General features: G+C 32.5%; 5 protein-coding genes across 9 annotated transcripts; 1 reads left to right on the forward strand and 4 right to left on the reverse strand.

Annotated features, from left to right (window-relative positions):
- Positions 1–4,718: 4,718 nt before the first annotated feature.
- Positions 4,719–13,225, forward strand: LOC118029898 (uncharacterized). The gene is made up of 11 exons (XM_035033870.2): positions 4,719–5,019; positions 5,143–5,410; positions 7,669–7,746; positions 7,861–8,423; positions 9,256–9,876; positions 9,994–10,148; positions 11,028–11,206; positions 11,309–11,442; positions 11,525–11,838; positions 11,918–12,021; positions 12,829–13,225. The coding sequence occupies exons 2-11, from the start codon at positions 5,149–5,151 to the stop codon at positions 12,897–12,899; spliced, it is 2,481 nt and encodes an 826-aa protein (XP_034889761.1). The 5' UTR covers positions 4,719–5,019; positions 5,143–5,148; the 3' UTR covers positions 12,900–13,225.
- A 7,009-nt stretch (positions 13,226–20,234) lies between these two features.
- LOC118029762 (mitochondrial outer membrane protein porin of 36 kDa) lies at positions 20,235–23,676 on the reverse strand. The gene is made up of 6 exons (XM_035033693.2): positions 23,451–23,676; positions 23,300–23,367; positions 22,532–22,642; positions 21,725–21,811; positions 21,248–21,456; positions 20,235–20,791 (listed from the first exon to the last, which is right to left on the reverse strand). Exons 1-6 carry the CDS (start codon positions 23,497–23,499, stop codon positions 20,485–20,487), a joined length of 831 nt encoding a protein of 276 aa, XP_034889584.1. The 5' UTR covers positions 23,500–23,676; the 3' UTR covers positions 20,235–20,484.
- A 9,490-nt stretch (positions 23,677–33,166) lies between these two features.
- On the reverse strand, positions 33,167–35,739 carry LOC118029792 (uncharacterized GPI-anchored protein At3g06035). Its single transcript, XM_035033729.2, has 2 exons — positions 35,511–35,739; positions 33,167–33,973 (listed from the first exon to the last, which is right to left on the reverse strand). Exons 1-2 carry the CDS (start codon positions 35,593–35,595, stop codon positions 33,450–33,452), a joined length of 609 nt encoding a protein of 202 aa, XP_034889620.1. The 5' UTR covers positions 35,596–35,739; the 3' UTR covers positions 33,167–33,449.
- Positions 35,740–46,854: 11,115 nt separating this feature from the next.
- On the reverse strand, positions 46,855–50,835 carry LOC118029834 (tubby-like F-box protein 3). 2 transcript variants are annotated; one of them, XM_035033788.2, is made up of 7 exons: positions 50,365–50,505; positions 50,202–50,252; positions 49,190–49,277; positions 48,841–48,970; positions 48,581–48,760; positions 47,902–48,400; positions 46,855–47,254 (listed from the first exon to the last, which is right to left on the reverse strand). In XM_035033788.2, the coding sequence occupies exons 2-6, from the start codon at positions 50,232–50,234 to the stop codon at positions 47,920–47,922; spliced, it is 912 nt and encodes a 303-aa protein (XP_034889679.1). In that variant the 5' UTR covers positions 50,235–50,252; positions 50,365–50,505; the 3' UTR covers positions 46,855–47,254; positions 47,902–47,919. The 2 variants fall into 2 exon arrangements, with proteins under 2 accessions (XP_034889679.1, XP_034889671.1); XM_035033780.2 differs by lacking the exon at positions 50,202–50,252 and having other exon boundaries at positions 50,365–50,835.
- Positions 50,836–62,075: 11,240 nt separating this feature from the next.
- On the reverse strand, positions 62,076–70,043 carry LOC118029849 (uncharacterized). Of its 4 annotated transcripts, none has more exons than XM_073412052.1 (13): positions 69,745–70,043; positions 69,262–69,375; positions 68,952–69,038; positions 68,718–68,764; positions 68,510–68,567; positions 67,648–67,761; positions 67,271–67,396; positions 66,880–66,993; positions 65,896–66,007; positions 65,200–65,288; positions 64,204–64,412; positions 63,591–63,792; positions 62,076–63,253 (listed from the first exon to the last, which is right to left on the reverse strand). In XM_073412052.1, exons 2-13 carry the CDS (start codon positions 69,341–69,343, stop codon positions 63,201–63,203), a joined length of 1,293 nt encoding a protein of 430 aa, XP_073268153.1. In that variant the 5' UTR covers positions 69,344–69,375; positions 69,745–70,043; the 3' UTR covers positions 62,076–63,200. The 4 variants fall into 4 exon arrangements, with proteins under 4 accessions (XP_073268153.1, XP_073268152.1, XP_034889689.1 ...); XM_073412051.1 differs by having other exon boundaries at positions 63,591–63,834; XM_035033798.2 differs by lacking the exon at positions 66,880–66,993 and having other exon boundaries at positions 63,591–63,834.
- Positions 70,044–72,089: the final 2,046 nt, after the last annotated feature.

Below are 72,089 nucleotides of genomic sequence, written 5' to 3' on the forward strand. Positions count from 1 at the left end.
TTAATTAAACAGTTATAAAATAGATATTTCTAAGAAAGACAACAAACAAAATTATCAAGAAAAAATGTTTCTTTTAATCTAAACTTCATTACCTTATGAATGCATATATTTATAGTTTTAATGCATGCTTTTTTTATTATAAGCATAGATTTTTAAATAAAAAACTATAATGATTTCAAAAGCAAGTTTTTATATAAAAAAAACTAAAATAATATCTCAATATTTTGCTTGTGATTGAAGAAAAACAATCCTATAAAATATTTATAGAAATTAAATTTTAATTTCATTGAATATTCCTAAGTATTGTTTTTTAATTTTTGCATATAATGTACATAATAATTGAAAAACATATCATCAACTTGGCCATTAAAACCTATAATATTATTTAAGAAACATGAAAAAATTGAATAGTGATTTAAATATTGTATTAAGCCTTTTTAGTGCATTTAAATCAAAATACAAAATAAAAAGTAGACAAGCGTTCGGGCCACAGAGATGGGACATGCATGCCTTCTTTTTTCTTTTTCTTTTTTTTGTCTAAAAGTGAGCGATATGGTGTTCACTAGTTTATTTAAAAAAGATTATGCATCGCCTGTTATGGGAGGCAATACATATACCTGTTGTGACAAACAACGCGTTATTTGTTTGTCCAAATTTTGGTAATTGAAGAGGTGGCTATAAAATCAGGTTGGGATTTTTTGAACCTAAAAACTTATTTTTAACTCATTTTCATGTAGAAATAACTTATAAATATCATTAGATTCTTAATAAACTAATTTCTTAACTCAAAACACTATTAAATCACTTCAAAAACATAAAACCAAATAAAAAATTATTCAATCCTAATCTACTTTTTCCAACAAAATCAAAACTCAAAAACACCTTAAAAACACTTTTCTTGTCGAAGGAACACATTAACACCAAATTTGATTTTATTATTATTATTATTATTAATGGAATCTAGACAACTGATCGCTTTCTCTCTCTTTTATCATTTTTTTAGTGACTTTCTCAAACCCAGGAGTTGAGGTGTAAACAAAATGAAGTTTTTGACCAAAACTCAAAGGTGTCAAATTAAAAAGACCAAAAATAAGATTTGCAAAACTCTAAAAGAAAAAAATTGTTCAAAAAGAGCCATATGAACAATGTTTGAAAAAAAATCACCAGTTCTTGTCTCTTTGTCAATTTTGGTCCTCATATTTTCACTTTTTCACAAGTAATAAAATCAAATTCTTTTTTATAAAATTGAGCATAAACCTGATGCCCATATCTTTTTTGACACCATGATAATTTCATAGAAAAAAATCAAAACAAATTATTAAATTCAATTCTCAATCAACACAGTATGAAAGGATGAAAAAAATTGATTACCGGAGTACCAAAAACTCAAAGGATGAAAGAAAAAGAAGACTAATGAAATCCATGGTGTTTCCACTCAAAATGCAAAGTGTAAAAATACCGCACCTTTTAGTTTTTTCTTTAATGTTTACGGCATTAACACTAAATAATTATTGTCAAACATTATTAGCCTAATGTATCTTTTATTTTCATATATGTATTTAACAAATAAAAAAAAGGATGTGTAACATGTATTTTTAAAAATTATATTATTATTAAAATCACCATTATTCGTATCAACACCATCACTCTATTCAATGCTATCTTTTGTGATGGTGATATATTTTTTAAAAAAAATATTGACATTACACCATCATTGAAATCACTCTTTTATTGTTACAACATGACTATTAATTGAAAATTTTTAATTATCATCACTTTTTATCGTTTTTTTTTTTTAATTTCACCATGATCCTTGTTTCTAGTTTAAATATTGTACTAAAATTAAAATATTATTCCAGTTCTTATGTTTTATTTTGATTCTTGATGCAACCATATTATTCGATAGTTTCGCTCACATTTAACTAGTGTTTTGCCTATGTTTTATATATAAAATGCCTTGATATTCTTTATTTTATATTTTGAAGGCACTTTTGGATGAAAGATACAAAAATAAGTAAATTGGAGGTAATTGACAGATTTGACCTTCAGTCGATATTCTGTGTAAAGCGTGAGCTCTAAAGGTCAAAATGAAGTGATTCTAGTGATATTAAAAAGCAAACATCCATACATTTTTGTACATCTAAGACAAGAAAATAAAATAAGGAAGAGAATGAAAATCGCAGTCTTCAAAGTCAAATCTCGCAATCTAACAGTGTTAGCCTTTAGCCATTCCGACTTGAATATCTATAGCTACAAAAGTCCAATTAATGAAAACTTAATGTTTTTGAATTCCAAACTAAAAGAACTATCAATGCTCTAAATTTCAGCCAAATAAGATGTCATATAAGGGAGATATGATTTTTCAAAGATGATAATTGAATTCTGCAAGCAAATAGGTTTCGTGAAAAAACGAGTCTAAATTACGTTTTGAAGCTTCTAAATCAATATCCAAGTTTTTATTTCAGCAATTTAGCTCCTCTAAGTAAACGCTTGAAGATTTCTTGCAAGGCTATTTTTATTTTTTTTTAAAAAATAGTTATTAGAATATTTAAATGTAAACTGTCTACTTAAGGGAAAACTGTTTTGTAAAATAGAGACTAGGATTTCCTATAATATAAAAAGAATGAGGAAGAGAAGGGAGGGCAGCCATCCAAGAAGAGAAAATGCCCCCTTCCTCTAAGAAACTCGAAATCATATATTCCTCCTTCTTTTTGATTAGTTGTTTAACAAACATATAAGGCTAAACTCTTTTTTTTTTTTTTTTTTTTTTTTGCAAGAACAAATAAACCTTTGAATTTGAAGAATTGTGAGATCTATTTTACCTTTTTCTTTCAGTTTATATGATGAATATGTTTGTTCTTTTATGATTATTTTTCCTATGATTGTTTATTTTAATTGCTAGAGCGGACTCTTAGTTATTATTGTAGTCAATCTATTGCTAAGTTTTATATCAAAACTAGAGTTGTGATATATGAACTTGTGAAGCAACTGGCTTTAATAATTTTGGCGAATCTACGTTATTAATCTTAAGGAGAACATTCAATCAAATCAAACATAGACTGCAGACATTTATATTTTCTTGATCAATCAATTATCTAGTTCTTAAGGCTGCCATTAAATTAAATTACTAGTATGGACACTGTGGTTGTTTGATGGTTAGGGTTATTATATGGCAAAACCGTTAACTAACCAATGTTAAGAAGGGATAAATATTCATAATATAAATTGATGTCTAGTTTCCATGATCAGTTCTAATTTTTGTAGGTGGATGTTTACTTGCAATCAATGTTTGTTCTCTCGATAATTTTCTAATTTTATTTAATTTTGCTTGATAGTGTTCTGTTTTCTTTTACTTTAGCCTAGATAACGTCCAAACCCCCCCAAATTGCATATTATCTAGCATAAAAATCTGACTTGAACCCTTTTCATGGGATCGACCTTTTGCTTACTTTATATTATCTTTTGTGTTGTGTTTTAAGCTAAGGTAATTAATTTGTGCGACCGCGACATCACAACAATTCTTCATTAAAATATTGTTCCAGTTTTTATAATTTATTTTGATTCCTCTATTGGCATGTCGAACCTTTCATATATTATATTCAAACGACTTTAAGTTGAGATTTAGAGTCCGTTTGTTTTGTGTTTCAAAATGTTTATTTAAAAAAAAAAAAAACAATGATTTTTTATTTTTTCTTTACTTCAAATTAATTTTTTAAAGTGTTTTCAGATTGTTTTGATATACTGATATCAAAAATAAATTTTAAAAATCATTATTTCAAAGCATTTTCAAGCGAATAACATTTTGAAAGACAATCACTAGCATAATATCAAATAAAATCTTACTATATTGATACATGTATCAATATATAATAATTTCTTGCAAATTATGTTTTCTTTTTAATTTAAAGTCGATCATTATTAGCTAGACATTGTAATTAAGCTAGGTTGGATCAAGTTTGGACTCAATTTAATACATGCTTGACCCAATCCTTACCATAATGTTCAAGCAAGTTCAACCAATTCATGAGTTGGAGGGTATTTTTATCTTACAAAGGATAACTATTGTTTTTATTAAAGTGGGTGTCCGAGCCAGCTTGTGCGTATCTCGACTAATCCTATGAGCTCTGAAATTAACGATTATGTAAGTCTCTAGTGATCTTAAGAGGACTTGAACTTGTGATCATTATGAATCAAACCCAAGGTTTGACCAGTTGAGCTACCCCTCAAAGTTAGGATAACCGTTATTATATCTACACGTGTATAAATTACCATTAGTAATTCAACCTCTTTTTTTGTTTTATTTTTATTTTATTATTTAATATTGAGTTATTTGATAGCTACACTTCATAATTTTATTCAATTTTCTTTTATTAACGATTTTTTGTAAAATTATTTATTAGCACATAAACATTTGATTAAAATGATTATTCTAAGAAACAAAATTATTAGAAATAATTAAGTAGATGACTTTATATTATGAGATTAAATATTTTAATTTTAATTATTTTTTAATTAAATATTAGTTTATTTAATTAGGTGGGTGTTCAAGCATTTCAATTAATGATTAAGAATTTTTTATATAAAAAAAAACATTAAAAAAGTGTTTATATTTATTTTTTATTTTAAAAAATTATTCAACCCGCTAGGAATCGCGGGTCAAGTAGATGGTTAAAAAGTCTAGATTAGATTGATAGCCACAATCATATAATTGGATGTTCTGAGCCGAAGACGGTTCAGAAAAAAACTCTCCCCGGCCCGATCCATTGCCACCCCAAATCTGAGTAATTAATTTTTTTTTTCTTAATTATTCAATATTTTTCTTTTGTGAAGATTATAAGCATTCAATTCTTTTGATGAAAGGAAAGAAAAAAAGGAGAAATCAAATCACTCTCATTAACAGATCCATCCAAATCCAACACTTGAAGAGATCGGCCAAGCACACAGTTAAGAGGTGAAGGGCAAAGCTAGCAAGAGCAGTTCGCGACACCCAAGTGGTTCTATCCATCCGCGACTGATCAGGTACTACTTAATGAATCAATCAAACAACGTTGATATCCTTGTATTTCCTCGTTTTTTTTTTAATGTTCAGTCCAATCGCATAAAAGCAATTCGTATATTCCTGAAAATTGTTTGTGATTGCAGAGGAAAATGAATTTTCTGTTGCGCCCTACCACTCACCAAGTAATCAAAGAACAGGTTTCAGCTCCTGTTCCTGTTCATGAATCTCCTTCTCCAGCTGTGACTTTGGAGGGTCTTATAGCTGAAGATTCATTCCCTCAATCTGAAGTTCGTGATATGGGTATTGGTGGTGAAAATGGATCTGTTGCTGCTACAAAGAATGATTCATCACTTGTCTTGGAGAACCATTCTGATGTTTCTGAAGAAGAAGGATGGATCATCATACCATTTGGTACAGCCACTCCCTTTTATTATCATTGCTTAGTTCTTTCTTTGAGTGCTGTTTTGCCTGCTTCTAGTTTATATATATCTTTGGAACCTAATAAAATGTGCTAAGTTGCAATTCTATTTCCAATATAATTTTGTTTCCTGCATTGTTCTGAAAAGCTAAAAGTGTCGAGATTCTTTCTTTGATAGTATTCCCACTAAACTTTTGTCACCGATTCTAATATCGAATGGCATGTGAACAAGTAGCTTTGAGATCCAAATTTTGTTCAGTAATGTGAAATTCACTTTAAAGTTCTCTGAATAAACATTATATAGTGATCTTTGTCAAGAGATATGGGTGGTTAGTAATTCTATCTGTTATTTAGGGCTTCTAAATTTTGATCAACCTCTGGCTGGTTTGGTTTAGTGGTTCTTATTGATTGTTTTGTTTAATATTCAAGGTTGTGTTTACTTCGTTTGTCCATCAAGTTTACTTGCTTCTCTAATTAATCTAATCTCAATGTGTGATGTCTAGCATGCTTTAGGAATGGGGACTATTTTTGGCTACTAATTTAAGTTTCAAATTTTTTTTTAATGTTTAGAGTTTGAATTTATATTTGGCTAGTCAAGGGTTCGCTGCTGATTTTAGAAGGGAATTTCTCAAACTATTATTAGATGGGTAAAATTTAAGGCCTTTTTTTCTTGTACACACGGCTCTTTTTGCATGGGATGTTGTACAGCTAATTAAGAGCTATACTTCTTGCTTTTTGTTAAGGGGGGACTGAAATTGGAGAATTTCAGAGGATATTCTTTTTTTCCACAGAATTTGTTCATCAAGAAAAGTACTGTGCTGGATTGATTCTCAGATATACATGCTATGCACATTTTCTATGAATTTGTTAATTGCACTTTTTGTTTGCTTTGTCATCTGACTTGACCATGCATCCATGTCATCAAGTCTAATAAAGTTCTGAAGCTTCGTGCCCTAATATACTTGGGCTGTTTTTTTTTAATCTAAGTAGGAAGGCAATTTCAGAATTATTCACTGAGTAAAGAAAAAAAAAATCCTTTATAGAAAATCAATACTGTCAGATGTTTAATAGGTTTGGGTGGTATATGGGTGAAGTGTGATTTTGGTTGCTTCAGGTTGGAATCGCCATCAGGAAGGTTATATCAGTTAACCCTCATCCAGCCCACCCCTTGGGGCCTCTTCTTGTATGGAAACAAAGTGAATGATTTTTCTTTTTTGTCTTTTTTTTTTTTTTTTTTTGTATCTGTTAACAGAATGCTTAAACAGATGTTATAGGATTTTTTTCCACAGATTTAGACTTTTCAGACATGAGTTTAGTGCCACTATCTGTTTGGTGTAATTACACATGCATGTATGATAAAGGCTGAATGTATCTCTGTCTATCATCTTTGAGAGGAAATGAGCATGACAAGGAGAATGGACTATCTTCCCACAGTAATGAAAATAATGAAACAAAACATTGAAACACCACTTTCTGGTCCCTTTGAACATGGTCAATGAAACCATTGAAAATGCCCTGAACAAGGAGGTCAAATAATTATATCCTAATTCCCATAGCAGTTACTTTGATCAAGCTGGATCCTTGGAGATTCTCAAATCGCCCTCTAATTAGCTGATGCAAACATCATAAATTTCCCCAAAATTTTATGATCCTTCCCCCTCCCAAAAAATGTTAAACGCATTCATAACATTTCCTTAGCTTTGCAGTGTTGCCCAAGACTTACCACTAACAAACAGTTTGAGCCACACTTCCGAGGTCACCAGGCAGTTAGAAATTTCTCTACTATGTTGTCCCCTAACAAATGTATTAGGTGACAGCACCTTATGTGGACTTCTAACCTGCATCAAAACTTTGCCTTCAAACAAATATTTGTATTAATTTTGTTCCCTGAGTTTTAGAAATTCTCAATTAGGTCTTTCCATCCATATTTGATCATGGATTCAGTCCAAAGTTTTTTTTTTTTTTACTATGTCATTTTGTACGGAACTTAATGTTTTCTGTTAAGGAATTCTAACAGGACTCAATTGAGAAATCTAAATTGTTTGGGAACAAAACTGTTACAAAAAACATTTGGGGGTGTAGTTGATGCTATTCCAATTTTTGGGGAGTATATTTGAGGTTTGCCATCTTTTTTGTTTTCAAGTTTTTTCTTAATGTTTGTTTTTGATTCACTTACATGATTTCTCCATATAGTTGAATAACTTTGATATGTTTTCTTCTATCATATTTGATGCTTGATATGTTTTGGCAGGGGAACTTCCTGATGACTGGAAGAATGCACCAGATATACATTCATTACGCTCCCTGGATCGGTCATTTGTTTTTCCTGGTACTATATATTTCTTAAATCCATTGATTCTTTCAATTTTCACATGTGCTGGTTTTTATTCGTTTGGGATGTTCTATGTCCATTGTATACACCTCAAATCCATTTCTATTTCAGGTGAACAAGTTCATATTCTGGCATGTTTATCAGCATACAAGCAGGATACAGAAATTATTACTCCATTTAAAGTTGCTGCAGTGATGTCTAAAAATGGAATAGGGCAAAGCCCTGAGAAACAAAATGGAAATTTAAAAGATGGAGGTAGTTCGGTTTCTGCAAAAGGGGAAGTGAGTTCTGATAGTCAAGTAATAGGCCTTAATGGCAATGGCACATCAAAACAGAAGACTGATCCACAAAGGGATATTTCTGCTAGCAAATCCTTTCTCAGAATGGAGGATTACAAAAGACAAACTGAAATGTTATTGCAAAGATTTAAGAACTCCCATTTTTTTGTTAGAATTGCAGAGTCAGGTGAACCACTTTGGTCAAGAAAAAGTGCACTTGATCAAGAATACTCTGAGATGGATAGTCAGAACAAACCTCAAAGAACCAAGAAAACTGCAGATAACACATTCCATCTTAGTGCTCTTATTGATAGAGGAAATTTTGATGCCAATGTCTCTGGTGGTGCTGCAAGGAATGGTGTTAGCTGTTGCTCTCTTTCTAATGGAGATATAGTGGTATGTATCTGAGAACCACAAGGTTCATGATTTTTTCCCATCTGATATTCTTTTGAAAAACTGAGTGCATGCTTCAATTCTTGTGGTCTTATTTCCTGTCCAGGTGCTTACAATTATGCCAACACTCTGCAAGTTGCAATTGCACATAGACAACACACCAATTTAGCAATAGAGTTGCATGTTATGTTTCTAACTAGATGATTTATAAATAGCCTATGGAAATTTAGCTATCTTCTGCAGATTGAACTGACCAAATTGTGTTGTGTTTTCTCTGAGCTGGATAAAAAATGGTCACACCTTGCATTTGGCAATGCAATTTATTTTTCCAAAAGTATTATCTAAAATATCATCGTTCTAGTCTATTTCTGATATTAGATGCATAAATCTTCTGGAGTCTATATTTGTGAAAGATTTTGCATGTTTCCCAAGTAGCTCATGGCTTTGTTAAACAGAATGTTTGTGGAGGTATTTGTGGAGAATTAACAAAATATTTTCAGTGGCTCAGTTCAATTGCTATATGTGGCAAAAAGTGATTAAAACAGTATTTTGAGCCTTGTAATCGTTATGCTTTTGTTATTGTACATGCAAATACACTTTTTTCTCAGTCTACAGTCTAATGATGTAGACATCTTTTATTTTCAGTAAATCATGTGAAATGATGTTAGTTGATAACATGTTAGTGAGGGAATGTGATTGGTCAAATATGTTTTGTGCATCGGTTTGGCTGCTTTCTTAAACATGTGATTATGATGCTATAGTTCCTATCTAGACCATATTTAACAGTTGTTAAGGTACTGATTCACATTCCATTTCTTTGTTTGGAAGGATGCAGGTGCTTTTACAGGTTAATGTCGGTGTTAATTTTTTCAGAGACCCGGTCATTGAGATTCTTCAGTTTGAGAAATATCAGGAGAGAAATCGGTTTCCTGAGAACCAAGACAACTTAAATTACAGTAATTACGACCCATGTGGAGAACTATTAAAATGGTTGCTTCCTGTGGATAACACCTTATCTTCTCCCGCTCGTTCTTTGCCTCCTCCTCAGCTAAGTTCCAATTCAGGATTTGGTGGTGCATCGCAGAAGTCTTCCTCATCTGGTTCTCAGCTCTTCTCTCATTTTAGAAGTTACTCCATGTCATCACTGCCTCAAAATTCTGCTCCACCTCCACAACCTGTTAAAGCCCAAAGCTCTAAGCCCAACTTTGACCTTGAAGATTGGGATCAGTACTCATCTCAGAAGTTATGGAAAAGTCAAAAACCTGCGGATGAAGAGCTTTTATCTATCCGAGGTGTATCATTAGAGAGAGAGAGGTTTTCTGTTCGCTGTGGGTTGGAAGGCATCTACATTCCAGGAAGAAGATGGTTGAGGAAACTTGAAATAATTCAACCTGTAGAAATCCATTCTTTTGCTGCTGACTGCAATACAGATGACCTTCTTTGTGTTCAGATTAAGGTGTGCTTTAAGACTTTTACCATGCCAAATTTTTTAATGTGTTTATATATTTGGTTGCTTATTGGGATTAACCTCCAAATTTCACCAATGCTAATAAATTTAAAAGCCATTTTACAGAACGTATCTCCAGCAATTACACCGGATATTGTAGTATACATAGATACTATAACTATTGTTTTTGAGGAAGCTTCAAAGAGTGGACTTCCCTCATCATTACCAATTGCATGTATTGAAGCTGGAAATGATCACAGTTTGCCAAATCTAGCCCTCAGGTTGTTTTTTATTCTAGTTATCTTAATGCACTCTTATTTGTTGGTTGAACTGCATTTGTCATGGTTAATTCAGTTTGCTTACACTTGCTGGAGGTTGTTTGCACATCATTGATAAATGTTCTTGAGCAGTATGTTATTTGATTGGACAAATCCCAACCAGTCAGGCTAAGGCCAAGACTGGCGTACAATGTGGCTTTGCTTCAGGAAAAGTACTTTATATTTACATGAAAAATAAATTTATTTTACTCTTGCCTTTTTTTTTCCAGTTTACTTGTCCTTTCATTCTCACTCTTTTAGTTCAACCATCTTGGAGTTGGCAGAGGCTACTTTTATCTCTTCGTGGTTGCTTAGTGAGTGATTCGCTAGCATTTTATGGTTCAATTAATAATTGTTTTGAAATTGTTGGACTGATGCATGACAATACTTCTGACTTATGATTTTGATTTGAGCTTCTAGTCTACCAGCAGCCTGAGGATCATCATCTACAAAACATTCACAATGCCCTTTTCTGATATATATCTAGAAGAAAAAACCACAAGAGCGCTCTTAACACTCACGTTTTACGTGGAATAGAGCAAAGGCAGAAAATTGATTGTTTGCAATAGCATGCAGTATATGTGTAATATATGGAATGATCAAGTAAATTATGAATTAAGCTTCTTCATTACACTTCTTTTAATTTATAGAAATGACCTCTTTTTACCATTAGTTTGGATCATAACCCTAAAATTATTTGTGTAAATTTTGAATTGTGAGTGCATACAGAGATCACTGATAAAAATTATTGACTGTATCTTGTATCACTACATCAGGGGAAAAAAATTTGATTCACGAATTTCATTCTTTATCATGAACTTATTGAAAATTTTCCCATGGTAGGAGAGGTGAGGAGCACTCATTCATTCTCAAACCAGCATCCTTTGTGAAGGATTCCAAAGTTCACAGAGAAAGACTATCCCCATCAAGTCTGCATCTTGTACCAAATACTGTGGAAGGCAGGAGTGCATTGAATGTTGACCAGTATGCAATTATTGTATCTTGTCGCAGTAACTACGCTGGTATCTATTATTTTTGTGGTTTGCTTCATCATCTAAACTTCTATAGGTAATTGTTTATTTACTTTCACCAACCTTTTGTTTCATGCTTTGTGTTGAATGTAGAGTCAAGACTCTTTTTTAAGCAGCCAACTAGTTGGCGACCGCGTAACTCAAGGGATCTTTTGATCTCTGTTGCATCTGAAATGTCAGGACAATCTTCTGGACCCAATGAGAGAGTCTCTCAGCTTCCAGTTCAGGTTGTTCTTGTTCTGCATTTTTTTGTTAATTTATTGAATATGTTTCTTTCTTCCTCTTCTGATGCTGTTGTCAAATTCCCAGGTTTTAGCTTTACGGGCTTCAAATTTGACATCTGAAGATCTAACTCTGACGGTTCTGGCTCCTGCCTCATTTACTTCACCTCCATCAGTGGGGTCCTTGAGTTCTTCGCCGACAACACCAATGAGCTCATTTGTTGGTTTGCCCGAGTCTACAGGTATAATAACCGGTGAGAAATATTTCTCTGCAGTGCAGGCACTGACCTCTGTGACTACCACTTCAGAAATTATCGAACAGTCTTCTCCCATATCTGATGTTATTTCGAGCACAGGCTTGGGTTGTACACATCTGTGGCTGCAGAGCAGAGTTCCATTAGGGTAATGTATCTCACTCTCAAGCTCATATCTGTTTTGGGATCTGATTGGACAGATTTTTACAACTTAGGTGATTATACAGATGCGTCCCTGCCCAATCTACAGCTACCATTAAGCTTGAGCTACTTCCCCTGACTGATGGGATAATTTCCCTGGACACTTTACAGATAGATGTTAAGGAGAAAGGTATCATCTACTTACACTTGTCATGGATTTCATAAAATTTTGGATTTTTCATCTACGTAACCTTCTTTGCTTCTCTTTTTTATGTTTTCAAAACCTGAAACCCTTTCATTAATTATAATGAATTCTTATTTGATCAGGTTTTTTTTTTTTTTTTTTTTTTTTTTTTTTTTTTTTTTTTTAAAAAAAAAAGAAAGTTAATCAGCATTGATGAATAATAGTGCTATCCCCTTCCTCAATAGTATGCATTGTGCGGTATCACGTGCAAGAATCTCTCTTCTGATATTTTCCTGAGAGTCAAAATTTCACTGTATTTAAACTACAAGTGGTGGCTATATTACAACTCTTCTGTGAAATGTATATCTTCTTGGTCTCAAATGCTGAAATTTTCTTGTATATAACTTGCAACTCACTATCTCTTTAAAAAAACATGAAATCTAATGCCATCTTGTAATGTTATTGATTGTTTTGAATATTGAAGATGATTATCTATGATTGGGTCGTGGACAAATTGCATTATCATGTGCCTATTTATCAGTGTTGATCCTTTAAGGTTGTGGTATTTGACTGGCCCTGTCTGTTATTCTCTGACCTTCTTTCAAATGTAAGAGTTGGCATCGTATTGGAATAGACATGGTCATCATCTGCTGTTTGCTTATGTTCTCAATTGGAGCTGTACTGTGATAATATTTTGGTTTTTCCGCTCCAAAAGGAAGGGATATTCTATGCACTGCTATAATCTTCATGCTTGCAGGCTCTGCTTCCATCAAGAGCTTAACTTCATGTGGGCAACTACTTTTTTCTGCGCAGGTCTAACCTATATTCCCGAGAACTCTCTGAAGATAAATGCAACTTCCAGCATTTCCACGGGGATCATCTAGAATAGATATATTTGTTAATTTCCATTGCTTACCACGGGTTATCTTCAACCATGTGAAGAGGAGATTCAGAGGGTTGTCGGACATGTACATCAAATAATGTCTCATGTTGATTTTTTTAAAAAAAAAATGTAATTACAGCCTCAAATAGTGTATCGTAAATCATGGTTTGGAGAAACTACATTTGTCAGAGTGGTGCACTGAACTTTCTCAAGGAAAGTTGGATGTGTGTGGACGGCGCAGCCTAGGCATGTGCTCCTCCAACTATTTGAGCCAAGGGTTTTTGGCAATGTTATATGTCATATTAGTTTCAGTTTTGGAAATGCTTACCGTTTGCTTGCCAAAGTATATGGAGACTTGTCATAAATGCTGCTTCTGTGAACTATACTTACTGACTGCTCGTGCTAATTAAACACGCTGTGAGTTGTTGGCCAATTTACAAAATGGGTTGGCAATCAGAAAAACTAATCACTCAGGAAACCATTCTCACCCACCACACAACCATCTCATTTTGTCCCGTTACAAATCTCTTCTTTTATGTCTTAGCTCGATTCTTCTCGCTTAAACTGCAACTTTTTCCCAGCATCTTTCTGGCTTCCCGCTCCTGTTGCTCCCTCGACTTTGTTTTGGGTAAATGCTGGCAATTAAAAGGGAAAGGAAAGCTAAGGGATATGCTAAAATTACTGTTTATGCACCATGTACCAAGACATAGATTACTACTCTAGATAGCGCTGGCCGAAAAAACTAATGTTTAAATGTGTGAGTATATTTTAAGAAAGAAAAAAAAAATAAAAACTCAATATCATAGAAACAAAACTATATAAAAAAATTTATCAATCCCCAGATAATGAAAGATAAAATAAAAAAAAAAAAAAAAAATATAAATGCAATAAGTGTGTTTTGAGGCAGATGTCTTTATCATTGAGCTAAGAGATTGTGATATAGTGTTAGGTATTCAAGGGTTGTTGATGTTGGGAGATATTTTATGCAGCTATAAACATCTTTGGATGTCTTTTGATTGGCAAGGGTATAGGATATTACTAAAAGAGGAAAATCTAATCAAGCTTCAAGCCATCAAGAACGAACAACTGAGTTCTTTGGTAGGAAATCAGAAACAAGAGGCAAAACACCATTTATGTAGTGTGAGAATTCTAGAAGATGATGATTAATTATAAACTCTGTAACATCCAAGTTACCCTTTAATAAACACAGTGATGCCACCTTGCATTCAATGTTAGAGGCTTATCAGGATTTATTTTAGGAACTTAAATGACTTCCATCTCCGAGTGTTCATGATCATGCTATTCCTTTTAAATAAGGTAATTAACCAATGAATCTCAGATCTTATAGGTACACAAGACTACCAAAGGATGTGTTAAAGAAGATGGTGATGGAAATGTTAAAAACTAGAATTATAAGACCAAACAACAATCCTTGTGCTTTTTCAATGATACTTGTTAAGAAGAAGGATTCAACTTAAAGGTTATGTGTAAATTATAGAGTTTTGAACAAGCTTACTATCAAGGACAAATATCATATTTCTATGGTGGAAGAATTGTTAGAAGAATTAATGGGAGCACCTATGTTTTTTAAAATTGATCTTAAGTCTAGTTACCTCCAATTCAAAATGGCACCTAAAGAAGAATTCAAGACAGCTTCCAGGACACACAATGATCACTATGAGTTTTTGGTCATGCCTTTTAGGTTGACTAATGCTCCATCTACTTTTAAAAGTTTGATAAATAAGTTCTTCAAAGTGTCTCAAGAAATTTATCTTAGTGTTTTTTTTTGTGACATTCCCATTACCGGGATCAAACATATCAATCATATAAAGGAAAATCATGGAGATTTGTTTTTTTTTTTTTTTTGCCAAACTCATCTAAGAATTGCTGAAATTTAGACAGAGTCTTCCCTATACCTAGAAGGTCTCAAGTTATTGACAATTATCTTGCATGCATTTTATACTCATTTCTCAACAATGTCAAAATCATTTTGAGTCTCAACAGTAAATTATTTGAGGCAACCCGGATACTAGAGGCTGGCAACCTAAAAAAAAACAGTAAATTATTCAAGGATACTAACATAATATTTCAAATATTCATTTTTTTTTTTTTTTACATTAGGCATATGTTAATTCATAAATAAATAGAAATGAACAAACATTAAGATTACAATTACAATATAACACAATTTATGCTCCGACATTTAATATGAAAAGGGTATTCTTACATTTCAAGTTATATAATTTCTTGAAAGCAAAATACATTAGTATTCATTTAATTCCTAAATCATACCAAAAAAAAACTAGAGGACCTAAGACATTACTCCTAGCATGAATGTGATGGACCTACAATTACATAATGTTCGGAATAGTTATATTAAAAACAAAAAATATAGCAAAAAAGAAAAAAATCACACAATACATGGACGCGTGCGCGCGCGCGCACACACACACACACACACTCAATGATACGCAATCATAGTTACTTATTCTCATCTAATCTTCCTTTGTTACGTCTAGATTCATTATTCTTGAAATCGTTCAACATTCCCATTTGTAAATATTATCAATTATTTTTTATTCAGAAACACCAATCGTTCTACTTCTTCCTAAATTTGGGGAGGTCGTTGCCTTCACTAATGATTCTAATTAGTGTCATTAGTCGCCCTTATCGAGACCGACTTATCAAATCTTTGGTAAAGTGGACATCAACATAGCCGGTTGATACCATTAACTACTTTAAAACAGAAATAGTTAATTAGTTTTTCATAATACTTTGAAAATAATTTTGGGAATGCCGATGTCAAGAGTTCTTGACATCATTAGCTTTTACCTTAGGAAAGCTAATCAAGTTTCATGAGTTTGTCGATACCGATGTTATCCATCGATATCATTAACTATCTTAACCCAAATACTTAATCAAGTTCAGTATTCCTTAATTTTTTGTAATGGTCATGCCGATATTAGTATACCTTACTAACATCATTAGCCTCCCTTATTTAGCATCGGCTACTCAAATTCAAAAGGCGGTTATTCATGAAATTTCCTTGCTACCATTAATCATCGCCAACTTTGATCCATAATTCAAATCAAATTTACATTCCTTATTTGTTTCATTTTTATCTTTTTCTCCTTTTGGTTTCATTCATAAGCACAAGGTTCATAAATTAAGCAGATTACTAAGATTCCCCTTATTTAAGGATGGTATAGATATATAATACCTACCTATTATAGAAGCTTGGATTGCACTCCTTTGTTGTTGTTATACCTCTCATGTAATACTCAAATCACATTTTGCAAAATAAAAACAATAATGGTGACAAAATTCATTCCTGTTTTACAACTATTTTTTCTTTACATTTACATCCATATTGCATCCTTTAAGATTACGATTCATTATCAAATCATAATGAATATCAAAAATTCAATTTCAAATATGGTTTATTTCTTTTTGAAAGTCAAGACATGATGTTGCATATTTTACAAAAGGAAGGAAGCCGAATTCCACCCTTAACATGGCTAAGTGTCTCCGTTTTATTAATTTGGTTGAATATGCTAGCAGGGATGGCAGCTCGATCTCTTCTTAGATATTTATCTATATCTGGAGTTTTGAAGCTCCAAACTAAGTGGTGTTGAACTCGTTGGAAAGCTAACATTCCAAGCTACAACTTCTATGAGAAAACCTCCTCGAATTTTATCATCTTTAGGCCCGAATCCTCTTAAGAATCAAGGCGATGAATCTACCTAGTTTTTCATCAATGGATTAAATGCATCTCCAACCTTCCTAAATATGACCTCCCAAGGTCGTTTACGCTAATTTTTCCCTTCTTCCTCTTTTGATTTTTTAAGGTGGTCTAGCACCACATCAAAAAACATGCACATTGTTTTTTGTTTTTACAATTTCATGTATTTTGCAAAAGTTCCCAAAACACACTATAGACCATACATGTAGCCCATAAAACTTTCCACCCTTCATTTAATTTATGTGATTCTCATATCATCAAGTTATCTTGTTTCATTTGTTAGTAAACTTTCTACTACACCTAATTCACTCATAATTTTCATATGAAATCTCAAAACTCCCCCTCCCCTTACTAATTCCTATCTTGGCCGAACTTGACCCCAAAGGAATTAAGGGTTCCTTCTCCTTCTTATGTGATAATTTTCCTTTCTAGTTATCAGTCACATTAAAACAACACATTATAAATAATTTAATAAGGAAAATTATTAGTTATACCCCTCTCATTTACCCTCCTAGTGGCCGGCTACCTTGGGCTTTTTTTCCATTGATTTTTTTTGTTTATTGTCCTTACATAATTTCACATCTGAAGTAACCTATAACACTCTAATTGATCTAATTCTAGGCAATTTTGTATTTCCCTAAAACTGTGTTCAAGAAAATTGCACAATTTCAACTAAATTAAAGCTTAATTTATAAAATTGAGTTTAGGACTCCTTACTTGAGGGTAATCTGAACTTCACTTCTCAATTGATTGAATAAATGTTGCTTCTTTCTCCTTACATGTAGTAAGCCATCCACTCATTTTCTCCTCACTTGTTTCTTGTAATTTTTCTTGATAAATGATGTTTTTCTCCTACCAACTTGTCCAAGACTTGTAAATTTTGCTAAGTTTTGGTGTTTCTCTCTTAAATTTTGATAAAAAATATGCAAATCTCCCATTCTTTTTTATGCCTACTGTCGGTTTTCAAAGTAGAAGAAATAGGGTACTTATAGCCTCATTTCTTCTTAATTACACTTTGGCCTCATCTCTATTCTTTTTCACAATTTGAGCCACAACCCTTATGTCTTTCATTTTTTTTTTCTCTTAATTGTATTATAATTATAATTATTTTTAATTATAATTTTTTTGTATAAGTTTGTTCTCGGGGTTTTACATTTTTAATGATATTTTGGAATACAACCAAACTCTTATTGATCATGATAAACACTTAAGAACTGTTTTTAAATTATTAAGGAAGCATCAACTAGTTATCAAGGCAAGTAAATGTAACTTATGTAGTGAGCAAGTTAAATATCTAGGCCATATTATTTCTAAGCAGGGAGTTATTATTAATCCTCACAATGTACAAGTTATTGTTGGTTGGCCATTGTTTAAGAACTTGAAGTTGAGATGGTTCCTAAGACTCACAAGATATGGGGCCATTTGTAAGCCTCTGATACACTTATTGAAGAATGATGCAATTGCATGAAATGATGAAGCTACTAGGGCATTTAAGGAATTGAAGAAATTAATGACTGATACACTAGTGTTAGCTCTACTTAACTTGAACAAATTGTTTATAGTGGAAATAGATGCTTTATTGTTTAGAGTAAAAGCAGTACTTATGCAAGAGGGGCACCCTATTACTTTTATTAGTAAGTCTTTAAGGCCAAAACAACAAACAATGTCTGTTTATAAAAGGAAGATGATGGATATCATGCATGTTGTCACTAAATGAAAGCATTATTTGTGGGAAAGACACTTCAAAATTTACACATATCATGTAAGTCTTAAGTATCTTTTGCATAAAAAAAAGTTGTTACTTTAGCTCATCATTTATGGCTTGTCAAGCTTTTGGGATATGATTATGAGATAAAATGTAGAAAAGAAAAGGAAAATATGGCAGCAAATTCCCTCTTTAGAATTTTTAGCAGTGACCTCTATTTCCTAGTTGTGTTTACAGTTTCCTCTAGCATTATGGAAGAAATCAGAAAGTCATAGGAGAAGGAATCTTATGTATAGGCCACCATTCAAGGTTTATAGGTATCATCAGACTCACACCCTCACTATATTTGGGTTAATAATCATCTCAATAGAAAAGGAAACGTAGTGGTAGGCAATGATCCTAATTTGTAAGATAAGTTGTATCATAGTTCAACTATATAGGGACATTATAAGGTAATAGTTACTACTAGAAGAGTGGGAGGGTTGTTTTATGTAAAGGGATAGCAGAAGCATATTAGACAATTTGTGCTTGGATGTTAAATTTGTTAGAGAAAAAGGTATGAAATTATAGTCACACTTGAACTATTACAGCCCCTACTTATTCCCTATGCTCCATTCATTGATATCAATATGGACTTTATAGAAGGACTACACAAATATGAAGGAAAATGAGGTCATAATGGTAGTGGTAGATCGGTTCAGCAAATATACATATTGTATGGCCTTAAGTCACCCTGATACTTCCCCTAGTGCTGTTAAGGTGTTTTTGAGAAAATTTTGAAAGAAGATGTTTAACATTCAAAGGGTCAATTTACTTTATTTATTTGTATATTATCCACAAATTGATGGCCAGACAGAGATAGTCAACAAATTTATTGAAAATTATCTTAGATATATGACAAGAGATTGTCCAAGACAGTAGGTAAGATGACTATTTTTAGCGGAATGGTAATAAATACTAATTTTCATTTCACTATCAAATTAACAATTTATGAGGTAGTATATAGTTTCCCTCCTCTTATACACATTCCCTATTTTTCTAAGGATTCCACAGTGGAATCAGTTGATGAAGCAGCACTAACCAGAAGGTAGGACATGATTAAAAGGGTCAGGATTCATTTACAAAATGTACAAAACATGATGATTCAATTAGCCAACTGAAAGAGAATTGAGGGATACTTTTCAATAGATGACTGTTTATTTGAAGCTGCAGCTTTACAGGCATCAATCAATAATTCGCAGATCATCACAAAAACTAGCAGCTAAGTTTTTTGGGCCATTCCAGGTTATAGACAAGATTGGCAACGTCGCATATAAGCTGGAATTGCCACCTGCAATTGAAATCCAAATGTGTCACCTTGTTTTCCATGTGTCACAACTTAAGAAGCATATGGTAAACCAAATTGTGCGAGATACTCTACTAGTTTTGCGTCGAACACCTGACTTCTTTTAATCATTTTTTGACTCACCCTTAACCGTACACGCATCAAGGCAAACCAGTGACTGCTATTAGCAATAAATTAAGCAATTGATGACAGCCAAGTTTTAACGCAAGCAAATAATAGCATACGCCACTACAAATTACGAGCGTTAGATGACAATCAGTTTTAAAGCAAGCTAGCAAATAGCATAAACCACCTATCTTTTCTTTTCACTCCGGCAAATGGTGCACAGCTACTCCCAACTCTGATGAAAAATACAAGCAATTTTCCTTAACAATCATTTATCAAGGGACCAACATAAAGAATAAGTTCCTGCATGACACCGGACCACTCAAAAATGTGAATTCGGGCTGCAATGGATCTTTAGATATCCAACCCCACAGTTTTTGGGGATAAATAAGCATGAAATGATGCTCGGTGAAACTAGATTAAAAAAAAAAATATCTGGTTAAGCAAAAACACAAACGCACTAATTTCAAAATTAAAACGAACAAATTGGTGATGTTACTGAGACCATCTAGAATTATTTTCCAAGAAACGATAACCACCAAATACGTGAAACCCAAGTATATCAAACAAACAGATGAAAAGTCCACTTGAAAAAGAGATATCGTGGATCCTTTCGTACTTTATTGTTCTCTGCTACTAACAAAAGAACCGAGTTCCAGTCACACCTAACACCCAACAGAAGTTGCTTGCTAGGGCTTGAGAGACAAGGTCAATCCAACCTTAGCACTCTTTTCAATTGCCTTCGTATCAACCTCCCCTGAGATTGTGAATAGAGACTTAGGGCGCCACTCATTCTGGATAAGAGCACTCACTTTCCCATAGTTGTTCAACCGAGCCTTCACTGTAGTCAGGGGGTCAAGTGCATGTTGCGTGCCAATGGTCAATATGTTTTCATTGCTTGAAAAGCTATGGGTCAGCTCCGCACCAACAGCTGTACTAGTCAATGGGCTCACTGTGTGGTAGTAGGAAGCACTAAGGGTGTCTCCCTTATCATTACTGTGGGCATCAACAAAAATCACTTTCATCAGAAAAGGGGTCTTAATCAAATCAGAAATATGCACAAACAGCAGAAATCACTCCACTTCAATATATAACCAAGACTCTAATCCTATATTCGTGTTAAAAACATTGTCCTGGGTGATAAAAGAGAGTAAAAGTTCATTAAAAAACTCAGAAAAAATTTGTTCACTGAGCATCTTTAGCAAAACTGCCATAGAAAAAAAAATTGTTCACCAGCAAATGCCTTCAAAATTAGTCTTTCTCTGCATTGAATTACTTGCTACTCAAGCTTTTTAATGGGGTGGTGCCAGCAAAAGAATTCCCAAGCTGGTCTTTCTATTTGTAGTGCTCAATGCTCAGCGAACATAATCATTCAAAGCAACAAGAAGTATCTGGTTTTACAGTAATTATCTTAAAAAATAACTACTTTCTCTGTATTGAACTACTACTCACACTGTCAGGGAAGCAATTAGGTCAGAATTCGTATAGCTCAACCCCGCGTTGCATTTAGTGAAGTTCCCAGTGGCAGTATCAAATGAGAGATCAGTCCCCAGAGCAACAACATTGCTCCCAACCACACCTGAGAAGTTAACAATGGGATTCGCAGTCAACCCAAGGCTAGTACTAATTCCAGCATACTCATGCTGGTACTGGAGTTCCACCTGTTACCACAAGCAATTAAATCAGATCATAGTGGCAAAAGACCTCATTAACACTGGCAAAGCATTAAATACAGTAAGAAGTTCAAAATGGACAAGGCCAGAATGACCCCAAGGTTTAACTTCAACAACAAAAATTCAGACCAGCAATCAACAACCGTAACAGCAAGATATGATGGTCCCATCAATGAAACAGCCAAGCAAATCAGAAAGTAGAAACAATTATTAAAGACAAGATGAAAATAATCGACAAGGAAAAGAGCCATTTTACCTTGCCAGATCTCTGATCAGGAACTTTGAAGCTAAAGATTGTCTTGAGCCCGGGAGCAGGTTCGTCGACAGTAATAGTTGTGAGAAGCTACAGATGAACACACCACTATCAACTGGGCAATCAAAGCATCATATTACTAGAAATAAAATTATCCAACAAATGTTCACTGCATCAAAAAATGATAGTCTATTAGCTTATACAAATGCCATAAGAAAATTTCACATTTTGAAAAGACCATGGGCAAGCTAATTTACAACCTGATATGGGCGTTGGTAACAATACAGGCATGGGGTGTTGTTCTAAAGAACAATCTAAGAAATAAGACATCAATGCAAGTGAAATAAAACTAATAATTTGCTATCATAGTATCTCACATCTACAGTCAGCAGAAAGTAAATATTGTATTTAAACAGAAAAGAAGGTATTGAATCATGGTGGCATACTAGAAGAATTAATAGCATATTTAACAGGCACATGGAATTTCCATATGGCAATTCTCCAAACCTGGGATAAGAGACTACATATAATTCAATTTGTCAACATTATGAAATGAAGTACAGATTTATGATGAATATAAGAGTTCCATCATATCACATTATCTAGGGATTCAAACAATTTTGGCCAGCACTCAAGAAATGAGTGGACTTCGCAGTTCACCAATGACCAACCCAGAGTGCAAAAAAACAAACAGGCACCTCAGAGAGTTACCTGAAGTCTACAAACAGGATCATCAGATACATAATCCACAAGCACAGATGATTATCATATGTGTCCAAGAAAGAGAGCAGGCAAGCTTTCATGTCTTACATTGGAGTTTGTGTCCACTTTTACATCAGTTGTGATGTTCTTGTTCTTTAGCTGACTGCTGATATCCGCTAAAAACAGCTCCCCTTTCTTGATCCCAGTTGAAGTAATTGCCTGGAATTGGAAATAAATATAATGTCAGAAAATAACATCACAACAGTTTGCTTCCACCAAAAAAATATCATAATAACAATAACAACGTATGCTGAACCAAAATTACTTGACAGAAATCATTGAAACTAAACATCCAAACAAATGGATTGCACATCAACGCATCCAAAACAGATGGCCATTCTCGGGTGCAATTATAATTGAGAAAGTGTTCCCATTTTTCCTTTTCTCCCTCCTAGCCTCAGGCAACACATGTACGCTTTTTTCCTTAATTTTACCCAAATGAAACCTAAAATAGACGTCTAGGATTGCTAATAAAATCACTAAGACGATCAATCGATGATCGAAGCCGTAAATCCTTTTTTACCGTTTGTGAATCGTTCAAACAGCACAATTAAATCATCAATGCAGATAAAAATTATCAAGTAAAGAAATCCACATGTTACTTAATCCAAAGAAATTAATTGTCCAACTCTGAATACTGCATATTGATTGATTCATTTTATTATTTAATTTTTGAAAAAAACAACTTACTGTTTTTTTAGCCCTAAGATTCCAAAATCAGTACCAATATTCGAAATAAGACAGAAATATGTTTTAATCCATGCCAAAAAAATATAATTAATAATAAGAATAAAAGGAAGGGAAAAAGAAAATTACAACTCCGGCGGAAGTATAAGTAGTGACAGTGAACTTGTGGTCGCTCTGATAATCCTTGTAGAGAAGATCTGGAAATTTCGAGAAATTAAGGGAAACAACACAAAAATGGAAACAAATTAAAGAGTGCGAAAATAATCATTCGGCGTGTTACCTCTGGCTTTCTTGCCAATATCGGAGTAGAGACCCGGGCCCTTTACCATGATTTTTTTCCGAATAAACGGTAATCAAGCAAACCAAAAAAAGGAGAGAGATTTTGTTTGCTGCAGTCGTGTGTTCTAGAAAGAAAAGGAACCAACAATAAAATATTGAGTGAACCCTACCTACGCTTTTGTGACCGGTTGATATGGACCGTTAGATGTCGAGAGAAGGAATGCTGAGGTGTTTTCTGAACTCAAGAATCAGGACTGGGCTAAATGGGTATATGATATCAAGTATAAAGCTGAAACGTGCAGGATTTTCTATATATTTATTAGTATTGTAGATTATAATAATAATTTTTACTTTATTAATTTTAATTTTTTTTGTTATTGATTTTTTTAAAATTTAGTTTATGGAGATTTAGAGATAATAGCTGATTTTAATTTGTCTTTTATATAGTTATTGCAGTATCAAAAAACATTTTTAATATCAGGTTGGTATTAGAAAAATATTTTAAAATTACAGTATGATTTTTTAAAAAAAAAATTAGTTAAATAAAAAATTATTTAAAAAAACAAAAACTAAATCATTAAACTTTATGGAGTCAATAATCTAGTTTGTGAGTTTAGTGAGGTAATATCGATTGTCTCGGTTCATGGGTTTAATAAAATATCTTTTTTTCTAATTGAACTTAATTATATGGTTATCTATTTTTTTAGCACATGTTATTAAATTTTATAAAGTTCATGTTGACGCTTGACGGGTATGACAAGTTTAATTTTTTTAAAAAAAATTATATTCTTTTCTTTCATCATTTGTTATTGAGTTGATTGATAATTGAGTTTTATAATTTATTTTGTTTTGTTTTCTATGAGATTATCATAGTTTTTTTAAAAAAATCTCAGTATTGATTTGATTTGATGCTTGATTTTGTGATTGACTATTTTTGTTATCATATAGTTAAATAAACAATAGTTTATATATATAAACAAGTTATTAATCATAATGGAATCCATTATCCAGTTTGCGAGTTTGAAGTGTTGACCTGGGTTACCTGATTCATGTTATATATAAAATTAAGTTATATATATTTTTTTTATTTCACTCTTCTTTAATATTAGATTGGTTGGGAAATGAAACTCATGATTTAATTTTTTTTTTCTATAAGGTTATCATAATCTCAAATAAATATCTTTTTAAGTGTCGATGCTCGATTTTTTGAAAACCGAATAATTTTTTAATTTTTTAAAAAAACAAAATTAGTGTTAGAAAAGGTAAATTGAATTTTCTTGTTTAAATACAATATTTCTCCATCTAGATTTTTAAACATTTTATTGAGTTTGAAAACATACTTTATTATATTTAAAGTATAATAGTATATGTGAATTATAATAGTAAAATTATAATTTTACCTACCAATCAAATATCATTTGGCCACCTTATAGGTGTAATAAGATTTCTTGTATTAACAATAAAAATATTAAAATTTAATTAAAGACAAACTAAAAAGAAAATGAGATGAAAAGAATTCATCTATTGTAGATGAAGATATCAATAGCAAAATTATGAATTTTCCCCTTATTCAAATAACATTTAGCCTATCTTATAGGGGCAATAAGGTCCTTTTCTTTTTCTATGAACAATAAAAATACAAAAAACTCCTTGGAGACAAACAAAATATGCATGATAATTAGAGGTAGTTTTGGTTTTTTTTTTTACTTTTTTAATGCATAATAAAATTATTTAAATGTCCTTGAAAGTAAAAAAGAAAAAAAAAGGAAGAAGAAGAAGCCTTGGGTAAAGGTTTTTTTTTTTTCGGTCTTTTCACGTTGGTTTTTTTATTATTTAATGTTTACTGAGGGCATTGTGGCCTTTCAATAAAAAATTAAATAATATTAAAATTGAAAAAGTTATTGGCACTTGGAAGGCCCTTGTATTTCCTTGGTTTATTTATAAAATTTTTTTTTGATTTTCAATTTTATCTTTCAATCCAAGTTTATCGTGTATCTTTTTTATTTGATCCTCATTCTTTTTATTTTTTTATTTTTGTTTTCAATTTAACTCTTCAATTAAAAAATTTAATTACCCTTTGATTTATTTCTTATTTTGGCTTTCACCCTCATTCTTTTAATTATCATTTTTTGTTTTAGATCTTTTTGTCTAATTATTTTTTTCTTGTTGGTACTATTCTTCAACATTTAATTTGTTGCGGATTGTGCTTCATCGTTATTTCATGCATGATATTTCTGGTCTAATGACACAGGTCAAGGGTTTGAAAAGTTATCGTGAGCCGACATATTTTTTTCTTTTCCAATTTCATAATTTGACATTAGTTTTTTAGAGAAAATTTGTGTTTGTGGTTTTCTTCAAAACATTTTTGTTGGGTTAACCCCATATCATTCCCTAGACCGTGGATTTTGCTGCTTAACACAGATTGACTTGCCCCTTATTACTTAAGTTACGTATTTATTGCACTACCTCGGGTTGACTCAGGCCATTTCTTTTTTCATTTTTTTTACTCAATTTTGTTCTTATAGAGATTTATTTTCCAAAGTATAATAAAAAAAATTATCCATTTACTATCGTTGCCTTTTTTTTTATTATTTTATTAAAATAAAACCAACTTATTAAACTAGGCAAGTCATTAATTTCTCTTATTTTTTTGAAACACGCTCATGACACCTATATATCATTTTTTATGTAACGAGAAGATGCACGGTGTAGCATGGGACTATATCTAGTATTTGCCTATTCATGGCTTTGTTTTTATTTTTTATTTTTGTATTTTGAGTTTAACGATATATAAGAACTTCACAAAAATCTTAGGACTAACTTCATTTAAGAAAAACCATCTACCATGTTTTACAAAAATCTTAGGGCTAACTTGACCAACCCTAGTCATGCTCTTGGTCAATTGTTTTAAAAATCAATTTTTTATTTAAATATGACACTAAAAGTAACATCCATAAGAAAGCCACACACATAAAATGTAACACCTTGCATTTTCTCATATATTTTTACTTAATCCTTATGACTAAGTATGTAGAAATTCAGGTAATTGTTTTTCCTTTTACACACACACACACACACACAATGTATTACATCTCTTGTTAAAGATTACATCCATGTTAACTATTTATAAGTTTTTTTTTTTTGAAATTACAAATATTCTTTATATATAATATCGGGTAGCTTGATGACCCTGCGAAATGGAAGTCTCAAAGGAATTCATATGTGACATATACAGAATTACAAAATAAATCATATTAAACATTTGTATTATCTCAGTTACTAATATTTAACAATTATATGATCAAAATCAATTTCATACATTTTTCTTTAAAAACATTGATCTCATATCAATTTTCAACATCTTATATTTTTCATTATTCCCTGATAAATTTTCTTCCCATAACATTATTACTCTTGCATCATGATAATTATTTCATTTGTAATTTAGTTTAACTTGTCACTATATGATTTATTCCTTACAACTTTAAATTTGACTAGTCTTCTTCAAACACTTTCATACAGTGTTGCTTTTTATATCAAAGTTATTTCATAACTATTTTTACTTCATGAATATATTCAATTTATATTAATACTATTATTTCACAACTCATGAAATTTACCCCGCAATTTATTTTCTCAACACATATAAATCATATGATATTTTCCTCTCTCAACCACCTTTAATCATATTGTAACTCATTATGTAAGTATGTTTAATTCACATCGTTATTTAATTCACAACATATTTAATTCATGTCTCCTTTTTATTTCTCAAGTATTTATTTCAACTATGATACATCGTACTTCAGTTCGTATAACACATTTGTTATATTGAGAAATTTTCTCGATTCATTATTCATTCCAATTATTTCAAGTCCATTTTTATTATTTATAATTTATCACATAACCTTCCATTGCTTTTATACTTGCAAGATATGCTCGAATCATCTTTTTTTTATGTTAAACTTTGTTTGTAGGGTTAATTGAATACTCAATCATTAACCTGTCAACACAATCAGACTCATGAACATCTCACTCCATTACATGTTATTGTTAATACCAAATACATGATATACAACTCAGCACAATGTTGCGAGGTATTTAAAAACTTATTTAATACCAAATACAATTAGCTTCATACATAATAATTATTTGTCATTATCTCTTCTATATATTTACCACATCAATTTCTAAACAGTTAATTTATTATTTTACCCTTAACCTTACAAATCAATACGATTAGCATAATTTAAAGACATATCAGTGTCCTCTCTAACCCAAACCGAACATTTGTTTCATTGCTAAATTACCGAGCTTATCTAATTGTTCATTTACCAAGGTATTAGTCTTATTAATCAATTGAACTAGTTTCTTTGATTGCCTATTAATCAAGATAATTAGTTTCTTTAATAGCCTGTTAAATAGGGCAATAGTCCTATGAATTAAGATAACTAATTTCTCCAATAACCCATTATCAGGGCAGTAGTCTCACCAATTAGAATAACTAGTTTCTCCAATATCCCATTAACTAGAGTACTAGTCCCATTAACTAGGGTAGCTAGTCTCACTGTCTATTACTGGGCACTAATCTTATTACCAAGTAACTAGTTCCACACATATTGATATAAAAATAAGAATCCAATATCCCATTAACTAGAGCACTAGTCCCATTAACTAGGGTAGCTAGTCCCACTGTCTATTACGGGGCACTAATCTTATTACCAAGTAACTAGTTCCACACATATTGATATAAAAATAAGAACACACCATATTTAATGTATTTGCCATTACTTTGCATAGTGAAATTTTGAATAAGATCTCAACGTGTCAAGCACCTTTTCCACGACAATATATGTTCACATGTTAGCTATCTCACATGTCACAACAATATATGTCATATTATCCACAACAATATAGTTCTTGTCATTTATATTTTTCGACATTATTTTTTTCGTTATTATGTTCAAACGCAAATTACACGTGATTATTGCTATTGCGATCAATAAATATAGTTCATACATAGGGATTCCATTATTGCGGTCAAAAGTCAATTATAAATATTTTACCGTCGTTGTAGTCAATTCACTTCATAACATACTATGTATTTTCGCCTATGCGATTTACTACAAAACACATATAACTTTCTACCTTAAAGGCATAAGCCTTTAATTAATAATAGCAACTAGTATATTGGTTCGTGCTCCGCGGTGGTTCAATATCTTTTTTTTTTAATGTAAAAAGTATTAAGATTATAGATAATGTTTTAAGCTTCTTGAGTCTGGTTGTCATGCTAGACCCAAACGAATTGGATATGATAGTCATGCCAGATCTAAGAGCCAAACATGGTTACTAGACCCAAGAACCTTAGGTTTGACATGGTATCCAAGCCCAAGTAGCTTGGGTTTGGCATGTTTATCAGACCCAAGCAAACACAAATAAACAAGGGACAATTGTGCACTTTATTTGTCATGAGACAGAAAAGAAAACACAACAATTTATCACCGATTATATTTCAGCCATGATATGTCTACTCGCACCACACCATGTGGAAGAGAGCATGTATGTTCATCTATCTAGATGGTAAATGACTAGATTTGGCCATCGAGAGGAGTCTCACGCGTCTTTTTAATGGCACGAGTGCCGCCCACTCGTTGGAGCGTGTGGAACATGTGGCAATAGTTTTTTAAATAAAAAAATAGAAAAGATAACATAAAAATACTAAAATGCCCCCATGGTTCTCTTAATTATACTCCATACTCAAGTAAATTTCATTGTCGGAATCCACAATAATCTATGTCTAGAACTACAGTGAAAACTCTACGTCATTTAGCTTTCTTTATAATAATAATACACAACACAATTTATTTACCATTGTAAAATCTAAAAATCATAAAAGCATGTTTAAATAAATAAAAAAGACAAGGGAAACTCAATCCATTACCTTTACTCTTGCTATTCAAGCTCCTGAGAAGTTGGGTTTCTTTCCAAATGTTTCTCTTATAACTCCAGAGCAAACAACCATTACTACTTGTACTATAATTTAATTAAATCGCTAGCATATTTATACACCGTAATAAATTTTTTATGTAAATAAATATACACTAAAATTATCAAATTTACTTAATATATACCTTACACAAACATCACAACCCAATAAAATTTCATACTCATGTTTCTTTAACATTGAAACACATCATTTCAGTAATAGCACATCATCTTCTATACCTTCTCATTAATAGAATAACTTAATACAATTCTTTAATTCTTTCTAGTTTATCTAAACTAACAATTTGGCCAATTTGAAAACATCCTTCTCATTTTTCCATACATCTTAAAATCATTAAAATGAGCATTCAATTCCAAGTCACTAAGATTAATTGCTCATGGTTCCTTCCATTCACTTTACAACATCATTGCATATGCCTAAAGTTTTGGTATTAAGATTTCCTTTTATCCAATCTTATTTAAAAATCATATTCATGCTTGTAGTTTCAATTACATAATTACACATTCTTTCCTATTGTTATTTTGTTCTTATTTAACCAAAACCAAAAGCACCCAAGTTGTTAAGCATTCTTTCCATTCGTAGTTCAAATTAATATAAAGTCTCATAACTTTCTCCATTCGCAGTTCATAATATACTTTGCTTAATTGCACATTCACATTAAAATTTTTAATCATCCATATATTTACATACCTAACACAAAATTGAGAAATTTTTCCCTCAAACATCTCATTTGGCTGAAAAATAATACTCCCATATTATCAAATATTCTAGTCAAATTTATTTTATTTATTTATTCATTATTAAATTTCACATGTTTTCAAAATTGTCAACCTATGTTATAACTTCTTCTTTTATCCATTTCTTATCACCTATTTTTAATTTCACAACCTGATTTAAAATACCTTAAATGGATTCTCTACATTTAGAGTCATTTATTCATGGTTTGAAATGTTAATTCCATTCATGAACACACAATTATACAATCACGAATTTTCTCCCTATTTTTCTTCACTTGACCGAGACCTAATTCCTTATCCATTTGATTTTTATTTTTGTCAATTTTATTTGAATTTAGAATACTTCCAAACTCACACTACAAAATACACACACACATAATTCACACCTAAGAAACCCTTAATTTTTTCCCCATTTGGACGATGGCCTTCCTTTTTCCTAAACTTTCTTCATCAATTTTTTATAATTTCCTAAAGTATTTCACTTCTATTTTACTAGTTTATCACTTTCTTGCATTTCCCTTAAAAATTCTCAAAAATTGAATCAACAACCTAGTAAAATTTAAAAATTATTAGTAAAACTTAATTGAAATCAAAGTAAGTTTGGTGGATTAAGTACAACTTCCTTGTAATTTTGATGCCAAATTTCAAACTCAAAACCGGATCTCCACCTTAAATCTCTATTTTCGTTCCATTTCTTCAATCTCTATATCATGGTTTCACTCTTCCAACTAAAGTATTTAAGTTTCCATGGTTTTGCTTGGATAAAAGGGACAGAAGAAGGCTTGAAATGGTGAAAGAACACTTGTTCTTCTTTGCTGCTACTTTCGGGTGGCTTTAAAATGAAGAACAAAATATTCTTCTTTAGAGTCAGCCTCCCATTTAAATGGGAGTTGACATGTTTTTTTTTTTTTTTTTTTTTTTTTTTTTACAATGTATCCTTAATTATATTTTTCAATAATTTTCAATATTGATAATTCTAATACTGATTGACTTAAATTTTTTTATTCAAGATAAAACAACATATTAAAAGGTTACTCATAAAATTTTAGTATCATCTAATGGTTGGATCAAGAGTTAAGCTTAATAGTATAAAACTAGACATAAAGTAATTTTTACATAAAAAATCCGAAAATTTTCAATGTTTTATTTTCTTAAATGATCAATATTTTTAACTAATTAATTAGGTACTTTGATCCCTATTTATAATACAAATTTTCCTCAAATTTCATTCTCTTCTAAGTTAAAAACTGAGTGATTACACATATATTTACACTATCGATCAAAGTCATTGGCACATAAAAGCATACATTAATTTGTTTTTTAAAAAGAAATTCCAAAATAAATTTTCTAAATATTTTCACCCTGAATTTATAAAAATTCTCTATATTTATCAAATTGTTTTTTCCTAAAAGTCAACATTTTATCTTTTATATTCACTTGGTCATATTTTCTAGATTTGGATGCATTTTTAATATTGATTTTAAATAAACTAGATCAAAATTCATTAAACTATATCTCAAAACAACGCTTTTTCTTTTTATCTCTTCCATTTAGTTTTTTATTTGCTTTTTATTTTTTATTTTTTACTTTTCCACCATTTTCATATTTTTATTTTTAAGTTAACACATGTAAATTTGATTTCAAATTCCCAACATCCAAAGTTACCTTTTTAATTCCAATACTCGATATACTTATTTAACATAATATTTTTCATTATTAATTTTATGGATTTTTTCAGGGTTTACATAAAATTTAAGGAAAAAAAATCTTAAGAGTTATACAAAAAATGTGTTTGCTAGTATCATAAAAAAAATATTATGATCTCAAACATATTTTTGATTAATTTATTTTAATAAACCTTTATATAAATTAAAGGATAAAAAATAAAAGCCTAGACCTGGATGATTCAATGCATAGTCCATAAAAAAAAAAAAAAAAAAAGGATAGGTGCACAAGTTTATCAGTTTAGAGTCATGTGCTTGGCTTTTTTATTTTTTTACTTGGTACCAAGGGGAGGATGATATATTGTTCCCCTTTTTTAAAAAAAAAAACACAATGCGACATTTGACTTTTTGGATTCTAATCACTGTTCAGAAATCAAGTTGGGATTTTTTGAACCAAAAAATTTATTTTCAACTTGTTTCATCTAAAAAATCAAACTCTTACCATTTCAATAAACCATTTTTTCAACTCAAACACTCTTTAATTGGTCTAAGAACACAAAGTTCAAAAACAAAAAAAAATCTTTGCAAACCTTAATCTACATTTCCAACAAAATAATTGTAAAAAACACATCAACAAGACTCATTTAGTCAAATGAAATTCATTAATACTAATAATATCTTTTTTCATGGTTGGAATATGGCCAGCTAATCATTTTTTTTCCTTTTTTATTTTTTGATAACTTTTTCTTTGAAAATAAAATAAAATTTTATAACAAAATAAAAAATCTCAAAACTAAAAAAACCTAAAACAAAGTCAACATAAAACATGGAGATTAAAGATAACCTTTTCATGCGAATTTCAGTAGGCCACCATGTTTTCTCCTTTTCTTAGTTTGGTATTTATTTTTTAATTGTCTTGACACCACGAAATAAAAATTTATCTCATTAAATTAACCTACAATAAAAGCTTTAATATTTTCAAAACCTTCATATTTCAAGGAAACACAAAAAAATATAAATTGTCAACTGAAAAATACATAGAAAAACAAAAAGGATGAAATAAAAAAACTTGATGATTAAAATGAAAAAACAAAATCACAATTGTAATCCCCATTGAATTATAAGAGCACAAAGGACATTACACTATTGCTATGTAAAAACACCATGTCTTTTAGTTTTTTTTTTTTTTTTTCACTAATAATAATGATGATGATGTTATCACATGGCGATGGGATATACTGAGGATACGATTGAACAGAGAAGCAAAACGAATTCCCATAATGCTCGACAGGTAAGAGCACGTCAAATATGGTACAAAACAAGTTTTATTCTCTTTTCTTTAGCTCTTGTCTCCGTATGAATAAGAAAAAAACAGTGATACAAATAATCAGTCCACTCTGAAACATTTTTCTCAACGACAGCATTACAAATCAAGTTAGAACTAAGTGAAAATCAAAGGGAGCAGGTATAATTTGCAATTTAAATCACTTGTCCATCCATTGCATAATAGAAAAGAAGCTGCCCTCAGCTGGTTTGTTTTCGTGTAAAATCGAATTGCATTCAGGCGAGCTAATGGTAGCCACCCACTTAGTTTACAGCAAGAAGAGAGAAGCCGTCAGCAAAAACAGCAAGAACATTAGACCGGTATTCTTGTCTGTCAAATTGGCTGCATTGTAATCCGAACTGTCTGCCTTAGAAGTCACAAAGCTTCCCTCAGGTGTGCTTGTCGTCAGAACAACAACAATCCAGTTACCATCAGAACCTATCCCAGCTCCCGTAAACTTAGCATCCTCAAGGCTATCCGAGTATTGAGTCTTCGTGAAGTTAGTTAGCACAAGACTCGGATCCAGGTTGGGAACACAAGCGGGCATCAAAGCTCCATCCCTTGTGTTGGATATATTCAGATGGCATTTGGCTAGAAGGCTTGGATAATTGGGGAACTGTGTTTCAGTACCTGGTACTGTGTTGGAGCCCGTGGCATTTGTACAGGGTTGATCCTTAAACTGGTCAGCTAATTCCCCAGCAAGGCACTCTGCATTATCATTTTTTGTGAGGGCAGTTAAATTCAAGGATGTCCTATAGTTGTTAATGCTCTGAAGAAGGCCATCCTCCTGATCTGCACATAAATGGTGGAATGAGAAGCTCCGCGTCAACATTTCAGCCAGGGGAGAGAATTTTATCATGGAATATATGTCAACCGTTTGTTGTTTCTTGGAAAAGAAAGCCACGGAACACTAAGCACCTCAGACAATTCCCAAATTCTTGTGCATTCTAAACAAGCAGCAAAAGTAGCTTTTAATAGTATGGGCTTGAACCCAAGGGAAGTTAGAGGACACTAACTTTGAAAACCATTTTCTTGATCTTAAGTATCAGCTGCTTGCGTAAAAAAGATTTTGACAGCAAAACAGATTAATGGAAAGAACAATTCTAACACAGGGAAGAAATAACATTAACAATGAGAGAAACCAATAGCAAAACAAATATTACTGAGGCAATCTTATCAAAATAAGAGGACATGCATTTGAATTTGTGGAGCAGAAATAGCACAGGAATAGAATATTACAAGTAAATAGCTGACTCTAAAACCTTCGTAAGTAAAAGCCACATACAAAAAAAAAAAAAAGTGCTTCATTTTGATGGAAACATACAACTTTTGGGAGAGGATTTTTATTGGCTAAACCTAAAAGATGCGCCTCCTATGATAAGAAACAATTTGTTCTGGAATTCTGAGACTTCTTACTCCAGCTTTCTTGGGACTGCCTAATTATAATTTTCTAGGAGATGGTTAAGAAATCTTGAAGATTGTAAGCGAAGGCTTGAAAAACAAAAGATTCCGGCATCAAGAAAAACATAAGCTGGTTACTGTAAGCTAACCATAAATACTAATAATCTATTAAAGAGAAGGAAAATCATGAAAACAATCATGCAAAGGCAAATTCACCAACAGCCCGTCTGGAAACATTAGATTTGGGGTAGAAATGAAATGAAATCAATTCAATAACATTTACCAATTACAGGGTTTCGGGAAGTCCTGAGCAATAGAAATGAATTCTTCATCCCATTAAAACCATATATTTCCATACGACTTTAAATCTCACCAAGTGGGGTGCGATTTGGGTAGAAATGAAATCAATTCAATTCAATTTATGTGAGAATTGAAATCAAAATCAGAAGCATTAAACAATGTGATTTACCAGCAAGTCTTCCTTTTATTCTTTTTAGGAAAGGTCTCCAATCAAGATCCATAAACCACGCTATATTACAGTGGATTAATTGGCCATAAATAATCTTAACTAAATTAAAAAATAATAAAATGCGGGTTGTTTTAGATCAAGTCAGATAAGCAATCTTGTTAAGGTAAATTCAATAACTAAACTAGAGACCAAGCTAAGAGTTCTAATAAGATGACAGACACCATTGGCAACAAAATCAGTGAAAGAACATATGGTAAATAAGTCCTAGATAGAGCAATTGACCCTACATGTGCCAGTAACAAATGCTGCAACCCAATTACCAAGTATCCAGATTAATTAATATAACCACCAAGACTAATTAACAGCTAATCAGATCTCGCAAAAATTTGGCAAGATCAAGTAAAAAAAACAGATTAGCTAAAGGGCATTTAAGAAAAGAAAAGAAAAAGGATAACCTACCGTCACAGAGGACAGGGTGAGAGATGATGCAGAGAAGGAAGGAAACAAAGAATGGGAAGAGGAGAGAAAATCTTGAAGATGTCATTGCTTAATCTGTTGCTGCTGCTAAAGCTACTGTTGCTGTTGTTGTTGAGTAATAATATTAATAAGAGAAGGAAGGAAGGAAGGGGGAAGGGAGGGAGGGAGGGAGGAGCGTAGTGGAAGATAGATAGATGGATTGTTGCTTTCTTGTTTGCTATGGAGGGTAATTACTGGTGTACTACTGTTTGTTATATTGCATCGGCTTGCTATCTTTCTTTTTAAGATTTGCGTGTAGTTATTATTATTTATAATTATTTTTTATTTGGATATATATTAAAATAATATCTTTTTTAAAAAAAAATTATTTTTGATATCAAAATATTAAAATAATCCTAAAAACACTAAAAAAATATTAATTTGAAAAATAAAAAATTTTAAATCTTTTTAAAAATACTTTTGAAATATAAAAACAAATAAAAACGACTATTTATTTAAGTTTGAGCTGCAAAAAACATTTTAAAACAACATTAATTAAGAATAGTATTAAAAGATAGATAATTAAAATAAAAAAGATTTCACATGATGGTTTCAAAAAGTTTAATTTTATTTTTATACTTTTAAAAAATTATATATATTTGGTCTCTTAATATTTTTTTAATTTAATTTTAATATAAAATTTATTTTTTTTATTAATTTTAGTTTTTAATTTGAAAATGGAGAGAGAAGTTCCTAGATTCTGATTATATATATAAAAAAAGATGTTGTTTGCACTGATCTTAACCACTAAAATGATTGATTTGTTATGTCAAATGATTCATTTGATGAAAAAAGTTTATATTAGATGCTATTTTTTTTACCTTGAAAATGCCTCAAAAAATATATTTGAGTTTAGAAAGATTTTTTATTTTAGGTTGATTTTGAGATTTAAGATGGTTTTTTAGGTTTTTCTTTAGGTCATGAATATGTTTATCAAGATTTTTAGGATGTTTTGGGTAAAAAATAAATTGAAAAAATGAGTTTTTAGATTAAAAAAACCTTTAACCTTGAATTTTTTTTTTACAACTAAAATAATCGAGATCTGAGTAAAATCAGACGACGTATTATCTAATTTATTTATTTATTTGAAAAATTAAGGTGGATAATATGTTGTCTGTTCCGGTTATAATAAAAAAAAAAAATAAAGGCCCAAGCACGCAACTTCTAATAAAACAGGTCAAGTAGGCTGACCTGACCTTTTTTTTTTTTTTTGTCTAATTTTTAAATTAGAAATATCTATAAATTTTTTTATTTTTATTTATATTTTTTTAAGTATAAAAACACAAAGAAAAAAAATCAATATATATATAATTTTTTAATAAAAAAAATCTAACTTACAACGGCAAAATAATAGTCAAATAACTATTTCACAAGCCTTGCCCGACCCCACCTCCGTGGCTGTATATGATGCTGTTTAGAAAGTCAATGATGTCTAAGTCACACGATTTTCAGACTTTCTACCCACCTATCTACCGTAATTATGATGAGCAAAATAATTGAAAAATTAATTAAATTAAGAAAATTAAAAAAATCAAATCATAAAAAAACTAATTAAAATTTTAAAGAAACCGACCAGTTCGGTTTTGGTTTTATAAATCTAAAACTTAAAATATTAAATCAAATTAAATTTAAATCGAAAAAATCGAGTCATTTAAATCAATTTTTATTTTAAAAATTCAAATTGAATCGAACCAAAACCGATTGATACATAACCATGTCTCTTCTTTTTCTTGAAACGACATCGTTTTCTACTCTATCTCGGTGCAGTTTGACGTCCAAACTCAAAAGCCAACGCTGTTTTTTTCCCCCTGTTACTTTTCAATTAGTAAAATTGTTAAATAATTACGTGAAGCTCGTTTCATTTCTCTCTTTTTTATGTAAGGAATTCATGACTTTATTAAAGTTCTCAACATCACGTGATATCCAATAAATTATATATATAAAAAATGATGCTCGCAAGTTTCCTGTGATTTAAAGTTAGAATTTTAGGAATTTTGATGATTTTTTTAATGAATAAAGAGAAATCACTTGAATTTCATGCCATTACTTAACAAATTTATTGATTGAAATTAAAGAAATAATTTGATTGAGAATTTACTCATACATCAGTGATCTAATTAAGACAGAATTAACTGGGTACCTAATTAAGATTGCCCTTAAAGATTAAGGATTCGCTCATCCAAAATTATCAAGGCATCTATATGTGTATTTTCAATAAAATTTTACTTGTAAAATATTTATCACTTACTATTATGAACTGATTAATTATTGTATGACACCTAGTTATACAATTTGCTTCAGTCTAATGAGTCAATTTAGTAACTTGCCACTTTAGAGCTTGTTTGGGCTAAGTTAATAGAAAAACTTATTTTTTTTTTCTATTAAAATAATATTATTTTATTTTTATTTTTTTAAATAGAATGTTGGGTTAGCTCAAGTCAACACCTTGACTTGCAATCCATGTCTTAAAATAACAACTTATCAATAAGGTTTCATAGCTATAATACAATCAAAATGATGTTTTTTTGAATTTTTTTTTTATATAATAAAGTAGAATGTTGGGTTGGCTTAGGTCTACACTCTAGTTCGCAATATGATTCTTAAGCTATCAACCTAATACAAATCAGTCTGTCATGATAAAAAATCCACTAAAGGTGTCAATTGGGCCAATCATAAGGTTAAAGGCCAAACCCAACGCCCTTAAACACGTTTACGTGTCAGGCCGAAACATCTATGGGTCTAGCACCCTATCAGATCTAATCGTCTCCATGAACCAGGTCTTTCTTCAGGAACAAATACTCAAAGTAAAAATCTAGGGTCATCACCTCCCTACTTTCTAGTAGGTCAAAAAGTCCTCTAAATGGTCATCTCTATGTTAAATCAATATTAATGTTGATAATAAGGGATGATCCCATTGATATTAATATTATATATAGATTAGCACAGGATCATCATTCATAAGCATGTGATATCCTCAACATTAAATGTCGAGTAAGGAGACATTGTCCATCAATATTAATGTTGAATATAAGGGTCTCCTCCAGTTGAAGATTCTGAAAGAATTAAGGTTAATTTGGACCTGATTTGTAGGAGATGAAAATATAAAGTAAGATATTCTTTCCTTTTGAATTAGAATATATGAGTAATACTTATATGTGTGTAGTTAATAGCCTTCCTAAATTAGACTTATAGATGTTGTATATATTTATGAATTCCTTCTTAAATAAATGAGAAAAATAGAGATAAAGAATTCTCCATATGATATCAAAGCCCAATTCAAAATTCTAAAGAAAAAACAAACCCTATTTCCTTTCCTACCCTGTCCTGACATTTCTAGTTGTCTAACCTAGTAAACCTGATCAATTCTGAAGCATGTCTAAAAGCATTACAAAAGAAAGAAACCCAAATCAACCAAACAGCATGAGAATTCTAAAATTTACAATTATCCTATCGACTAAATTAAAGAAATAATTTAAAGTGATCACAGATAGTGAAAACCTTTCTTAAAGGAAAGGGAAAGATCAACCATTTGATGGACAATCCTTCTAGTCCAAAAGACCCAAAGTTTACACTCTATGATGAAGAAGACTCCATGATTATGTCATGGTTATGAAACTCTATGATGCTAGAGGTTTGTTGACCTTACATGTTCCTGACCACAATAAAGGATATTTAGGAAGTAATGAGACAGACCTATTCCAAAGTAAAGGATGTTGCGTTAATATATGAGATTAAGATAAAGCTCTCAATGAACAAACAAGGTACTATGATGGTTATTGAATATTACAATACTATGAAAAGTTTGTGGTTGGAATTGGATTATTATCAGGATTTTAAGATGCAGTGTATGATGATGTTGTAATTCTAAAGAATTATATGGAAAGGGAGAGGATCTTTTAATTTCTTGAAGACTCAACATAATGTTTGATCAAGTGTAAGCCCAAATTCTTGGAAAGGAATCCTTCACTCAATGAGGTATTCTCGTTGATAAGAGTTGAAAAAGAAAGGAGAATTGTGATGCTTGATGTTCCTAATACCAAAGGGTGTACTATGATGATAACCAACAGTAAGAACCCAGGTGATGCTATGAACATTGCAAAAATGGTGAAAACTAAAGGGAAAAAAATTCTCTAAAGATGATCAATTCTGTAACTATTGCAAGAGAACAAGTCATATAAAGGAAACCTGCTAGAAACTCCATTGAAAACCACAAAGGATGGGGCAAAATGGAGGATACAAATATAACCACTCAAAAGGATAAGCACACTTGACAAACTTTGAAGAGCCAGCTCGTGAATTCAACACTATAGAGGTGGGGGTTCAACAAATAGGAGATTGAAAGCCTAAGAACTCTATTTAGCACAATGAAGAAACATCTAGGTCATGATCTCTTACTCAAAATGGTAAAATTCCAATTTATCATGTCTTTAACACCTCAAACAAAGACCATTCTAGCACCTGGGTAATTCACTCAAGTACATATCATATGACCTATTATGTAGGTTTTTTCATATCCTATCAACCTTGTGCTTGTAGTAAAAAAATCAAAATGGTTAATGGATCTTTAACCACAGTTGCAGGCCAAAGGACAGTCCCTCTTAGTCCCTCACTGTCTCTTAAAAGAATGCTACATGTTCCTAATCTTATTGCAAATATGTTACCCATCCCAAAATTAATCAAAGACATAAATTGTAGTGTAACTTTCTTTCTTGATCACTACATATTTCTGAACCTAGCTACAGGGTAGATGATTGGGAAGCTAGAGTTAAGGACAGGCTGTACATGCTTGGAATACAAAGCAACAGTAGTAATCATTCATTCAGTCAATTCTAATAAATATGATGTTTGGAATAATCATCGTCATTTAGGACATCCCTATTTTAAGACTCTTAAGAAAATGTTTCCATCTTTATTTAAAATTTGACATTAAACAATTTCATTGTAAAATTTGTGAATTTACAAAGCACCATAGAGTGCCTTTTCTTCTAAGTGATTCAAGATCTTTGTCTCCATTTACTATAATTCACTCTAATATATAGGGACCATATAAAATTTCTAATATTTCAGGAGCAAAAGACTTTGTGATGTTTATTGATGATTACACCCAAATGACTTATGTTTACCTTCTTAAAAAAAAATCTGATAAGAGTCTTAGCTTTCCAATCTTTACTATTATGATAAAGAATCAATTTGGGATTAGCATTAAGGGTATTAGAACAAATAATGCTAGGGACGACTTTAATCATATTTTATCACCATACTTTGAACAAGAAGGGATTATTCATTAATCATTTTGTGTTAATACTCCCCAGCAAAATAGGTTAGCAAAACGAAAAAAATAGGCATTTTCTTGAAACTACTCGAGCATTACTTTTCTAAAATCAAGTTCCAAAAAATTATTGGGGAGAAGATGTTTTAACGTCTACTTATTTGATAAATCGAATACCTTCATGAGTTATTGGTTTCAAAAGTCCTTTAAACTATTTGTCAGAATTCTTTCCAAAAAATAATTTTTATTCTAAAATCCCTCCAAGGATTTTTAGGTGTTTCACCTATGTTCATTCATAAATGTCAACGAAGCAAACTTGATTCTAGAGCTCCCAAATGTGTTTTCATAAGATATTTCATCACACAAAAGGGTTACAAATGTTATCATCCATCTTTAAAGAAAATCTTTATGTCAAAGGATATAACTTTTGATGAAAACCAATCTTATTTTCACAAGTCTTATCTTGAGGGGGAGGATAACACAGAAGATAAAAATAAGAATGACTTTGGTATTTTTCATTCCAAATCCCAGCTCGACAACAATCATCTTCTTTTATTTCAACTTATGTTGAGTCTTCAAATTGTGAATCTTTATAGCTAGAAACCAATATGATTGAGTCTTCAAATCTTACAAAAGAATCTTTACAGTTAGAAACTATTGCTACTCGACCTCTTCAAGTATATAGAAAGAGGATACAGCCTGACCAAACACTCTTGCAAGCTTAAGAATCTGAACTAGAGCAGGGTAATGAACTTTCTCATCCATCTTTATTTGCTCCTGATGTTAATAACCTTGATCAACTTTCTTATCCATCTTCATCTAGTCATGATATTAATGACCTTGATCAACCAAGTGCTATTAGAAAAGGAATAAGAGAATGTACTAAAAATCCTTTATATCCTATAGCTAATTTTATATCCTTATAAAAATTCTCACCATCACACAGAGTTTTTCTCTTAAAAATAAATATCATATCTATTCTAAAAACCTTGTATGAGGCTTTAATAAAAGAGAATTGAAAAACTGTCTTGAGAGAAGAGATGAATGAACTAGAGAAGAATCAAATATGAGAAATAGTTGAGTTACCGAAAGTAAAAAGCAGTGGGGTGTAAGTGGGTTTATGCCCTAAAATATAAAGTTGATGGTAGCCAAGAAAGATATAAAGTCAGGCTGGTTGTATAAGGATATACACAAGTATTTGGGATAGACTACCAAGAGATATTTGCTATAGCTGTTGAGATGAACACCATTTGAATTTTTTTTCTTTATTAGCTAATTTTGGATGGTGTATGCAACAATATGATGTAAAGATTGCTTTCTTACATAGAGAGTTGGAAGAAGATGTTTTTATAGATCCACTACTAAGATTCAACCACTCTTTTCCTCCCAACCAAGTTTGCAAACTAAAAAAATACACTTTATGGCTTAAAATAGTCACCCAAAGCTTGGTTCAAAAGGTTTATAAAAGCCATGATTTCAATGGTATATCAACAAAGTCAAGAAGATCATACTCTGTTCATTAAACACTCCACCTCAAAAGGAGTTACTATTTTGATTGTTTATGTTGATGACATTATAAAACAAGTGATGATCTTATTGAAAGAGACATGTTGAGAAAGAGACTTGCTGTAGAATTTGAAATAAAAAAACTAAGGAAGCTAAAATATTTCCTTTAGAGGTGGCACATTTAGAAAAAAGAATTTTTATCTCCCAACAAAAATATATTCTTGATCTTCTAAAGGAAACAAGAATAGTAAATTGCAAACCATGTGAGACACCTATTAATCTAAAGAATAGGGTTGACGATGATGAGGAAGGAGCCACAACTGATAAGGGTCAATACCAAAAGTTAATTGGTAAGCTTATTTACTTAGCTCACATTCATCCATATATTGTTTATGCAATAAGTGTGGTGAGTCAATTCATGTACAACCCGAAAGATTCATAACTGAAGGCAATTTATAAACTCCTCACATATTTGAAGTCTACTCCTAAAAAAAGAATTCTATATAAGCAGTATGAGAATCTAAAACTTGAATGCTATATAGATGTTGATTATGTTTGTGCCTTAATAAATAGAAGGTTAACATCAAGTTATTATACTCTACTAGGAGGAAATCTTGTAACTTGGAGAAGCAAAAAATAGAATGTTGTGTCAAGATCAAATGCAGAAGCAAAGTTCATATCAATAGCATTTGGAATAAGTGAGTTACCATGGATGAAGATTATCCTAGAGGATTTAAAAATCAAATGGGATGAGCTAATGAGGTTGTACTGTGACAATAAATCTACAATGGGAATACACACAATCCAATGCAACATTATAGAACTAAACACATAAAAGTAGACAAACATTTCATCAAAGAAAAATTAGATAGTGGATTGATTTGCACACCACATGTTCCTACTGGGGGACAACTTGTTGATATACTTGTCAAAGGTGTTCAGAATCCTTTGTTCAGAAGCATCTTGGACAAGCTAAAAATAAAAGATCTCTTATATCCAGCTTGAGGGGGAGTGCTAAAGATTCTAAAAGAATTAAGGTTGATTTGAATCTAATTTGTAGGAGATGAAAATAGAAAGTCAGATATTCTTTTCATTTGAATTAGAATATGAAAATAATACCTATTTATGTGTAGTTAATAGCCTTCCTAAATTATACTCATAAATATTGTATATATTCATGAATTTCTTCTGAAATAAATGAGAAAAAAACATAGATAAAGAATTCTTCATACCTCCCACTTGGATGAAGAAGAAAAAGACTTCCAGTCTTGGAAAAAAAAGGAAAAAATTTATAAATACACTTCGAACAACCCAAGCAAGAGATTCACAATGTTCTCTCTCAAAATTTATTCTGAGTATTTACGATACATAAAAAAAAAATCTTATTTTTAGAATTTAATGCTCATTTACCATAAATTTTCATAATAAAATCATTAACTTAATTATTGAAATATCACTAAAATCCCCAAAAATAGACTATTTTTGCAAAAAATATAGTCTCTGTCACCATCAGTTATGAAAAATAAAAAATAAACATAAACTTATAATCATTCATCATTCAAACACGATGAAAAATCCTTCACATTCTGGATTTTAAAAGCATCATCACGATAATATTAAAGAGCTCAGTTATTCTAGATTGAACTGCAATATAATTGATTTTGTTTTTATCAATCAGGACGGGCATCAAGAAAATAAAAAAGAAATGTGAGCTTTGAGATACAATCTCATGTCCATAGTCTCAACTCTAAAAAGACTTCACCTAAGTCAGCTGACATTCAGGAAATCCATCTTCTTGTCTCTTGCAAAACTCAAACAATAGTAAGAAATCACTGGCATGCTGGGAAAGAAGATCTTTAGCATGGATTTTCTTTTAAAAAACTGTCAATACTTCCTTCCAGTAATTTTCAGATCACCTAACTGGATATCCTTCATGTAATTTATTAGTGATTTTTAAGCGTTTTCCACAATATCATTTATGTGCTTCACCACATCAGACGGAAAAACAACTCAGAAGGAAATAGATCGTGCTGCCAACCAAGTTCATAAATTCAAATTGACATTGAAACTCCAGAAAAAGCTCTTGATAGTAAACATCAATTCGTTTTCATATCGTTGCAAAACAAACCGCTGCTCAGGCATAATAATATTGGTAATATTATGCCAGATCAAAGTTGAATATGTAAGTTTTTTCTGCAAGATCAACCCCTCTTGCAGCTATTTCTATTGCTACAAGAAGATAGCCTCTTCCTTGTCTCACCTCCAGTATCCAAAAAGTAAATGCATCAAAACAAGTATATATTGACTTGGGGAAGTAAATGGAAGAAACAGAACCATGGTTTAACTGACGTCTGCTTTGCTATTTTCAATTTTTGTTTTGTGCACGTCGCAAGAGCCAACAGCTTACTGTGATAATTTCAGATGTTCGGGCCAAAGATGGTGTCATCAGATAATTTAAAATCAAACAAGAAAAGAGTTAAAAAGATATAATTCACTGCATAAAGCTGTCCTCTTATGGAAACAAGATAAAGGTGAATAACTCACCAAATAGCTTTCTAACAAAATCTAATTTTGGATTCCTGCAAACATCCATGAACTCATAGCTATGTCGACAAATGGCAGATAAGTTGTCTAGCCCAGCCAAAGATTTCAGACCTTTCTGAGCTGAATGACAGCATACAATTATGCTTGACATTGGTGCATGCTCTTCTTTCGAGCCATGTATTCTACAATACAATTCCACTTAAATGAAAGGGCAAGGTGAAGAAATCAAACAATTATTGTTTACATGAGTAGAAAATGTTCATTGTCAGTAAGAGGAGTATCAATTCAAGAAATCAACACGTTGAGAAGGACAGAAAGAACAACCTTGGTCCAATTCTTCTGTGTTCGATCATAATAAAAATTGGTTGTGCTGAGGGATAGATGCCCCGGCAAAAACTGTCTGACGGCTGTTGCATGATGAATAACATGTCAAGAGTTTGCTTTGAAGAGCTGAACATGAAATCAACTTTTTGTGCAGTACACCAAAAGCAGTAACGGAAAACAGTAAGACAAGTAAATGATGTATTTAGAGATTTTTGGTTTGCATGGACTAGCAACATACCCAGCAGAATAATTACTCAAAAAGTAAATGAGTATCTGTAATCAGTCTTAAAACTCTGTAGGAAACAAATCAAGGAACACAAAAACTGTACTCTACTCCAAGCTATAAGGACAGTTAATTCTGAGAACATTCTCATAAAAAAATCTTTGAAGTATCTACGCGCATTCCTAAAACACCAGACAATTAAGGAGACGATCGAGAATCACCTCATCAATAACCACCACTTGCATTGATTCAGTTTAAACGAGTGGTTCTCGAGCATTTGTCACAAACTCTAAAAGGAGCTACCTGAGATTTCTTACCAGGGATAATCTCAAATAGTAAGCCCACCTTTTCAAGTACTTCCATAGCCATCGAAGCTATTTAAACTGTGAATAGTGAAGTTTTAAGAAAAATATGAAAGGCAGCCTCACTTTAACTCACGGTTTTTTGCTTCGAAACTCCCTCGGTTTCTCTCTTCTTTCTGCTCCAACAAGTGCTTCTGTCTTCAATTCCTTCAGGGCTGGGTTCAATATGCATTCAAGCCTCGGGGCACCTCAAACTCATCCTTAATAGCTGCTCCTTGTTGGCAGCATCAAAGTTCTTCATTTCCCTTGTCGTTTGCGTTGATCTTGGCCCTCTATTCTGCTGTTCCAGGCCTCGGTTTTTGGCTTGATTTTGAAAGAATCATAGTGGCGTGCGATGTGTTTTTCCGGGAGATCTAGTTGCAAGCAAGGTCCCTTGTCTCTGCAGGTTTGTCCCTTGTTCAGCAGCTGCAACTGAAGGCCAACAGAGTACAAGCTAGCTAGGCGCGGTCTTTTGTCCAGTTGAAGGAGTTTGTTTTAGGTTCCAAGATTCTGGTTTGTTAGGGAATCTCAAATTTCCATAAATGTGAAAAATATCGTGTTCGTATTTAGAACTCTTACATTCCTAAAGAAGTAAAATTGCTTGAAAAAATTCCAGGAATCCCTACACCAACCGCATCTTACAGCAGCCCCAGACCAGGCTGGGCTTGCCTGTCTCGAGTCTTGTAACCCTTTCTTGTTTACATATTATAACGCTTCCAAGCAAGATAACCAGGCACCAGGACGGTTATCAAACTTGTGTTTGTATAATGTCAAAGCTTTTCCACCTTTCTGCCAACATGCAAAAGCCAAGATAGGCAAACGAGAGATTTGACACAAACACTCAGTCCAGACCAACACAACTCGTAAGCTGATGAGATGAAAACAGAAAAGACTACAGAGGACCACTTAAGGAGTGGCAGTTGCAGGAAGATAGAGGTGACATCTTCAAGGATAAAGTAGAGAAAGGATTGTACGAGATGGTTCGGTTGCACAGTGTATTCATATACGTGCGATGATTCTCATGTGCGTGGCACGTGTGTGTATTCCTTTTGGGATATTTTCCGGCTAGGAAGACAAATATACAAGTCAAGCTTGCATCTTGGTGTCTCAACAAATAATTAAAGTGACAAATAGTTACACAGCCACAAAAAGAAAACAAATAGAAAGGAAAGAAAGAAAGAAAACAAATGCAAGAAAATAAAATAAAGAAAATTGAAGAAAATAAAAATAAAAGAGAAGAAAACGCAGAAAGTGAAATATACAGAGCATTATAGGTGACACGTCTAGTCCTAAACCATAGATGCCACATCTCTTTCTACATCATGGATTCTTGATGCAGGCCAGGCTCCACCCCATTATATCAAAACATTCAAATAAGCAGCAGCCTCTGAGCATTTCATTTGTATTAGTAACTACCAGATATTCAGTTCCCTCACAAACTTTATTGCACCCACAATCAGCCCAGAAAACTCCATTCCACCTGGACCAAATAAAATGATAGGGTTACTAACACTCATCAGGATAACTGTTGGCATACATGATAAAACTGCAAGATGGAGGACATAAAGCCCCAACATTTATCTAAAATAAAGAGATGCCTATAATCAAAGCTTCTACAGCATTGGACAATTGCTATTCAGAATGCCAATAAACCTAGGTACATTGTTATTCAATTTCTTATGTAGTTCAATAAAGCAGCATAACACATCAAGGCTTTTGAAGAACAGGAGACTAATTTGATGGAGGGCGAATGGGGAAATGTAAGCCCCCAAACACACAAAAGAAAGGCTGATGTTCCTTTCGCAGTCCAGTTAAGGTTAATCTGGTTTAAAGGTCAATCATTTAAGGTTTCACAATCCAACTCCTAGAGACCACACCTATTACCCCAGAAATACAAAATAGCCATGATAAGGACAAAAAGACGCAAGCCACTTTCATTGCTACATTTTCATGATTGCATTTCATACTAATGCAACAGAGCTTGGATAGGATTTCTTTTTGCGGTTTATACTATTCTCCATATAAAATCATGGTTCTGGACAGTTTGGATATTCTTTTGAAATACACAGAAGTTGTAATAAAATGATGGCCTGGGAAATTTTAGTTTCTAAGAGAGTAACTTCAAACCTGCTCAATCATGTGTCATCATTCACAAGCTATTTTGGTGTCAAAGCTACTGAGGCAAATTGCAAATGCTTGGAATGCAGAGATTGGATAACGGTAATCCATGGTAAACAAATCCTTTCCCACTTTGCCAAATTGAAGGATGATATTCTCATGTTCTGGCCCGGCTGGGCCATTTTCCTGGGAAGCGACCAGCTGGAAGTTTTTCACTGAAGCAACTGTAACTCGTCCATGGAAGTTCAAACACCAACACTGGAGCTGCTCATGCCACCTTGGAGCCTTGTTTCTCAGTACCAAAGCTCCTTCTCTCTGACTGGACAAGGGTCCTGATTGAAAGCTCTCAACCCTCTCAACATGGTTTGACTTTGACCGGAAAAACAGGAGTGATGGAAAGAAATCTGCACTATGATGATAAAACTCGGTCTGTGTGGGAGCTACTCCACCAGGTTCAATGGCAGCAGCAGGGATGGCGTCCATAATGCAATGCATTCTCCTAGGACCTCTGCTTGATATGTGAAAGAATTTTAGAAATTAACCAGGCTTCTAGTATAGATTGCTTAGTGATTTGATTGTGGTAGAAAAAAAATAAAAATTTATTTGTTGGAAATGGCCAAAGAAAGCCATTCATTCACTTATTTCCAAAGAAATATCAGTAAATTGTAGAATGTGCCCAAATCTTTACCTGGAACCCAATACATTTAATTCATATGAGATGTTAGCAACTGGGTAGTTGCCAGTAGGGACCCTTGGAGAAACTTGTTTCAAATTTACCAGCCTAGAGGAGTAACTTTTTGTCATCTTGGCTCCAGCATGAGGTGGCTGCCCATCAAAGACTGTGAACTTGGTTCCTATAAAATTGGATCTTCACAGGAGAGAAAATGTTAAATCCCAGCCAGAAAGAGAGCCAGAGAAAACTCATTCTGTGTGTCTAGTGTATCATACCTAAGTTTCCCAGCATAAGTATTGCTTCCCTTTGACATATCATCAGTATCTAGAGAGATGATATAATCTGTGCAGGTGGGGCGTCTACACTTGCGTGCAGCAAGAAGGAACTTACCGTCTTCAGTTAATGCTGTATTAAGAACCACACAAATTCAAAAAGTTAAATTCTCCAAGCTACCAGTAAAAGCCAGGTCCCTCCTAAAATTCAGTGGTTAATCAAATTGAAAACCTCAACAAACAATCTAAAAAAAAGACTGACAAAGATGCAAGATGAATCTGTGAATCATAAATCTAGCTCACCATATAGGCAACTTAAGAACAAATTGACCACCTTTAAGATCCTACTCACCATTATTTAAACTGAGATACAGACGGTACGTTTGAGTGGACCTGCAACGCTTTATGAAGCACTGGAGGAGTTGTTCCCTTGGACCAGGCTGCAAACAATAAAATCAAATGAGACAACGCACAAAGGATAGATTCCAAAAGAAGAAAGCAACAAGCTGATTGTGTAACCAAACTCAAAACACAGACAGTGAAAAAATTCCCAAATCACAAACAACCCATATTCCCATATCAGAATCGTGGATCATTTAATCAATTGACGGGTTGTCACTACTAACATTAATGCAGTTTATTTAGCAAAACATTATAGACATATCGAACCAAAGTAAGGAAATTTAGAAAGAAGAAACAAAATCAGCATCACTAAACAAAAGTTGAAGCTACTCATCACCATGGACCTACACCATCAAAGCAAAAGGTGGTCCAAAAAGGATATACACCGCTTTTTTTTAGGTGTTTTCAAGCAAGATTACCCTCAAAACCTTGCAGATGGGCGGAATGGTCTTATTCTGAAAAAGGCGGTCCCAAAACCCTTTTCCCTGTAATTAATATTTGGAGGAAATGATTGAAATCTCAAGCATAGAAATATCCTAAACAAGCAAGGTTTCAAAAAACATCACCGCTTGCCGTTTACTAGACATACAATTTCCCACACAATCAACCTAAATTGTAATAAATTAAAAACAAGTTTGTCAGAGATGAGCACCTATTCGATGTTTGTCCATTACAACTTCAAACCACGTATCTAAGATCACCAGTCAAAACAACACTAAAATCATGATTAGCAAATTAATTCTTCAGTTGCATCTTTCTGGGCTCCCAAGCACTCTCTACTCTACTGTAAGTTTGCAACATTGACAGCCACTCTAAAGTCTAAATTACATTCCTCACGCAAGCAAGGTACAAACAACAGTACCAGAACAAGCTTTACGAATCCCAAGACACAAAATGCATATCATAATAATCCATCGAAAACAGCAATCATTTAACAATAGCCAAAACCAATTAAAACCCACTTTAAATTCCCAGAAATGAGTTCCATTCTTCATCAATCCATGATCTCATCACTGACAATCAAATCAAGGATCAAAACACAAAATCAAAACCATAAACCCCAATCATAATTAACTCACAAAAACTCAAAATTAAAACAAAAACAAAGTAACATAAAAGAGCTACCTGCTTGACAGAGATCGGAAAAGTGATTTTGCCTGAGAGTTCAGGGACTTTAACTAAATCTTTAGTTATATGTCTCCAACTCCTACAAACACCAGCACAAGCCACCACATTTTTTCTTGGTGGCCAACTACTCTCTGATTCTTCTATTCTAACAAGCACTTCTCTTAACAACTCTTGTGGCAAATGAGCCCAACATGAAGTAGTCTCTGCAACACCGCCAGCGGCAAAAAGGTTCAGCTCCGGTGCTGAGCTGTACTGGACCACCCTGTGTGATGTTGACCTGTTAATTATGCTCTTAATCGCTGGCATTTTTGGGAAATTCGAGAGCTTTAAGGAAAAATAGGAACTGGGTTTTTCATTTTTGGTCTTGATAGAGAGGGATCTGGGATTGGGCTGTGAGATATAGGGAGAGAGAAAGAGATGGAGATGTGTTGTGGATGTGGATGTGGATGTGGAGAGGAAGGGGTCAGTGAGAGAGAGAGAGAGAGAGAGAGATGGAGGCTATGAATATGTCTTGTTGGTTAAGGATTAAGAAGAGGAAATTACTTTATTAGTATAGGTATTAGTACTAACCTTATCTGGTATTTGATTTTTTGTTCCGTTTTTTTATGTTATTTTCTCATGCTCATTAATTAGTGAGTTACTAATTATATATTTTGAATTTAATTTGAATAAGAATAATTTAGTGTATGATAAGAATACAAATAATTTTGTTTTTTATATTTTATTTCTATTAAATAATTTAAATCATTAAATGGAGAGAGTTTAAACTTAAGAAATTGGTGTTTTCTAATCATATTTTAAATATAACCATCAAATTTAAAATTAAAATTAAAGATCTCGATTAGATGAGAGAAATAAAATAATAAATTTTTAAATTATTATTATTATTAGATTTCAATAAATCATGTCTTTTAAATTTAAATTCAATGTTAATACATATGTATCAAAACTGAAGGGTTCTTGATACCTTTTGTTTTAATTGTTGAATGATAAAAATATTATATGTTAAGAACCTAGTTGTTAATTTCTACTTTTAGAGAGGCTAATCTTATCATAATTCTTGTCCATTGAATTAGTGGTCCAATTCTTTTGTTTAAGAAAATAAAATTTCAGTAAAATTAATATTGTTTTTATTCAACAAGTAAAAAAAATTCATAGTTAATGGTGAAGAAAATTTAGAACTTCTTGAATTTATATTTATAAACATGTACTCTAAGAACACGTTATAACTTTTCAAAATTTTAATTTCTGACTATAAGGATAGATTCTTGTTTGTGGCGTGTGTAATTTTGAAATCTAAAATAAAAAAAAGTTTTTTTTTTTTATAGGGGTTTAATTTCTATATAATATTAATGCAACATTAATTGAGAATGGTTTTAGGAAATTAAATTTTGAATCTTATACAAGTTAATCCAAATCCTAAAAGTACATTAATTGTAATAGTTCGGCCTAACTTGCTATATATTATCCACTTGAAGCCTTACTGTCCTCATGATTTTGTTTCAGGTGACGCAAGCTCACTTTTAAACCTGACACCCTAAAACGCGTACAACAAAGCAATCAAAACTACTCATAAAGCTCTAGATCTAGACGCACGCTTTCGATATAGGATATCATAATCCCCTAACCTTAAAACAAGTCGTCCTTGGCTCTAATACCAAATATAATAGCCCGCCCCAACTTACCGTATATTATCTGTTTTGGATCTTAGCACCCTCACGATTTTGTTCCTGGTGACGCGAGCCCACTTCTAAGCCTGATGCCTCAAAACACGTACAACAGGTCATCAACCAGCACTACTCATAAAGCCCTGGCTCTGGACGCTCGCTTTCAATGTGGGATATCATATTAATAGAGTATATTATTGCTTAAGACAAATACACGCTCTTCTTGTTTACGCAAACATCATGACAAAATTACTCTAATATTTTTATATCATACATTATAAAACTTGGCTTGTGTCATAGCCAGTTCAATATCTATAAATCAATTCAAAATATCTTTTCAAGAATTATTTTTAAGTTTTACAATGTTATTTTAAGAAAAGTCAAATTAAATCTCATTTAAATTTAATTGTTTTTTTATGCAGTGGAAATTAAAAAGACACAAACTAAAAAACTCTCATAAAATTAGTACCCAATGAATCTACCATAAGGAAAGAGTCTAGCCCTAGAGGAGAAATGTCCCATACCTTGAACAAATCATGATTCTTTGCACCATGTTTAGCCAAAAAACATAACACGCATTTGCTTCCCTCGATGTATATTGCATATAAACCTCACATTCCCTTGCAAGAAGGAACTTGACATCTACGACAATCACACTCAATTTGTGGAATTTAGAATTGTCCTTTTTCACAAGCCTAATTGCCTCTTTAGAATTAGATTGGAGAATGATTCTCTTATGGCCCTCTATCAGATGCTACATCTAAGCCATGTTTAATTGCTAAAAGCCTTGGAAGAAGATTTGATCCAAAACCACAAAAACCCGAGAAACCCACCATCCAATGACCCTCATTTTTTCAAACCAGTCCCCAAAATCCAAACATGTCTAGGTTGCCCTGAGAGATACCATCTACATTCACACAAACATAGCCTTCATCTAGACGAAGCCAAGAAACATATATTGGATCTCTTTGAACTAAATCCAAGCTGCCCCAAACCTTTCGGCATTCATCATTTAAATGATGAATTTGGTTAATGATCTAGGAATCCCCTCTAAATATTCATCATGCACAATATAGTTCTTATGCTTCCATAACCATCAGAAGGTCGAAAGGAATAAAGTTGTTGCATTGGATGAGATAAAGTTTTGACACCAAACTTTAACTTCAGCACTTTAAAAGTCCTGCAAATAAACAAAGTCGGGTGTCTCTCAAACATTTTTAACATACACACAATCTCTTGAGCAATGTAGGATATCTTCCTCCTCCCTATTGCAGTAGTAATAGGTCAATGAAGAAGCCAAGTGTCGTTTAAAACATAAAGAATTTGTAGGCAAACAATCATGCCAAATTTTTCATATCATTAACCGAATCTTTTTGGGAATTTTCAATCTCCAAATCCAAGACCAATGTCAATCACCATTGAGAGTAACATAAGATTTTAGAAGCTATAAGTAGGTTGATTTCGGGCTATAAATTCTCGTAATATTAGACAACCAAATGATGTTATCATCAGACCGAAGATATAAAGGTATTGGGATAGCTATAACAAGGTTCCTAATATCATCAGGAAGATTAGTCATAAGTTGTTTGAAGTTCTAGTATCCATTAATTCATAAATCATTCACCTTCGAATTAGAATCACTAATATGAACATAGTCAACAAAGGAACCCATTGTGCCTGCATCAAGCCATCAGCCAAACCATAATGAAACATCATTTTTACCCAATTTAAATGAAAAATCATCACGTAAGCATTTGAAAGCTTTATAAACAACTTTCCGCGTGTTAGACGTTGTTTTGAAGAAGGAGAACAATAAAACAAACTAGAATTTCTCATATATTTGTGATGAAATATTTGAACCCACGGCTTCCTCCCACCACAAAGTAATTACCTAGCTAGTTTGCTAAGGATAGAAACATTAGCTAGCCTAGTTTCTCCAATGCAAAGCCCCCCAAAATTCCTCGGCTTGATGATGGTCTTCCAATTAATTAAATTGAAACCTTGGCTTAGTCACCCATGACCCAAATAAAATTCTTGATAGTCTTGTCAATGCTATTACACACAGCTTTCAGAAACAATTGATTTTGCATATAATATATAGGGATAAAAGAAATAAATGTGCAAGCTAGAGTTACCCTTCCTGCTCTATTAAGCATACGAACCTTCCAACTTTCCAGTCTAGATTAAATATGGTCCATGATGAAGTTGAAGTCTGATCGCTTTACACGTAGTGGTGGAGACAGGGGGCTGGTAGGGACCCCAACCCTTTCAAGGAAATGTTTTTTCCAACCCCTCCTTTAACAATGTTTATAGTTTTAGTAGTAAAACAACTTAAATCTTGGCCCTTCTCGAATAATTCTTCTAATTTCCTCCCCTTTAATTTTATTTTCTAACTTCACCCTTGTTTACACACCCCTGAATCAAAGGAAAATCAAGGTCGCTTTTATATCACTAGTGATAGTTGAGCCAATGCATTTTTCAAATGTTTGTTAACATTCCTTGAGGTCATAACTCTTGATTTATTAAAATTCACTCTAAGGTCTGATGAATTACAAAAACTAATAAGAACATCAATAAGTGAGTGCATCTATGTTTTGCTAGGCTTGATAAAAAGAAGAGCATCAAAAGCAAACAAGAGATGTGAAATGCGTAGGCCATTTTTACAAACATGAATGGGTTGCCACATTTTATTAGACACCTTCTTGCTTATTAAGCAAGATAGCTTCTTCATACATAGAACAAATACAGAGAGAGTGGATCACCCTATCGAAGCCCCTGATTTGGAGAGAAAAAAGGTAATTTCGAACCATTTCAAAGGAATGTAAGAGAGGTAGACCAAACATAAAACATAATTAATTTGATTGTTCCTTCAGGGAACCCAAAATGCTCTAAATTACTCTAAAGAAAGTCCTAGTTAACTTTATCATAAGCCTTCTCTAGATTAACTTTAGTAGTTAAGTAACCCTATTTCCCTCTAGTTTTATACATGAAGTGCATAATAACCTTTTGTGCGATCAATGCATTATTAGAAGTACTGTGTCCTGGAATGAAGTTGCTCTGAAGAGGCCCAATAAGGTCATCCAGGAATGGTCGTAGTCTATTTACCAGGACTTTAGTAATCAACTTGTAGATTACATTGCATAAACTAATGGGACGAAACTGTTTAAAGGTAGTAGGTCTCTCACTTTCAAGAATAAGAACCACAAGGGTCTCAACAATATCTTGATTAAAAGATCCATTTTTAAAAGCCGAATAAACTAACCTCCAAACATCATCATCTCCTACCATATCCCAATATTTTTTCAAAAACAGAGCATGAAAACCATCCTTACTGGGAGCTTTATACGAACCCATGCTCCTTAAAGCAATACCCACCTCCTCTTTGGTTATTGGTTTAGCTAGCTCAACTACCCTCTTCGACAACAATCTAGGAACAACAACATCTTCAAGGGCATTCAGCTCAACATAGTCATTAGAACAAAATAGTGATTTATAAAAACTAACAGCTTCCACTTGGAGAATATTGTCATTAAAACACCATGACCCGTTAGGCAAAAATAATCCATATATTTTGTTCCTCCTTCTCCTGGTCTTTGTAAGAGTGTGGAAAAATTTGGTGTTCATATCCCCATGGCTCACCCATCTTTCTCTTGAATTTTAGAACCATAAAAGTTATTGTCAGAGAACTTTGTTATATTCCTATCGCAACTAACGTTCAAGAGAAAAGCGAGATTCCTTATATACTTCAGACAATCTTGGACACCTTTCAACCTAGCTTAGATACGTCGCTTCCTTCAAAAAATATTTTTGAAGGTATTTTTATTAAAGTTTATAGAGTCCCCGCGAACTTCATTGAGACCATGCATTACATTATTTTTGCTATTGCTCCATGTTGTACTAACCATATCCCTGTATTCATTATGAGTAGTTCAAGTTGCCTCGAATATGAAAGGCCTCTCCCCTGCCTTATATGGCAATCGTCCACATCTCAAAAGAATTGAATTATGGTTAGACAAGTGCTCCACATAAGTATTAGAAAGATCATTTTTCCATTTCATAAAAGCTATAACCATATTTAATCTCATTAAAATCCCTGATTAAAGCCCATGCCCCTTGCACAGAATCCATAAGAGTTAGCAAATAATCCTAAATTTTTTGTCTTAAGTAAGGAATTGGTGATGCATAAACCACTGAGACAAACCAATGATGGCCTCCTGAAGAAGCTTTAATAGTAGCACATTGACTAGCAGTGTCTATGATATCAGTAATAAAGAAACTTTTTGTTGAAAAAAATCCAAATACCCTCTGCATGACCTTGGAATTCAACTATAACTACCGAAAAATAACCCAAGCTAACCCAAAAATTTCTCCACCCTATCAAACAGATCGTGAGTTTCCAATATCACAAAAAGTGAGGGTTGATATTTATACACTAAATATCTATAATGTCTTTTAATAGTAGCGCATTGACTAGTAGTATCCATTGAATCAGTAATAAAGAAACTTTTTGTTGAAAAAAATCCAAATACCCCCCTGCATGACCTTGGGATTCAACTATAACTGCTAAAAAATAACCCAAGTTAACCCAAAAATTTCTCCACCCTAGCAAATAGATCGTGAGTTTCCAATATCACAAAGAGAGAGGGTTGATATTTGTACACTAAATATCTATAGTGTCTTTTACCTTGGCTGTTAGCAACTCTCCTAATATTTAAAGATAGGATTGAAAATTCATTGAACAATTGCATCATAAGAAATAATACAAAAAAAAAAAAAAATTGATAGCAAAAACCACCAGTTCATACCTTCTCTTATTTCGAGTACCTTATTAATACTATTTACGACGTTAATAGTACCCTCCTTACTAGTGGCATGATCCAAACATTCAACACCAAAAGGATAAGCTATGCCAGGGTCATGTGTACTATTGTTTTCTTTCGTTGTTGTTGTGGTAACTCAAGCATAGGACCCAGTCTTCCCCAACCCGTTAGTATTCTGCTTCGAGTCTTTTTTTCTCCCTTTTCATGTTGGGGCCTCTTAATGAGAAAACTAAAGGCATTGAGATATTTAGGTTATTAAAATCATGTTTCGCTATAAATGCATAGACCACCTTCTGCTTTTCTTTTTGAATTCTACTCTGTCTCTTATTTGTAACAATAAAAGGCTTCATAATAGGCTTAGCTATTGTGGATTCATCTCGCCTGACACGTTTCTTATGCTGAATCATAAATTTCAGGCCCACACTAGAAATAGTCAGGCCCACATCTTTTTTTTTCTTATAGCCTTTGTTGTTGTGATGCAACAAAAATATCCTCATTATCCCCCTCTAATACCATAAATTTATTAGATTTATTACCCTGATACACTTTTTTTAATTTCACTCCCTTATTGTTTTTTGGTTTCCTAACTTTGGTAACTTTTAGCCAGTCACTGTGAATTTCGCTTTTGATACCTTGACTCACGGCCTGAATTGTGGAGCCATTACCATTGTTCATATATCCTCTAGCCACCATTGCCTTAGGCTCATCAACCACCATCCCCTCAGCCAAAACACCTTGTGATGACAAAACTTTGCAATCCCTCCCTAAATGCCCATAACAGCCATAACTGTTGCAAATTAAATGTAAACCCTTATACTTCACCTTATACTAATTATATTTGATCCACAATCTTCCCACTATGGGTTGATCAAGATCAATTTCAACGCAAATACAAGCTAAACACCCCTGTTCAACATTCAGTGCATACATGTCAACCTTAATAGGTTTGCCTTATAGCCAAAGTCATGGCAATGAGGAAGCTCTCGTCATAAAACACTAGATTAAGGCTTGGAATCTGCGCCCATACCATTGCTCTATTGATTTTTGTTGTGGAAGGTATGAACTCTAGTGACCAATTATGCACTGCAAGATAATGGTTAAAAAGCATCCAAGGCCCTCCATTAATTACTTTCGCTCTATCATCTGCAAGATCAAATTTGACCATGAAAAAACCATTACTAACATCTATAAGCTTAAAACCTCAATTCAATTTCTAGATCCCTTTCAATCTCATTCTTAATTGATAGTAACCAATGTTCTTGCCAAGAAGTTTAATGATCAGAGAGTCATACCAAGGGTAGCACAACTCTCAAAAGACTGAATCATTAATATAGACATTTGGTAATAAACGATTCTCATTATCATGCTTAATACATACAAGATTATTATCAATCAGATTAACCCTTTCTCTCATATGCGAAGGAGATTGAATACCTAACACCTTATCTCTAAAGGAGACTCTCCTTTGTCCTGATGAAGATCCAAATCCATTCACTATATCAGGTGGTTTTGTGGGATCGACCCACCCCAACCAAAGTATTTGTGAACACAACATTCATTCTCTCCTTAAATTATATGTAAAGATTTATAAGAGACTAAAATAGGAAGGTATTTTTAAGAGTTTTGATGATAAAAAGATTATATATAAATTGGTTAAATTGTATGTAGTTTGACATGAAATACAATCTAGATTAAGTTCTAAACTATAAATTAACGAGTTAATCTCCAAGACCGTAATTCAATAAAAACAATCCTTAGTTCTAGCTCTATTAGGCAAAGACTCAATTTATGAAATTCTTAAGTTGGTCCTCTATTAACCTATCTAGACTCTAGTTTAGTCTTGACAAATCAATGAAATAGAGGATAATTTAGTTTCTAGTCATAGAAAGACGTTCGATTAAGAGTTTGTTTGAGAATGTGATAACGACTATTTTTCAAAGTGTTTTTTATTTTAAAAAATATTAAAATAATATATTTTTTTTTTTTTAAAAAATTATTTTTGATATTATTATATTAAAATAATTTTAAAAAAAATTAATTTTTTTAAAAAAAAAAATAAACAGGTACAATGAAATACAATGATGAAGTTAGTGCTGTTGAAAATTGTGTTAGACGGCTTAAGAAAGATTATGATGGCAGTAGACTAGAACCATCATTCAAGTACGCTGTTAGTTGAGATGTCGATGCTTTTTGGAAGGATTATAATAATTGTAACTGATAAATGAGCGAATCTTACACGTTTTTGGCCTTGTATTAGTTGGGGAAGACTGCAAGCATATAATAACTTCAAGTTACATATATTATTTATCATTCTTCAGAGTAATTTTTAAACTGATTTTGAAAAATATTTTTATTTTTATATAATTTTTAATTTTTTTAATATACTAATATTAAAAATAAAAAGTATTATTTTAATATATTTTTAACTAAAAAGCACAAGAAAGTATTGTGTTTTTTACTCGGGAGAGATGTTGATTGCAGCGCAGGAGCACCACGACATGGTCAAATGGATTATAAATTCCGATCGAATATCAGAGTGAAAGAAATAGAACCACTTGCCTCAATAAGGTTATAATGTTTCAGGCGAAGTGTTGATATAGAAACTTTCATTAAATCGGCCTGGTTCAGGTAATTATAACCAGAGAGAGAGAGAGAGAGAGAGAGAGGGGGGGGGGGTTGTAGGCCCTGCAACAATAATATCTCCGTAATATCTAAGCCTGTTTTGCTCTTTGTTTGTGTACCTTGCCGTCCATCATCCTTCTACTCTTGTCTGTTTGTGTTCTTTAATTCCATCGCTGAACCTTGTCCTTTATTCATATATCTCTATGTTCTAGCAGCACATCTTCTTCTTCTTCAATTTTGGCCTTTGGTGGCCCTCCACTCTGTTCTCCCCCGGCAAAAGGTTCAAGAAGCTAGCAAGCCACATGATCCATTGTATGGTTTCTTATATGCGTAGGTTAAGCTTGACAATGTATTTGAACCGTATTCGCAATGTTTTTTTAAGGCATGATCACCCACCCCCATCATCAATAGAAATAACAAAAAACTTACATAAAAGAAGAGAACATACAGAGAGATGGAGACCATCCTAATGGAAGAAAGGAGGAAAGCATTCCCATTTACCATTTTATCATGCTAAAATAATCTTGTCTTGTCAAATGAAAGCCCGGACAAGCTAGTACTGCATAGGATAAAAATCAACCGAGTATATGATGATTGATAATGAACCTGGGCCCAGTGGCGGAGCCACGTGGATGCAAGAAGTGCAATTTATCCTTTTAATTTTTTTAAAAAAATTATTTTTATATTAAAATATTAATATAATAGCTTTACATATTTTTTTTTTAGATATTAATTGTTGGCTTCTTTTTTTATATTAATTAGTTATTAAAAATATTAGGGTTTATAATAATTTATAGGTTTGATAAATTAATATATGTAATGAGTAATATTATATGCTAATAGATATGAATTGAAATGAGTTTTGATGAATTAATAAGTATTTTGCTATAAATTTTATAAGAAAAATAATGGTGGTGAATTTAATAGTGATTAAAAATAAAATATAAAATAACTCAAAAAATTAAAAATATAATAGATAAATTAAAAAGAAAACATTTAATATTTATGTTTAATTCACTTGTATAAACACCAAGTCAGTAAGAACATTATCAATTTATGACAATTCTTTTAAACTATGATTTTAGATGTTATATATCATATGTCAGCATAAAATTGTTGCAAAAAAATTTTGTAGTCCTTGAAAGATTTAGAAATAAATAAATAAAAGGTTTTTGTATATATTGAGAAAAATATTTTTAATGAGATTAAAAATAAAATCATTATGAAGTAAAATCTCAAAAAAAAATAATTATAATGTAAGTTTTTTTATTTTAAAAATTCTCAAATTATTTTTGATTGATTTAAATTGATACATATATTTCAAATTAATTTTTTTATATAACACATATTTTATAATATATAATATCAAATATTTATTAATAATTTACCTACTTATTTAAAAAGTCTCGGCTCCGCCACTAAACCTCGCTAAGTGAGAACTACGTGCCCTTTTCAAATTCAAAGCTATGCTGATTGATTTGAGCTACGAGTGAAGAACGAGCATCACCCACCCCCACCATCCAGAGGATGATGGGCAAGCATGAGGTGTTAATTCATTGCCAACCAGATTACTATATCTCTCCTTTTCATTTAGAATCTTGGATATGATAATTATAGATCCCATAATTCTAATAAAACGGCGACTTTCATGTATACTTAGTTCTTTAATTATGAAACAGTAAGGAAACACAAAAGGCCAAAAGTGTTTGAGAGTTACATTTACATAATAATTCTTTTTTTAAAAAAAAAAAATAGATCGTTTATCTGATTAATGGTTATAAATTATGAAATGAATATTTTGTATTGCTTGACCTAGGTTGTGTCTGTGAAAGGTTTTAAATTACAAAATGAATATTTTGTGACCTCAGTTGGTCTAAACATTGTTTGTTTAAAATTAGAAATTTTACTTTTTTTTGCTTAAAATTAATTATTTTTTTTAGTAATTTTTTATCATTTTGATTGTTAATATATATATATATATATATTTTTTAAAAAATAACAGCTACATGGTATCTTAAAAAGAATAGAATAAAACCCATAATTTTATAAAAAGAAAAGAAAAAAGTTTCCTTGAATCCTTGTAACTCAAAAGAAGAAGAAAAAACACAAAGCAAGAATTTATTCCAGGAAACAAATTAGGATTCTTCCTTGTCTCCGTGCGTGAGGGAGCTGTCATCTCTCTTCTCTATTTTATTAGAAGCTTTTTGAAGCCGCCAACAGGCAAACTGGAAGAATTATACTACCAATTCAATCACCTAGGTCCAACTGGGAAGATTCTTTCACTAATGATTATAAAACATAACCTTGCTTTTCCTTTTCCTAAGAGGACATGCCTTACGTTTTCATTATTGTAAAAATGTCACTTTTGGAGGAGGATATTTGGAGCCCCTTTTAGAACACATGAACAATACGAGTATCAGAAAGGCTCAAATCCACGTCCAGGATGCATCTCCCTTTGCCCCCCTATTATTTAATTGCTAAAATACATGGCAACAAGCATAAGACCACCACGAATCTAAAAATTTAATCAAAGTATTGCCAAGACATGAGCCCCAAATGCGCGATTTTTTTTTTTTATATATACACGACACTACCTATGTTTTTGTCCTTTTTTTTCACATAAATAACAACGTTTTCTGACATCAGGTCAAAGGACAATATACCCAGAAAGTAAACTTTTAGTTTGCTAAGTAGCCATCTTCGTCATAATCAGATGACAAAAGTGTTCCATGTGAGACAAAGATCCATCCACTTGCGACAATGTGGTAGGCCACGGAGGTCAGCCACATCTACAGAATGAGCAGATATTTTGTAGTGAACCATAAAAGAACTTACCAATTGGTGCAAGAGTTGAGACATCTAACTACCACAAGCACAAACCCACCAGGCTGTCCAAATCTGTTCCAATCGCAATTTAGTCCATTGCCTTTTGCCACTTCATCTCCATAATAGGCATATACTGGAGGCAACTTGCCAGGTCCTGCTTGCTAGAAACTCCCGACTTGATTTCTCTTTGAATTGCGGCAACAAGTTCCCATTCTCACCAAACTTACAATAGCTACAACGAAAACGACATGTTTTTGTAGTTCTGAACTTCCTTCACTCTCCTTTGGAGTGTTATATGGAGATACAGTAACAAAATGCCAATTCAAAAACTGTTAAGCTGTAAATCAACCCCACCACCCTAAAAAAATCTGATATGATGAAAACTAGCAAGCAAGCTATGAAAATGATCCACAAGCCAAATGCCATTACTACCTGTATCGCTTACTGTGCAAACATAAGAATTTCTTGGTAGGCCACAATTTACAGCTCCTCATTTCGCACCGGCACTGATAGGCTAACTATAAACATCTCTCACCAGGTTCTTGGAACCCAGATAAGCACAAGTAGTTGCAACATGAGATCTCATGAAACATCAGGAGATTCAGAAAAATGAACAAAATCATTATCACAAGGCTAAAAACATCCAGGAGGACCAAGACTTGAGAAACAGTGAGTGAATTTGCACTGTCAAGGCACTTTAGGTCTGTAGCTGTGACTATGATGATTTTATTTTTTTATTTCTATTCAAGTAGTATAAGCAGCAGTCAGATGCCAAGTATGATACAGAATGCTCTATGAACAATTGCTGTGATTTGCTTTTGTGTTTTCAAAAATGGATCCTAACCTCACATTTGGTATTTAATAAATATTCGCCTAGCCCAAATTCCCACATGGGCTCCTATAAAACAGGAACAGTTCCATTTGGTTGCTGCATGGTTCCAAGTGATTGACCTACAAAAACAGAGTCATCAACTGAACGGGGAGAAAAGGAATATAAACATGCATTGGACAAAGTAAGTATCATTCTGATGATAATGATAACAAAATAAAAAAATCTTAAACATTGAAAATGATAATTCATATTACTTAAAAAACAGTTGCAGCTTTAATGCAGTAATCGTTCAGTCAACAAATGCCAGCTACTAGGTAATAAGCTCAATTATGATTAGCATTTTTAAAAAAGTTATCTATAACTTTCCATTTTACTAACTGAGATCATACCTAGTGTTAGTAGCTGATTCAAAAATACAGAGCTTGCAAGTAATGGTAGAAGAAATTAGTAGACTACCTGAGTTGCCTGCAAAAGAATAGGGCTTTGAAAGATATTTGCTTCTGAGCATTCCAACTGAAGCAGTCTGGGGCCTCAGAATGTTATCAACAGGAACCTGATTTGAGAAGTTTGTCAATGGTGGAAATCCTCCTGAATTATCCAGGCACATCTCTGAACTTTGTGCAAGAATTTCATCAGGTTGATGCACAGAAGGATCTCCCTGCCTTACAAAGATTAAGTCAGTAGCTTTAGAGCAGCAGCACTGTGAGCAGAATTTAAACAAAAATATAAGATGGGCACGCACTAAAGATATGGAAGTTTATATGAAAGTCAAAGCACGAAAACGTCCAGAGGGTGTAATTTGATGCATCGGGAAGCAAAATGAATTTCCTGAACATGAAAGTTCTAGCACAAGACCACAGGTTCACTTGGTATAACTTGCCCTTCAGTACAACACTAGATGTAAAAATTAAAATGCTGGTTTCAACATTCAGAAGACAATAACTGTATGATGAGAAGTGGCAAGTAAAAATCTAACTCATATCTCTTATTTCTCTAAGATTTTTAACACAAGACACTTTACAACAGCCAAATGGAAGTTAAGCCACCAAAAGTAACAATAGGTACAAACCTTTTCATTGATCAGGTCATTTGTTTGTGCATCTAAAGAACCCTTCTGAGATGAAGCCAGTAGCTGCATTATGCTCTCCTGTGATAATTCTGAATTAACCATGTTCAGTCCCTCAGCAGATGTGGCATGGTACAGATAAGCAACTGCTGACCGTAGACGAGTGTTCCTTTGAGAGTAATAAACTTTGGTAGCAAGGGGAGCTGGAATATCTGATTTAATACAGCAGATCATTATATAATATCGAGAAAGCAGAGAACATCCAAAGTCAAGAATCAAAAAGGGCTCAGACAACTTCACAGATAAGCCACAGAGAAGATGGTCACTAAATGCAACATAGTCATTAGGCATGTCACTTCCTGAATTTGAACGTGCTTGAAAATCTCTCCATGGACAATAGATGAAAAACAAATCTTCATGAGTACATCATGTATTCAGTAGCCGTATTCAGTAGCAGCACAAGCACCCATGTTCATTTTATCTCAGTTGAGTTATGAACATCTAAGTGAATGCATGATTATCGTTGATGGCATGATGGAAATAATAAAAACTGTTTCAAATTTCAATGAACTAGAGTTTCCACCTATTGCACACTCCATTTTTCTGGTTGTAATTGAATGTTGAAAAGATTTAAGATTCTTTATTTCCTTCTGTTCTACTCCTTTTCCTCTGATGCAACATCCAACTTTTCTAATATATGTATATGGTACCCAAATGAAAATCCAACACCATGTTTTCCTGAAATGAAATTCGTATATACTGCGATTATGGACTAGCTTGCCAGATATCTTTGATAAAGAGAATGTAAACTCCACATGGATGGAGAACAGCAAGCATATGACAAATCAGTAACTAGAGGGCAAGGAAGGTGCAAAAGTCAAGAAACCCACTTCTAAATTTTCTTTCAAAATATGATATTAAAAGAAGTGGTTTTTTTGTGGTTAGAAAAAAATACGAGAAAAGAGACCAAGTTAGGAAAAAATATAAATTTGGGCATACAAGTAGATGGATCCACAGTGCTTGTAACTTTTGTTAAGCCAGAAGCTGTTTCTGGATCATCTGATTGCAGTCGATGCTCAGTTGATATGCTACACAAACCAAAAACAATGGATCATGTAATTGAAACCAGTATCAAATTTCACAAGATTGTCATAAGTAGCAGGCATAGAAGATGACTTAATAGATATGCTGGAACATTTTTGGCAGAATGTTGTGTCTGAATTTCACATCACTCTCAGCTTGGGCACTTTGTAAAGTACTCTCTTCACAAGAGAATTAACAGGGGGGAGGGGGCATTGATGTGCAAAATAAAAGTAATGGCCTAATCACATAATTAAACACGTTATCATTTGGGTATCAACTAAAGATTCATGAAAAAGGAATACCAAAGACAATTATACGGAAACTAAAACTACGTCCCTTTTAATTAATATGTAATACAAGTTCAAAGAAATACTAACCACCATTCCCTAAAAAAAATACCTAAGCATGAAAGTATAATATAACTACATGATTGCACATAAGTGCAATAGCAATGAAGATGATAAAAAGAGAAATGAAAACAATGAGAAAGCCAATGCAGAAAATGATATTCAAAATTCACACTGAAGTATGAACAATATTTATGATACCTGAAGATATGCAGATAGCAGTATTTAAAGCAATCACACGCCATAGAGAACAAAGAAAGCATACAATTTATAGCGTTTTGTTGGAGGTGGCATTACACCGGCTGAGTAGTCTGTATTCTCAGGACTCACTGCTTTTCCAACAATCATAGATGCCACATCTACAGTAGCAGAATTTCCTGACAGACAAATGAAAGCAAGGAATCAAATATATTCAAACAGAATAATGTGTATGTGTCTATTGCAACCATGAACCTGTCTGTTGAGAAAGCAAGATTAAAACATTACTCTTTTTAAGTTTTTCAGATGCAATAACATTTTAAAAAAACAAAAACCTTACTTGACTCAAGAATCACCACCGCTGCCCCAACCATATGGGACTTTTCATAATGATGTGGGTTCAAATCCTTGAAAGGAAAAAATAAGTCAATCTAGCTAGCCTAGGTTCATTAATTCTATTACAAAAGCATCATACAACAGAACCTCCTTTTGAAGGAAAACCACTGGGATACAACTTGGGAGAAAAGGACTAGTTTTCAGATCATATATACCAAGTTACAATTCATTAACCCAATCTCAATACCAGCACTAGAGAATGCAATCGGTCTATCAAGAGAGAGGAGGTTTCACCCAAAATTCTTGCAGCACATGGAGAAAGAGAGGAATGTCTGATTTCTCTCCTAAAAAAAGTAATTACTGGACTGCTTATCCTCTATTGCAAAAGAAATTCCACAACCTTTTACACAGATACAGACATCTGAAGGTATGAAACTACAATATATTCTTCAAACAAATAATCGATTCCCCTCTGTATTCAAAATGAGCGATAGACATTCTACCAAATGACAATAATTCCAAGCAAAAGTGAGCGCTGAGCAAAGTAATCTTATTAGTTAATGCAAATAAGGAGTGTCAGGCAAGCACTAAGCCAAAGTTACATCAAAGGTTAACCATTAGACCCATACGGAAAAGAATAGATGGAACACAAAATCTTGTGTCAAAGATGATAGGAACAAATCCAATTCAATTTCAGGAAGGACTGACCACTAACCAAGGCAGGCGCAACACAAAAAGAATATTTTCCACAACAAAGAAACAAGATGCAGTCCACAGAAGTATAAATTCACACCAAGGCTTGTCACAGAACTCAGCAAGTCCATTTTTCCTAGTTTGAAGGTAAATCATTAAAGAAGAAAATATTAGGGCTGACTCAAAAGTTAAAATTAAGACACCAACAACAGTCCTGACTCTAGAGAATGTAACACCATTCATATGCAAACTGAGAGATTTGTATCACTTAAAAACCAAACTTATCTGCTAACTAAGGACTTTTAATGATACCCAAGTTACTTAGAGCTGAAAGAACAATCACTTGAAATGATTACTCATTAATTTTTTGATATAAAAGATTACATAAAGATATAAGAGCAAAAATGACTTACTTTTTGTATCCAGGCAGAAGGAAGAAGGCATTCTAGGTGGCCTGTCCAACTGAGATTCTGATGCAACAGTATCATCTGCAACTATATATTCAGAACTTTCTCGTCCCACAACTGGTGTGGCTTGGTCTAAACAAAGTTAAGAACCAAACCACTAGCCTATATAAAAACAAAATAAAAGTAACATCCTTTGAAACAATGTGAAAATCTCAAAGCACCAAACATTATTCAAATTTGGAACACTTAATGAGAAAAACCATTGACTCTTTGCATTTCCCCCAGATTAAAAGTAATGGTAGTGTTGTAACAAAGCCATCTGAATCAACACCAAATAGGGATTTAAAATAGATTTTAGTGTCTCAAAATAAAATAAAGGATACTAGAATAGGCAGTTATTAACTTTTTCCTCTCCTTCCTTGGAGGTTTCCTGCGTCCTGTGCCACCATCAGGCTCCAAGGTCATTTCTTCTGCAGAATTTAAGAACCTACAAAGCTCTAAAAAGAAAAAAAGAAAAAAGAAACCTAACTCAGTTAAGCACTTGCACTGCCAGACTTAAAGGGTTATACATAACTATTGAAGGTAGGCTATCAATTAACGCATAACACACATGTACAGTATGAAGAAACAGTTACTCCCAAACGTACATATTCATGCCAACAAGGTTAGACAACCAGTTGGCTAGCACCATCTGTTCCTCCAAGACCTTAAAGTTTGGACCAAAACACAATTACCTAGTTGACTAAAACTTATTTGGAAGAGATTGCAAATAAAAACCTAGGCGGAGATTGTGATATTTCATCATTTGATTTAAAAAATCATGTTACACCCTGATTCAAGCACTCATTCAAGTAAAAGCATATAACAAAATCATTGCTATTGGAGTATCGATGAAAGCATCTACAGGGACTCAAAGGAAGTCCTGACTAGCATTTGTGCGAACCAAGCAATGATGGTTTAAAAAAAAAAAGGATAAACAGTAATAATGCTGATGTCTAGGAGACACTGAACCACTTAATGGTTCTCTTTAAACACAAGCATTTGTCCACATCATTTCCAAACAAATATTTTGTCAACATCAATGTTCCTTGTGTTTTTCAACCACTTTAAAATGTTTATATTCATTGCATGGAGCTCTATTATTTGAACCATATGCCACATTAACACCAATTTTAATAACTGCCTGAAGAGTTAGGAAAGAAAGAAAGGGAAAAGGAAAAAACTGAAAAGAGAAAAGCTCAAAACCTGCATGGGCTGCATATTGGCTAGCCTTCACTGGCTTCTTACAAGCATTGCAACATACCTTCACAATGATATTGCAAAATTAGAAAAATAATTAAGAAATATCTTAAGCACACCAATGGATCAACAGTATTTTGCATGTGAAAGGAAAATAAATGAGTTAGAATATTGTTTATACAACCAATAAAAAGCTCCACTTGTAAAACCTTACCAGGTCCAAAGGGTCAGTCATAGGCATCAAACCAAAAACATGCATATCTGCAAAAGAAAACGATCAAGCAACTAAAGAAACTGAATACCAAGGGAAAACAAAAAATTTGACTTAAATTTCAAAGAACATGACAACTAAGACTTGACAATGCAGGCTGGTCATGGACCGTACACATCCCTAATTTGTCAGTCCACATAGAAACTTTCCCGCATAAACATAGTGCTAGAAGATTACCTTCTTCATCAAGTAAATTTGGTTCATCTGCCTCGTGTAATTCTCTGCAAATATATTGAGTAGCTAATTTCTGTTGGCTAACCTCCTCTGCAAAAAAATGGAGCTAACATGAATAGAAGAAACTTCAAGGGAAAAGAAAGGGCAAATGATATACCACCTAGCATATAAATTAAATCCCATTTTACTTTTCAAAGTTAATTTCTATAGGCAATCTAAGAATGTAAACTAGCGTTAACACAAAAGTCTACACGGGCTCCAACGTTATCTTCATAGGAGTACATTATGGAATTATCGTCTTATCTATATATACCTGCATTATTTTGCAATAAACTTCCCGCAGCCAGAAGCCGAGCCATGACTGCCATTCTCCCATTTCCAATTGAGCATACCATTGATCCTCAAATGCAATTTCTGTATCTATACACTGCAATTAATACCATATATTAGCTACCACCATTAAAATCATTAAACGTTTTCAAAGACACTGACTCATCTCTACCTAAATTGCGAAAATCAACTCCAAAATCGCACAATCACAAGCTATAAAATAATCTAAAAAAAAAAAAAACTAAATTTAGAGTGCAAAAAACACACATTGCAAGATCAGACAAAATTTCCACTGACATGCAATTCAACAAATGCATGATAACTGAAATCATTCTTCCGTAACGCACCGCAAAACCTCTACATGTCTAAAATCCACAACCCTAATTATCGCATTCGTAAATTTATATAGCGAAACAAAATCATAGTTCTAACTCTAAACGAAAGGAAAAAAAAAAGGGACACTCACCTCGAATCTGTACAAACAATTAACCGATGAGATCACCTTTAAAAGAAGAGAAATCGGCGATTTTTCTTTAATGTGTGGATCTCGAAAATGCAAGCACGGGTAATCGAGATTAACTAGAGAAGAAGAGAAGATTGGATTTTTTAGAGTAGAAACCCTAGAGGAAGAGGGAGAGGGAATTTAAAGTTTTTTTTTTAATTTGAAAAAACGCTCTTTATATTTTCTCTTGTTCTTCTTCTCTCTCCTCTCTGAGAGGAGAGAGAGAAGCTATGAATTTTGCAAAGCTAAAAATGCGGAAAATCTTTTTTTTTTTTTTAAATTAATTTTTTTGGATAGTATTTATTAATTTCGATTTATTCATTTTCGTCCTTTTTATGGATAACTACATATAAGTCCCCAACTTATAGTATATCCATGAACAGTCCACAATGTTCAACTCGTTTTCTCATTCGTCCCTCTCTTAAAGAAAGATGTAATGGTTTACACCGCAAGTATATGCATGATACCGAGCCTAGGCGCTACAAGGAGGACTGGAGGTTGCTTCTTGAAAGACCACCATATAAGATGAGTTCTAACTGACACGATATATAAATCATAGTTACTGCTTGTTCATTATTAATTCTTTTAATCGATCTCCAATACAGTTTTTTCCTTGACAAAAGGAGATTTTTTTGTTTCCGTTTAATGAATATATATTCAATCAAGTTGGTATTATTAGTGCTTGGATTCTAAATTATTACATAACTTGTGATTTGCTTGTACCATGATGGTACATGATATACCAATTTTAAAAAGAAAAAAAATGACCGGATAGCATTGCCGAACTAGACCTCGATATGTTGTTAGGCCTCAGCCTTATCATTAAAATCGATTAGTTTGGTTGACTGGTCATATGACCCAACTCTCTTGCTCGAAACTCCATATTTATCTTGATTTGTCCAATATTATCCTAACACGCACCTTTATGTATTTTTTAAGTTTCTAGAGTCATGCACACAAACTTTTCATGTGAAACAATCTTTTCCATGTATACAATGTTTTTATGCCACTTTTCTTCATCAATGGCTATTTACTAACATTAACCAATATCTTCATCAATGGTGAGCATGACACTTGTCATGGCGTGCACAGTGTCTAATAACAAATCTTCCTCCTAGATTAAAAGGGTTTGGGATTAATAATAAAATTATAATTTTGAAGGAGTCAACACCTAGTATTATGATTATTAGAAAATCTAATATTTTACGAGAATCTAGGTAAAGAGATTGGTTGTGCAATAAAAAGATACATCACCCCTAGTGCACCCTACCTATGGTAAGCTATATTGTTGATCAATTGTTTTTCTAGGTTATATTTCTATTTGTTGGTCTCATTTAAGATACAAGACAAATCTTCTATTTGTTTCTATTTTACCTTCTCAAGTTAAATCATGATCGTTCTAGGGTTTGAATTTTAGCATCACATTTATTTTCTACTTTGTATCTTCAATACTAAGAATATACTTTATAGTGTAATTTTATTTCCTTAAATAATAAAGCCTACAACTAATTCATAACGAATATTGCTATTAACTCATTTAATTTAATATTTAGAGTACATATTACGTACTATGAATATTAATTAAACAAATTAATTTTTGTGATATTTTTAAAATAATCAAATCCTAATAGATGATCACAAATTGGTTATGATATTTCATTTTGTATTTTTAAAACATGATAAAAATGCACTTTTTAAAGAAAATATATGTGAAAAAAAAAAAAGAACTTAGTTATATGCACTTAAACAAGAAAATATTTTTTCTATTTTTGAAATAGAGAATCTTCTGAATTGTTTTTTGAAATTTCAGAGAAAAACTGGGTATTTTTAATATTTGATCAATATCTTATAATGTAAGTTTACAACCCAATATTAAGTGAATTTTTTTTTAAAAAAAAAAAAACATGTTTTTTGTATTTTTAAATTAAGGAAATCTTTTTTGAATCTTTTATTTATTTTTTTGAAATTTATGAAAAAAATTGGATATTTTTAATATTGAGGTCAATATCTTATAATGAAGGTCCATAACCTGATATTTAGGTAAAATTATTGGAAAAATAAATGAGGGATCCACAATTAACAAAAAATTAGTCCCTGAAAATTTTCAAAATCTTATGAACTAGTTTAGTGCTTATTTGGATATACATTAAAATAAGAACAGACTAAACCTAAAGGAAAAGGCAGCAAGGCATGTTTGTCAAACAAACATTTAGAATAAAAATTAAAGGCATTAAAAATTTCTTAAGGCAGTGTTTGACAAACACACTTTAAGAATAAAAACATGACGCCTCCTTAGAAAAAATAGGTTG

The sequence above is a fragment of the Populus alba genome, chromosome 10, assembly GCF_005239225.2.
Source record: "Populus alba chromosome 10, ASM523922v2, whole genome shotgun sequence".
NCBI classification, from domain to species: Eukaryota; Viridiplantae; Streptophyta; class Magnoliopsida; order Malpighiales; family Salicaceae; genus Populus; species Populus alba.

What these genes read in the sequence shown, in the direction of transcription:
- LOC118029898 (XM_035033870.2), top strand. Translation starts at nt 5,149, where the DNA reads ATGAATTTTCTGTTGCGCCCTACCACTCACCAAGTAATCAAAGAACAG. An exon ending in ATGGATCATCATACCATTTG is followed by an intron (nt 5,411 to 7,668) that starts GTACAGCCACTC and finishes ATGTTTTGGCAG; the next exon opens with GGGAACTTCCTGATGACTGG. An exon ending in TCGGTCATTTGTTTTTCCTG is followed by an intron (nt 7,747 to 7,860) that starts GTACTATATATT and finishes TTTCTATTTCAG; the next exon opens with GTGAACAAGTTCATATTCTG.
- LOC118029762 (XM_035033693.2), bottom strand. Translation starts at nt 23,499, where the DNA reads ATGGTAAAGGGCCCGGGTCTCTACTCCGATATTGGCAAGAAAGCCAGA. An exon ending in AAGTGGACACAAACTCCAAT is followed by an intron (nt 21,812 to 22,531) that starts GTAAGACATGAA and finishes GTTCATCTGTAG; the next exon opens with CTTCTCACAACTATTACTGT. An exon ending in CTAATTGCTTCCCTGACAGT is followed by an intron (nt 20,792 to 21,247) that starts GTGAGTAGTAGT and finishes TGATGCCCACAG; the next exon opens with TAATGATAAGGGAGACACCC.
- LOC118029792 (XM_035033729.2), bottom strand. Translation starts at nt 35,595, where the DNA reads ATGACATCTTCAAGATTTTCTCTCCTCTTCCCATTCTTTGTTTCCTTC. An exon ending in TCACCCTGTCCTCTGTGACG is followed by an intron (nt 33,974 to 35,510) that starts GTAGGTTATCCT and finishes ATTTATGTGCAG; the next exon opens with ATCAGGAGGATGGCCTTCTT.
- LOC118029834 (XM_035033780.2), bottom strand. Translation starts at nt 50,673, where the DNA reads ATGCCAGCGATTAAGAGCATAATTAACAGGTCAACATCACACAGGGTG. An exon ending in TTCCGATCTCTGTCAAGCAG is followed by an intron (nt 49,278 to 50,364) that starts GTAGCTCTTTTA and finishes TATTGTTTGCAG; the next exon opens with CCTGGTCCAAGGGAACAACT. An exon ending in TTAAATGTATTGGGTTCCAG is followed by an intron (nt 48,401 to 48,580) that starts GTAAAGATTTGG and finishes CATATCAAGCAG; the next exon opens with AGGTCCTAGGAGAATGCATT.
- LOC118029849 (XM_073412051.1), bottom strand. Translation starts at nt 69,343, where the DNA reads ATGGTATGCTCAATTGGAAATGGGAGAATGGCAGTCATGGCTCGGCTT. An exon ending in TTTATTGCAAAATAATGCAG is followed by an intron (nt 69,039 to 69,261) that starts GTATATATAGAT and finishes ATTTTTTTGCAG; the next exon opens with AGGAGGTTAGCCAACAGAAA. An exon ending in CTTCTGCCTGGATACAAAAA is followed by an intron (nt 66,994 to 67,270) that starts GTAAGTCATTTT and finishes CCTTCAAACTAG; the next exon opens with GAAAAATGGACTTGCTGAGT.